We start from the raw sequence: 60,101 nt of genomic DNA, 5'->3' as shown, positions 1-60,101 counted from the left end.
TGATATACATCAACCTTGAGCCGGATGCTGGTCACCCACGTGATGCCGAGCCGGATGCTGGTCACCCACGTGATGCTGAGCCGGATGCTGGTCACCCACGTGATACTGAGGCGGATGCTGGTCACCCACGTGATGCTGAGCCGGATGCTGGTCACCCACGTGATGCTGAGCCGGATGCTGGTCACTCACGTGATACTGAGGCGGATGCTGGTCACCCACGTGATGCCGAGCCGGATGCTGGTCACCCACGTGATGCTGAGCCGGATGCTGGTCACCCACGTGATGCCGAGCCGGATGCTGGTCACCCACGTGATGCTGAGCCGGATGCTGGTCACCCACGTGATACTGAGGCGGATGCTGGTCACCCACGTGATGCTGAGCCGGATGCTGGTCACCCACGTGATGCTGAGCCGGATGCTGGTCACCCACGTGATGCTGAGCCGGATGCTGGTCACGCACGTGATGCTGAGCTGGATGCTGGTCACCCACGTGATGCTGAGCCGGATGCTGGTCACGCACGTGATGCTGAGCTGGATGCTGGTCACCCACGTGATGCTGAGCCGGATGCTGGTCACCCACGTGATGCTGAGCTGGATGCTGGTCACCCACGTGATGCTGAGCCGGATGCTGGTCACGCACGTGATGCTGAGCTGGATGCTGGTCACCCACGTGATGCTGAGCCGGATGCTGGTCACCCACGTGATGCTGAGCTGGATGCTGGTCACCCACGTGATGCTGAGCCGGATGCTGGTCACGCACGTGATGCTGAGCTGGATGCTGGTCACCCACGTGATGCTGAGCTGGATGCTGGTCACCCACGTGATGCTGAGCCGGATGCTGGTCACCCACGTGATGCTGAGCCGGATGCTGGTCACCCACGTGATGCTGAGCTGGATGCTGGTCACCCACGTGATGCTGAGCCGGATGCTGGTCACGCACGTGATGCTGAGCTGGATGCTGGTCACCCACGTGATGCTGAGCCGGATGCTGGTCACCCACGTGATGCTGAGCTGGATGCTGGTCACCCACGTGATGCTGAGCTGGATGCTGGTCACGCACGTGATGCTGAGCTGGATGCTGGTCACCCACGTGATGCTGAGCCGGATGCTGGTCACCCACGTGATGCTGTTGCCATCTCACCAGAACCACAGTGTCGACACACAGATTCTTTCCCCCGAGAAAAATGTCCGGCGAGTATTTTAAAATTAATTGATAACACTGACTGTTAGAACCTGCGTCCTGCAAGTATTCTTAAGAATATAACTTTGACCACTGAGGAGGTACAGTCTCGCCTCACAGTCTTGATGACTCTCACTTACGATTGTTAACTTTGCCATTAAAAATATGAAGAATGTTTAATATTAGGCTTTACAGTAATTGACTTATTATGTTTGTTAGTTTATGTAATTAATGTTTTATCCAGATAATTACTCCTGTTGTGACATTTGCATATTTGTTAATATCGTAGGACTAACAACAGTAATAAAGAGAAACTTCACAGCCTTGTTTATTGTAATTAATGTAAAATGGTTATAACTATGGCCATGATTTTTAGAAGGGGTAGAGTGGTAAGCCAGTGGAAGGCCTCGGACAGATGACCAAAAGTTCCAGCGGCGAGTCATCATCTGACTAATACCCGCGTTAGGAAACACCTGTCATATAAATTTGCACCAACGAGTCGTCGGAAAATTTAGAGCCGTGTCAGGGCTCTGTCCTGGCGAGTTTTACAAAAACAAGCGGGATGTGATGTTGAAAAGGTTAAGAAGAACACATTCAGAGGCTACTATTTATAGTTATGTTCACTTGCAGGTTGATAAGCCCGATTCTGATGTCAAGATCAAGGAAACACGAGAGAGTTCTCAAGAAAGATAAGCATTCTGTTGTTTGTAATCTAGACTAGTCATGCCGTGAGTATATCAAGGAACGCTGGCAAGGTTCAACACTCTCACCATCAAGCTGCCGTGCTTATATCAAGGAACGCTGGCAAGGTTCAACACTGTCACCATCAAGCTGCCGTGAGTATATCAAGGAACACTGGCAAGGTTCAACACTCTCACCATCAAGCTGCCGTGATTATATCAAGGAACACTGACAAGGTTCAACACTGTCACCATCAAGCTGCCGTGAGTATATCAAGGAACGCTGGCAAGGTTCAACACTCTCACCATCAAGCTGCCGTGCTTATATCAAGGAACGCTGGCAAGGTTCAACACTGTCACCATCAAGCTGCCGTGAGTATATCAAGGAACGCTGGCAAGGTTCAACACTCTCACCATCAAGCTGCCGTGCTTATATCAAGGAACGCTGGCAAGGTTCAACACTGTCACCATCAAGCTGCCGTGAGTATATCAAGGAACACTGGCAAGGTTCAACACTCTCACCATCAAGCTGCCGTGATTATATCAAGGAACACTGACAAGGTTCAACACTGTCACCATCAAGCTGCCGTGAGTATATCAAGGAACACTGGCAAGGTTCAACACTCTCACCATCAAGCTGCCGTGAGTATATCAAGGAACACTGGCAAGGTTCAACACTCTCACCATCAAGCTGCCGTGCTTATATCAAGGAACACTTGCAAGGTTCAACACTCTCACCATCAAGCTGCCGTGCTTATATCAAGGAACACTTGCAAGGTTCAACACTCTCACCATCAAGCTGCCGTGCTTATATCAAGGAACACTTGCAAGGTTCAACACTCTCACCATCAAGCTGCCGTGAGTATATCAAGGAACACTGGCAAGGTTCAACACTCTCACCATCAAGCTGCCGTGCTTATATCAAGGAACACTGGCAAGGTTCAACACTCTCACCATCAAGCTGCCGTGCTTATATCAAGGAACAATGGCAAGGTTCAACCCTCTCACCATCAAGCTGCCGTGATTATATCAAGGAACACTGGCAAGGTTCAACACTCTCACCATCAAGCTGCCGTGCTTATATCAAGGAACACTGGCAAGGTTCAACACTCTCACCATTAAGCTGCCGTGCTTATATCAAGGAACACTGGCAAGGTTCAACACTCTCACCATCAAGTAAATCACTCACTATTGTAACTTGATGAACGAGGCTGCTCCAGATGATATTATTCAGCTAAGATGAACTTCCAGATCCCCGAGGCTTTTAAAGTAACAGAACATGATTAAATTATCATACTGAAGTAGGCCTACTGTATACGTTAGCAAGTTTTTGTTAGCCTACTGTGTTTGCTGAATATTTTAGATTATGTGGTCTCTTATAGACGTGAAGGACTGATGTTTCTACAGATAATGATGCTGCTTCATGTCATCACCAGTCATCAAGACTGAATGTTCCCTCTTCTGAAATTTATAAGTTGGTTTTCTTAAATACCATTTATGTTGTCTTATAATCTACTATGATCTTTACATTAAGTTTCACTGAAAGTCAAGACAAAACTAATAATATATTTTTTTTTGATTTCAGGGAATTAGTTACTTTTTAAGAAATTTTGAAAAAAGAATTTGTATTCCAGCCTCGATATATATATATTTTTTTTTTCAACAAGTCGGTCGTCTCCCACCGAGGCAGGGTGACCCCAAAAAAAAAAGAAAGAAAATTCCCAAAAAGAAAATACTTTCATCATCATTCAACACTTTCACCACACTCACACATTATCACTGCTTTTGCAGAGGTGCTCAGAATATAACAGTTTAGAAGTATATACGTATAGAGATACACAACATATCCCTCCAAACTGCCAATATCCCAAACCCCTCCTTTAAAGTGCAGGCATTGTACTTCCCATTTCCAGGACTCAAGTCCGACTATATGAAAATAACCGGTTTCCCTGAATCCCTTCACTAAATATTACCCTGCTCACACTCCAACAGATCGTCAGGTCCCAAGTATCATTCGTCTCCATTCACTCCTATCTAACACGCTCATGCACGCTTGCTGGAAGTCCAAGCCCCTCACCCACAAAACCTGCTTTACCCCCTCTTTCCAACCCTTTCGAGGACGACCCCTACCCCTCTTTCCTTCCCCTATAGATTTATATGCTTTCCATGTCATTCTACTTTGATCCATTCTCTCTAAATGACCAAACCACCTCAACAACCCCTCTTCTGCCCTCTGACTAATGCTCTTATTAACTCCACATCTTCTCCTAATTTCCACACTCCGAATTTTCTGCATAATATTTACACCACACATTGCCCTTAGACAGGACATCTCCACTGCCTCCAACCGTCTCCTCGCTGCTGCATTTACCACCCAAGCTTCACATCCATATAAGAGTGTTGGTACTACTATACTTTCATACATTCCCTTCTTTGCCTCCATAGATAACGTTTTTTGACTCCACATATACCTCAACGCACCACTCACCTTTTTTCCCTCATCAATTCTATGATTAACCTCATCCTTCATAAATCCATCCGCCGACACTTCGATATATATATATATATATATATATATATATATATATATATATATATATATATATATATATATATATATATATATATATATATAATAATATTATGAGGTTAGAGAAACAGTGCAAAAGTGCATTTGAAATATCAAACGTTTACAGTTTTTTCATTCTTAAGATCCAGTGTAGTAGACTCGACTGGTGGAATCTAAAACAAATACATGTTTTCAGTAATGACGTATACCTAGTTTACCTAGTTTACCAAGTTTACCTAGTTTATCTAGTTTAGAGCTGAGTGCTTCGTTGATTTTCCTTAGTTGAGTTTATGCATGACTAGTACAAAAAATAATGTTCTGCCAAATCTGCAAAGAGCAACTGATAGCCAGAAACAGATAAAGATGATATAGTTGTAGTGACTGCGTTCCGTAGCGAAAATGTTATCTCCCAGGACTGTTTATCTCATATGGATGCTGGACCAGCAGCAGACGACCTGCAGCAGACGATCTGCAGCAGACGACCTGGAGCAGACGACCAGCAGCAAGCACACGACTGAGAACAATATACCTGGGGAGTCGCTGCTTACAACAACACAAACACGAGACACGTCTCGTCAAGGTAATGCAAACCCTCATTTATATCCTTCCCAAAACTTAGCAATACGAGGAAACCAAGACGAATCTGGCAACTTAAATAAACTGATGGAACTTGGAGCTTTAGATATGTCAGAACTGAAAAGCAAAGGATTTGTTACCGAAAGTATTTGTCTTCAGTAATTCTAAACGAAATGATTCGACAAACTGGAGCTACAGTTTTGTGTAGTCTCCTGAAGCTTGTACGTTCCTCACGTCTTTTTCACACTCCTGGGTAATGAAAGAAGAACAGTGCCAGGTGAGGTACACCTCAACCTCACCATACTTCGGCCACATGATGCCTTGGATATTCATGAGGATCATGCTGAGTTTATCCATGTCATTGATACTTCCAATGCAAATCCCACAAATATTATTTTAAAGGATCTTATTCAACTAATTCTTCCTCTTTCAAACTACCGCGGAGATGCCTGTGTTGCAGTTGCAAACATCTACGAAGATCTACATAAATGTCCAGCCGTTCTGCACGTACATTGTTTTGCATACACTGCCTTTATCTTGCACTGCAAGACGCTTCTCCTGGGTGTAAGTTAATGCGAGAGACTCTTGACTTGTAAGAGGAACTAACATATTTTGTGCAAATTTCTGAAGACATCTGATAGGCTGTCATCAGTTATCAGTGATGTCAGTCATAAGGATACTTCACTTAGGACACACTTCATATCCCACTCGCTGGACATGCCGAGCAAATTTCAATAAAAGTGTTTGCTCTCTGTCATGACCAGACTAGAAGACGACATTACCTGTGGCTCAGGAGAACACGGTAGGAGAGTCAGTGGTATTCTTGTTCTGATGGGAAAATTCTCTACCATATTTTAGTCTCCACTTAGCATTAAAGGTGCTTAGTGTGGGCGAGGAACTCTCCAGAGCTTAGCAGGAAAAGGATGCAACTGTGTACGAAACAGTTTCTTTGTCCAGGAGACGAGAACCCCACATCAAAGAATGCGGAAAGATGAGCTTTACCCGAAGTTTTTCCAAATTAAAAAAAAAAAAGAAATGTCAAATTTAGACTCGGAAGGTGGCATTATTGACTTTAAGCTTCCAGGTCAGAAGAAAGTTCCTACACGTTTCTCAGGACCAGCAGACCACCAAGACAATGATGTCATGTCATACCTGCGAAGTGAGTACTCTGAAGTGTTAGACAATGTTGACACGCATTTAACTGGGTAGAACTGGGACAGGTGAGTCAGTAAGATTATCTAGCAGAGAAAACACTGCTGTAGGAAGGCAGTTTGATGTTCCTGATGGAATAAGAAGCTGTATTGTAATCATCTGAACCTGATCGGTTTGGTTACACAGCTTGATAATCAGGCAAACATCTGTTGTAAAAAAGTCAGTTGTTCAGAGTTCTGTGTTATGCACACACTGTGTCTATATTTGTTCGAGAAACAATAAAATCTGGAGGAGAAGCAAAGAGTCGAATGAGTGAAGTAATTCCGCTTCACAGAATTTATTTAACCTTACCAGTAACAACTCCAACGTTATAGATGAGTTTCTCTGTACCCAAACACACAAAGACGTACCTCCGGTCAATACTGACTCAGCCTAGACTAAAGGCATGCATGCTGTGCACCGTGTACAGGCATGCATGCTGTGCACCGTGTACAGGCATGCATGCTGTGCACCGTGTACAGGCATGCATGCTGTGCACCATGTACAGGCATGCATGCTGTGCACCGTGTACAGGCATGCATGCTGTGCACCGTGTACAGGCATGCATGCTGTGCACCGTGTACAGGCATGCATGCTGTGCACCGTGTACAGGCATGCATGCTGTGCACCGTGTACAGGCATGCATGCTGTGCACCGTGTACAGGAATGCATGCTGTGCACCGTGTACAGGCATGCATGCTGTGCACCGTGTACAGGCATGCATGCTGTGCACCGTGTACAGGCATGCATGCTTGTGCACCGTGTACAGGCATGCATGCTGTGCACCGTGTACAGGCATGCATGCTGTGCACCGTGTACAGGCATGCATGCTGTGCACCGTGTACAGGCATGCATGCTGTGCACCGTGTACAGGTATGCATGCTGTGTACCGTGTACAGGCATGCATGCTGTGCACCGTGTACAGGCATGCATGCTGTGCACCGTGTACAGGCATGCATGCTGTGCACCGTGTACAGGCATGCATGCTGTGCACCGTGTACAGGCATGCATGCTGTGCACCGTGTACAGGTATGCATGCTGTGCACCGTGTACAGGCATGCATGCTGTGCACCGTGTACAGGTATGCATGCTGTGCACCGTGTACACCATGCTGTGCACCGTGTACAGGCATGCATGCTGTGCACCGTGTACAGGCATGCATGCTGTGCACCGTGTACAGGCATGCATACTGTGTACCGTGTACAGGCATGCACCGTGTACAGGCATGCATGCTGTGCACCGTGTACAGGCATGCATGCTGTGCACCGTGTACAGGCATGCATGCTGTGCACCGTGTACAGGCATGCATGCTGTGCACCGTGTACAGGCATGCATGCTGTGCACCGTGTACAGGCATGCATGCTGTGCACCGTGTACAGGCATGCATGCTGTGCACCGTGTACAGGCATGCATGCTGTGCACCGTGTACAGGCATGCATGCTGTGCACCGTGTACAGGCATGCATGCTGTGCACCATGTACAGGCATGCATGCTGTGCACCGTGTACAGCCATGCATGCTGTGCACCGTGTACAGGCATGCATGCTGTGCACCATGTACAGGCATGCATGCTGTGCACCGTGTACAGCCATGCATGCTGTGCACCGTGTACAGGCATGCATGCTGTGCACCATGTACAGGCATGCATGCTGTGCACCGTGTACAGCCATGCATGCTGTGCACCGTGTACAGGCATGCATGCTGTGCACCGTGTACAGGCATGCATGTTGTGCACCGTGTACAAAGACTGTCTGGATGAGTTGAATATCCCTTCATTGGTCACAGAATTTGCCTCTGTTAATAACCAGCAAAAATCTTTGAGTTCGTAACCATGACTAAGCTCATCGTTTCCTTATCAACTCAAGGGTTGAGTCTTAGACGAGGTCAGTTCCTCCCCAGGCGAGGTCAATTCCTCCCCAGACGAGGTCAGTTCCTCCCCAGACGAGGTCAATTCCTCCCCAGACGAGGTCAATTCCTCCCCAGACGAGGTCAATTCCTCCCCAGACGAGGTCAATTCCTCCCCAGACAAGGTCAATTCCTCCCCAGACGAGGTCAATTCCTCCCCAGACGAGGTCAATTCCTCCCCAGGCGAGGTCAGTTCCTCCCCAGACGAGGTCAGTTCCTCCCCAGACGAGGTCAATTCCTCCCCAGACGAGGTCAGTTCCTCCCCAGACGAGGTCAGTTCCTCCCCAGACGAGGTCAGTTCCTCCCCAGACGAGGTCAGTTCCTCCCCAGACGAGGTCAGTTCCTCCCCAGACGAGGTCAATTCCTCCCCAGACGAGGTCAATTCCTCCCCAGACGAGGTCAATTCCTCCCCAGACGAGGTCAATTCCTCCCCAGACGAGGTCAATTCCTCCCCAGACGAGGTCAATTCCTCCCCAGACGAGGTCAATTCCTCCCCAGACGAGGTCAGTTCCTCCCCAGACGAGGTCAATTCCTCCCCAGACGAGGTCAATTCCTCCCCAGACGAGGTCAGTTCCTCCCCAGACGAGGTCAGTTCCTCCCCAGACGAGGTCAATTCCTCCCCAGACGAGGTCAATTCCTCCCCAGACGAGGTCAATTCCTCCCCAGGCGAGGTCAATTCCTCCCCAGACGAGGTCAATTCCTCCCCAGACGAGGTCAATTCCTCCCCAGACGAGGTCAATTCCTCCCCAGACGAGGTCAATTCCTCCCCAGGCGAGGTCAATTCCTCCCCAGGCGCGGTCAATTCCTCCCCAGGCGAGGTCAATTCCTCCCCAGGCGAGGTCAATTCCTCCCCAGACGAGGTCAATTCCTCCCCAGGCGAGGTCAATTCCTCCCCAGACGAGGTCAGTTCCTCCCCAGACGAGGTCAATTCCTCCCCAGACGAGGTCAATTCCTCCCCAGACGAGGTCAATTCCTCCCGAGGCGAGGTCAATTCCTCCCCAGACGAGGTCAATTCCTCCCCAGACGAGGTCAATTCCTCCCGAGGCGAGGTCAATTCATCCCCAGACGAGGTCAGTTCCTCCCCAGACGAGGTCAATTCCTGTACAATCAATGGCATCATCCCAAAGTAACTAATCTAGCCACACCTAGCCAAACCTCACCTTATTTAACATATTCCGCCTAACCTTAAACCTATCCATATACTGTCCTAACCAACTATTCTCGCTTATTGTTAGGTAAGACACATATGCAACAGTTAGGTATCTATTCTCACTTAACTTAATCCCACCTATTACCACATAAACCAGCTTAATCTCACCAAACCTGAACTAAACCAGAGACTGAATTAACCGAACATCAGATTCAACAATTATATTTCACGTTCGAAACTGTCTCAAAGTGATGGAAATGTAAGAGTTACTTGGATCCTGTTATATATTTCAATTATATTCTTATTTTCCCATAATAAGTGTCACGAGTGTGTTAGAGAGCCTCCCTGTGTGTCCTCTCACCTGTCACGAGTGTGTTACAGAGCCTCCCTGTGTGTCCTCTCACTTGTCACGAGTGTGTTAGAGAGCCTCCCTGTGTGTCCTCTCACTTGTCACGAGTGTGTTAGAGAGCCTCCCTGTGTGTCCTCTCACTTGTCACGAGTGTGTTAGAGAGCCTCCCTGTGTGTCCTCTCACTTGTCACGAGTGTGTTAGAGAGCCTCCCTGTGTGTCCTCTCACTTGTCACGAGTGTGTTAGAGAGCCTCCCTGTGTGTCCTCTCACTTGTCACGAGTGTGTTAGAGAGCCTCCCTGTGTGTCCTCTCACCTGTCACGAGTGTGTTACAGAGCCTCCCTGTGTGTCCTCTCACTTGTCACGAGTGTGTTACAGAGCCTCCCTGTGTGTCCTCTCACTTGTCACGAGTGTGTTAGAGAGCCTCCCTGTGTGTCCTCTCACTTGTCACGAGTGTGTTAGAGAGCCTCCCTGTGTGTCCTCTCACTTGTCACGAGTGTGTTAGAGAGCCTCCCTGTGTGTCCTCTCACTTGTCACGAGTGTGTTAGAGAGCCTCCCTGTGTGTCCTCTCACTTGTCACGAGTGTGTTAGAGAGCCTCCCTGTGTGTCCTCTCACTTGTCACGAGTGTGTTAGAGAGCCTCCCTGTGTGTCCTCTCACTTGTCACGAGTGTGTTAGAGAGCCTCCCTGTGTGTCCTCTCACTTGTCACGAGTGTGTTAGAGAGCCTCCCTGTGTGTCCTCTCACTTGTCACGAGTGTGTTAGAGAGCCTCCCTGTGTGTCCTCTCACTTGTCACGAGTGTTACAGAGCCTCCCTGTGTGTCCTCTCACTTGTCACGAGTGTGTTAGAGAGCCTCCCTGTGTGTCCTCTCACTTGTCACGAGTGTGTTAGAGAGCCTCTCTGTGTGTCCTCTCACTTGTCACGAGTGTTACAGAGCCTCCCTGTGTGTCCTCTCACTTGTCACGAGTGTGTTACAGAGCCTCCCTGTGTGTCCTCTCACTTGTCACGAGTGTGTTACAGAGCCTCCCTGTGTGTCCTCTCACTTGTCACGAGTGTGTTACAGAGCCTCCCTGTGTGTCCTCTCACTTGTCACGAATGTGTTAGAGAGCCTCCCTGTGTGTCCTCTCACTTGTCACGAGTGTGTTAGAGAGCCTCCCTGTGTGTCCTCTCACTTGTCACGAGTGTGTTAGAGAGCCTCCCTGTGTGTCCTCTCACTTGTCACGAGTGTGTTAGAGAGCCTCCCTGTGTGTCCTCTCACTTGTCACGAGTGTGTTACAGAGCCTCCCTGTGTGTCCTCTCACTTGTCACGAGTGTGTTACAGAGCCTCCCTGTGTGTCCTCTCGCATGTCACGAGTGTGTTACAGAGCCTCCCTGTGTGTCCTCTCACTTGTCACGAGTGTGTTACAGAGCCTCCCTGTGTGTCCTCTCACTTGTCACGAGTGTGTTACAGAGCCTCCCTGTGTGTCCTCTCACTTGTCACGAGTGTGTTACAGAGCCTCCCTGTGTGTCCTCTCACTTGTCACGAGTGTGTTACAGAGCCTCCCTGTGTGTCCTCTCACTTGTCACGAGTGTGTTACAGAGCCTCCCTGTGTGTCCTCTCACTTGTCACGAGTGTGTTACAGAGCCTCCCTGTGTGTCCTCTCACTTGTCACGAGTGTGTTACAGAGCCTCCCTGTGTGTCCTCTCACTTGTCACGAGTGTGTTACAGAGCCTCCCTGTGTGTCCTCTCACTTGTCACGAGTGTGTTAGAGAGCCTCCCTGTGTGTCCTCTCACTTGTCACGAGTGTGTTACAGAGCCTCCCTGTGTGTCCTCTCACTTGTCACGAGTGTGTTAGAGAGCCTCCCTGTGTGTCCTCTCACTTATCACGAGTGTGTTAGAGAGCCTCCCTGTGTGTCCTCTCACTTGTCACGAGTGTGTTAGAGAGCCTCCCTGTGTGTCCTCTCACTTGTCACGAGTGTGTTAGAGAGCCTCCCTGTGTGTCCTCTCACTTGTCACGAGTGTGTTACAGAGCCTCCCTGTGTGTCCTCTCACTTGTCACGAGTGTGTTACAGAGCCTCCCTGTGTGTCCTCTCACTTGTCACGAGTGTGTTACAGAGCCTCCCTGTGTGTCCTCTCACTTGTCACGAGTGTGTTAGAGAACCTCCCTGTGTGTCCTCTCACTTGTCACGAGTGTGTTACAGAGCCTCCCTGTGTGTCCTCTCACTTGTCACGAGTGTGTTAGAGAGCCTCCCTGTGTGTCCTCTCACTTGTCACGAGTGTGTTAGAGAGCCTCCCTGTGTGTCCTCTCACTTGTCACGAGTGTGTTTGAGAGCCTCCCTGTGTGTCCTCTCACTTGTCACGAGTGTGTTAGAGAGCCTCCCTGTGTGTCCTCTCACTTGTCACGAGTGTGTTAGAGAGCCTCCCTGTGTGTCCTCTCACTTGTCACGAGTGTGTTAGAGAGCCTCCCTGTGTGTCCTCTCACTTGTCACGAGTGTGTTAGAGAGCCTCCCTGTGTGTCCTCTCACTTGTCACGAGTGTGTTGCAGAGCCTCCCTGTGTGTCCTCTCACTTGTCACGAGTGTGTTAGAGAGCCTCCCTGTGTGTCCTCTCACTTGTCACGAGTGTGTTACAGAGCCTCCCTGTGTCCTCTCACTTGTCACGAGTGTGTTAGAGAGCCTCCCTGTGTGTCCTCTCACTTGTCACGAGTGTGTTACAGAGCCTCCCTGTGTCCTCTCACTTGTCACGAGTGTGTTAGAGAGCCTCCCGTTGTGTCCTCTCACTTGTCACGAGTGTGTTACGGAGCCTCCCTGTGTGTCCTCTCACTTCCCTACACCTCACATTTGTAGTTATATGATAAAAATAAAACCAATATATCCCATGCAAGAACACTTGCATTTCACTGTAAACAATCTTCTATAAACTGAATAAATAATACTCAAAATTAATTCATTATACAAGTTCTTAGATATAAAATAGATATTTAAGCAAAAATAAAGACACAGATTCTGAAGACACAGGAAAGTAAGATCACACAAATATTAAGTTTAACATGTATCTCTCTCCTTGACCTCTGACACATTCTACCAGCTTAATTATTATCCTAAAAGGTCAATGGATTCCCTGGCTGTTTTACTCTCACAGTGGAGAGGAACTGCAACTCAGGGAAGCACTGCTGACTGCCTGTGATAACACACAACTTGTAATGAAAGCAAGACAAATCAATACTGCTTAATTAAGAGCTCTTACAATTTTGTATATAAAGTTCATACAGTTTACAGCACTTGGAGCTATATTTCTCGTCTGGCGCAGGAGTTGGCAAGTGAGTACGACTGTTAGCAACTTCACGTACACTGGTGTCTAGGGTGTGTGTCACACCACAGATTATGTTCCTGACCCTGGTGTGTCACACCACTGATTATGTTCTTGACACTGGTATGTGTCACACCACAGACTATGTTCCTGACACTGGTGTGTCACACCACAGATTATGTTCCTAACACTGGTATGTGTCACACCACAGACTATGTTCCTGACACTGGTGTGTCACACCACAATGTTCCTGACACTGGTGTGTCACACCACAGACTATGTTCCTGACACTGGTGTGTCACACCACAGACTATGTTCCTGATACTGGTGTGTGTCACACCACAGACTATGTTCCTGACACTGGTGTGTCACACCAAAATGTTCCTGACACTGGTGTGTGTCACACCATAGACTATGTTCCTGACACTGGTGTGTGTCACAGAAGAGACAATATATTCCTGAAACTCGTGTCTGTCACAACACAGACTATGTTCCTGACACCGGTGTGTGTCACACTATGCACTCTACGTCTAACATTAAATTTTCCTGCTCACACACTATCAAGAACTTCAGGGGTCGTGCATACAAAATCTTCACTTAACTGAAACCGGAGAATAACACAGACAGTAGACTCGACCTTCTTACAGGTCACACTGCAGGAACCAGAAAACAATACAGAAAACAGACTCGACCTTCTTACAGGCCACACTGCAGGATATATTACACACAGCCTCGTCAAGAGCAACACAGGTGTTGCCACTAATACATCCAGCACCATTAACGACTTAACTAGACAGAACGACCATCACTAGCAGAACAGTGATCAAGGCGTTTACATCACTCTAAGCGACGGTAGTGACCAGACATACCTGGGAGGAACCTCTGGTAACATACAAACTAAGTAGCAAGAACTCCGTCTGGCTCTGAAGGCTATGTAGCACTGTTTGAGAAGCCAACAAATCAATATACAAAAAAAATTAACATACAGAAATAACACGACATTCTTAGCATCAGAAACAGATTCATCAAAAGCAATATTTTCACAAGCATTGTTATGCTCTGAGAAGCCTTAACTTGTATAAAACACACTAAACGTTCCTCAGAGCAGGTATGCCCTTCTTCGAATAGGTCACAAATAACTATTACTGACCTACAAGTGACTGATATACGCTTTCTTTTCCACGTAAGTCAACACTGATACTTCCCTGCACCTTTATTAATTATCTCTCTCTCTCCAGATCACTGTCTGCCACTTTTCCACAATGAACTTCCCACAATCCATGCTTCGTCTTAAAGAAAAATGAGAGGCTTTTAGTTATATAATAACTTGAGCCACTGAGTATTCTTTCTTTAGTCACAAATCCATCCATCATCCATCTAGCCACCGGTGAGGTGGCTGGCACCGTATTAGTGCAGCACTGATTATTCCCACCTATTAATACGTGTCCATAAATGGGCCTCCGACTTTCAAATGTATCATTCGCTATCTCCTTGCTCTAAAATGTGTCTACTTGTCTCATCTTGACACTTTAATTGTAAGCGATTCTCTCTCATTCATAAATACTGTGATCACAGTGAGCCACGAGTGTGACGTGTATGTCAGAAGCAACGAGCTTATATGGGGAAATAATGAACAGAGTCACATAGAGATATCAGGAAGGGAGCTGTCACAAAGGGGACAGTCAGGAAGGTAGCTGTCAAGGAGGGAGCTGTCTACTAGTAGTCTGCGGATAATAATATGGAAAACCTACATCGAAATTTCATAGACACGAGACAGTAAGAATGCGCCTATCATTATTGTATCATGCAGGAGCTACATGCTGAGGTGCAGACAACACCAGCAGACTCCTGGATGTCACTGCTGCCTGACATCAGCTACGCTAAGCACTCCTTTGCCATCATGGTGCTGAGCTTACATATGTCTTCACTGAATTAGTGGTGTATGGTTCAGGTCGTACTTGCTGGTGTGAGCGAAGTGTTTACGTGGACACGACTCTCGTATATATGGTCGTTATACCATTTATATATTCAGTGATTTGAGCAAATTAGTATAATATAAATTAAGACTATTTTTCCGTATTCCTGCATCATTTTGAACTACTATTATTACTACTACTATTGGATAGTTAAGAGTTAGTTTTACTGGCTTAAATGCGTGGTTGTTGGTGATGGGGGTGACAATGTGAAAATCCACCTCCCCAGTGAGTGGATGAAAGGTACGACCCAGTGGGTGGATGAAAGGTACGACCCAGTGGGTGGATGAAAGGTACGACCCAGTGGGTGGATGAAAGGTACGACCCAGTGGGTGGATGAAAGGTACGACCCAGTGGGTGGATGAAAGGTACGACCCAGTGGGTGGATGAAAGGTACGACCCAGTGGGTGGATGAAAGGTACGACCCAGTGGGTGGATGAAAGGTACGACCCAGTGAGTGGATGAAAGGTACGACCCAGTGGGTGGATGAAAGGTACGACCCAGTGGGTGGATGAAAGGTACGACCCAGTGGGTGGATGAAAGGTACGACCCAGTGGGTGGATGAAAGGTACGACCCAGTGGGTGGATGAAAGGTACGACCCAGTGGGTGGATGAAAGGTACGACCCAGTGAGTGGATGAAAGGTACGACCCAGTGGGTGGATGAAAGGTACGACCCAGTGGGTGGATGAAAGGTACGACCCAGTGGGTGGATGAAAGGTACGACCCAGTGGGTGGATGAAAGGTACGACCCAGTGGGTGGATGAAAGGTACGACCCAGTGGGTGGATGAAAGGTACGACCCAGTGGGTGGATGAAAGGTACGACCCAGTGGGTGGATGAAAGGTACGACCCAGTGGGTGGATGAAAGGTACGACCCAGTGAGTGGATGAAAGGTACGACCCAGTGGGTGGATGAAAGGTACGACCCAGTGGGTGGATGAAAGGTACGACCCAGTGGGTGGATGAAAGGTACGACCCAGTGAGTGGATGAAAGGTACGACCCAGTGGGTGGATGAAAGGTACGACCCAGTGGGTGGATGAAAGGTACGACCCAGTGGGTGGATGAAAGGTACGACCCAGTGGGTGGATGAAAGGTACGACCCAGTGGGTGGATGAAAGGTACGACCCAGTGGGTGGATGAAAGGTACGACCCAGTATGATAGGTACGACCCAGTGGGTGGATGAAAGGTACCCCAGTGGGTGGATGAAAGGTACGACCCAGTGGGTGGATGAAAGGTACGACCCAGTGGGTGGATGAAAGGTACGACCCAGTGGGTGGATGAAAGGTACGACCCAGTGGGTGGATGAAAGGTACGACCCAGTGGGTGGATGAAAGGTACGACCCAGTGGGTGGATGAAAGGTACGACCCAGTGAGTGGATGAAAGGTACGACCCAGTGGGTGGATGAAAGGTACGACCCAGTGGGTGGATGAAAGGTACGACCCAGTGGGTGGATGAAAGGTACGACCCAGTGAGTGGATGAAAGGTACGACCCAGTGGGTGGATGAAAGGTACGACCCAGTGGGTGGATGAAAGGTACGACCCAGTGGGTGGATGAAAGGTACGACCCAGTGGGTGGATGAAAGGTACGACCCAGTGGGTGGATGAAAGGTACGACCCAGTGGGTGGATGAAAGGTACGACCCAGTGGGTGGATGAAAGGTACGACCCAGTGAGTGGATGAAAGGTACGACCCAGTGGGTGGATGAAAGGTACGACCCAGTGGGTGGATGAAAGGTACGACCCAGTGAGTGGATGAAAGGTACGACCCAGTGAGTGGATGAAAGGTACGACCCAGTGGGTGGATGAAAGGTACGACCCAGTGGGTGGATGAAAGGTACGACCCAGTGAGTGGATGAAAGGTACGACCCAGTGGGTGGATGAAAGGTACGACCCAGTGAGTGGATGAAAGGTACGACCCAGTGGGTGGATGAAAGGTACGACCCAGTGGGTGGATGAGAAATTCCTTCCAATCATTCTCACCATCCCATATCTAAGTTCCATCTTTCTCACAATCTTATATTTCACTCATCATTTATACAACGTTCGTTTATATACGTTTTACACTGCGTCTATTTAGCTTCAAAATTCTATATCATTCTAGGTCAGGTTGTTAGGTTAGGATAGGACAAGTTAGGATACATTAGCTAAGTAACGTAGATTAGCCTAAGTTACGATAGGAAAAGTTAGGACAGTTTAGGATAGAAAAGTTATACTAAGTTAGGTTAGGTTAGGTTAGGTTAGGTTAGGTTAGCTTAAGTTAGGTTAGGTTAGGTTAGGATAGGTTAGGCTAGGTTAGGTTAGGTTAGGTTAGGTTAGGTTAGGTTAGGTTAGGCTAGATTAGGTTAGGTTAGGTTAGGCTTGGTTAGGTTAGGTTAGGTTAGGTTAGGTTAGGCTAGGTTACGTTAGGCTAGGTTAGGTTAGGCTAGGTTAGGTTAGGTTAGGTTACGCTAGGCTAGATTAGGTTAGGTTAGTTTAGGCTAGGTTAGGTTAGGTTAGGTTAGGTTAGGTTAGGTTAGGTTAGGTTAGGCTAGGTTAGGTTAGCTTAGGATAGGTTAGGTAAGGTTAGGCTAGGTTAGCTTAGGCTAGGTTAGGTTAGGTTAGGTTAGGTTAGGTTAGGTTAGGTTAGGTTAGGTTAGGATAGGTTAGGTTAGGTTAGGTTAGGTTAGGCTAGGTTAGGTTAGGTTACATTAGGTTACGTTAGGTTACGTTAGGTTAGATTACGTTAGGTTACGTTAGGTTACGTTAGGCTAGGTTAGGTTAGGTTAGGTTAGGTTAGGTTAGGTTAGGTTAGGTTAGGTTAGGTTAGGTTAGGTTAGGCTAGGTTAGGTTAGGTTAGGCTAGGTTAGGTTAGTTTAGGTTAGGCTAGGTTAGGCTAGGTTAGGTTAGGTTACATTAGGCTAGGTTAGGTTAGGTTAGGTTAGGTTAGGTTAGGTTAGGTTAGGTTAGGTTAGGTTAGGTTACGTTAGGTTACGTTAGGTTAGGTTAGGCTAGGTTAACTTCACCTAGTTTTACCTACATTTCCTAACTTATCGAACAGTGAGCACATTACATTAACATAGAAGCAACTGTGGCAACGCAGGCTGCATCAGCGTTACTTAGAGCGTTAGAAACCACACGCTCGAGTTACCATTGATCTATTTATAAGCAAATGCAGAATATGTAGGAGTCCTGCGATGCTTGGAGAATGAGAGACAATCAGGTTTGATCCGAGGAATGGAAAATTATACTCAATTACCTGGATGAAGATCCCTTCACCAGGATCCAGGATGTTTGAGTTAGGCTCAGGATGTTCAGGTAATCCTTGGGTTACGCTAATCTAAATATTAGTTATAGATTTTTATGGTAATTACCAAACGAATTCTACGGTCATCACTCTCCAGGTTTCACTACCATTTACATGAGATTAGTACATATTGTAAATGGTGGATAGTGATGTCCCAAAGTATTGGTATAGGCGGGTATCGGCTGTTTTTACGGTATCGGTGGAAAAATGGCCGATACCAGCCGATACTTTAAAAACATTAATAAATATAGAGATAAACACTTTATCTCATAACTGTGAGGGCTCCTCACACACACACTCACACATACATAGGTGCGTAAACACACACACACACACAAACATATATATATTATTATAAATGGATCTAATTTATATAAACCAAAGGAAATATTCATATTATTTTCAAAACTTCTTTTTATGAAACAAGATTCAATTATATTCCTGTCGACCATGGACTTGCTTGATACAAGTTGTATCAAGCATATATAATATATATTCGCTCTAACCTTCGTAAGGAATACTGTGTAGTGAATACCTTTGTAAGACAGCAGTAATTGAGGTGAAGAATACACAGGTGTTAGTGATGCGTTTATTGAGCTGCTCTATACAAGATGTGTGAAAAATATAGTATTACACTTGGAGATATTAACCTCAGAGTTTGTGTCTGTAGCCTCTGACCCGCAGACTAACCCATCTCTTGTTAGCGTCTAGTAGATGGCCACATACTAGGGTCGTCATGTCTAAGTTTACTGAATCACATTACAGTTTGCCTGTGTAATGCAAAATCATTGGCAGATTCTTTGAAATGTGTACCTGTTGCACACTTGTTACTACACTGCGGTACACTGCGGTCGAGGCCACACTCTGTTACCCTTGTACACTACACTGGAGGTCACAATGTACACTTTAAATGTACATAGAACATCACAGTGGCTGGAGAGCTACAACCAACTATTACTCAAAATATTTCTCAAGACACCGAAGGAATATCGGGTTCTAAGGCTCAAATAATACCATATACATGTATGCTATTTAATATATAGAAGCATCAAAGTGTACGTAACACGTCAACAAACGGTAAATCCCGTGTGTACACAGCAACAGTCTTGCTGTGTACAAGACGTTCAGTGATCCTTATATTTCTAGCTATGATACAGTCGGCACTTAAAAAAATACGTAAGGAATATCTTTTTATATAAAGTTTCACAGCAACGATTATCTTTTTGGCTACTGAAGGTTCTAGTGTTTGTTTACAAGATGGGAGAACTGCAGTATTCAGGGAGGATAATCTACACAAGAACCTGCTCGTATTTCGAACACGGAACACCTTAGTCTCTTCACAAAACAATACCAAAAACTATTGTCTACCGTACATAGGAGCATATATATATATATATATATATATATATATATATATATATATATATATATATATATATATATATATATATATATATATATATATATATATATATATATATATATATATATATATATATATATATATATATATATATATATATATATATATATATATATATATATATATATATATATATATATATATATATATATATATATATATATATATATATATATATATACCACATGAATCTATAACACAAGGGTAATGTCCTGGGTTAACATTTCCAAGTATAGTGTGCATTTACATATATAAACAACAAGACCTTGAGAGGAGAAAGTTTACATATTAAGTTGTATAAATGAGAAATGAAGGTAACCCTATATAAATCTGCCCAAGAATTCTGGTCTTTACGGAGCTAACATATATGGGGTGGTAGGGGAAGTGGAATATTCAAACGGCTTCAGGAAGAAATCCAAATATTCTTCCTTGAAGTCTTTTTATGCACTTCTCCGAGGCAATGGGTCCCACAATTTACACCAGAGGTGGACCCCATCCTATATACATATATATGTATATATATATATATATATATATATATATATATATATATATATATATATATATATATATACATATATATGTATATATATATATATATATATATATATATATATATATATATATACATATATATATATATATATATATATATATATATATATTTATATATAAGGCTTCCTTCTTGGAGATATACCTTAAAGAAGAAGGGCTCACATCTTACCTGCCTCAGAATATGTGCTCATGGTACCTATACCATGAAGATGATGTTCCCACGCTACCATTGATATTCCCAAGCTACAATTGATATTCCCACGCTACCATTGATATTCCCACGCTACAATTGATATTCTCACGCTACCATTGATACTCCCACGCTACCATTGATATTCCCACGCTACCATTGATATTCCCACGCTACAATTGACATTCTCACGCTGCCATTGATATTCCCACTCTGCCATTGATATTCCCACGCTGCCATTGATATTCCCACGCTGCCATTGATATTCCCACGCTGCCATTGATATTCCCACGCTGCCATTGATATTCTCACGCTACCATTGATATTCCCACGCTGCCATTGATATTCTCACGCTACCATTGATATTCTCACGCTACCATTGATATTCCCACGCTGCCATTGATATTCCCACGCTATCATTGATATTCTCACGCTATCATTGATATTCTCACGCTACCATTGATATTCTCACGCTACCATTGATATTCTCACGCTACCATTGATATTCTCACGCTACCATTGATATTCTCACGCTACCATTGATATTCTCACGCTACCATTGATATTCCCACGCTACCATTGATATTCTCACGCTATCATTGATATTCTCACGCTACCATTGATATTCCCACGCTATCATTGATATTCTCACGCTATCATTGATATTCCCACGCTATCATTGATATTCTCACGCTACCATTGATATTCCCACGCTACCATTGATATTCTCACGCTACCATTGATATTCCCACGCTGCCATTGATATTCCCACGCTACCATTGATATTCTCACGCTATCATTGATATTCCCACGCTATCATTGATATTCTCACGCTACCATTGATATTCCCACGCTATCATTGATATTCTCACGCTACCATTGATATTCCAATGCTACCATTGATATTCTCACGCTATCATTAATATTCCCACGCTACCATTCATATTCTCACTCTACCATTGATATTCTCACGCTACCATTGATATTCCCACACTGCCATTGATATTCCCACGCTGCCATTGATATTCCCACGCTACCATTGATATTCTCACGCTACCATTGATATTCTCACGCTATCATTGATATTCTCACGCTACCACGCTCATACATTGATATTCTCACGCTACCACTGATATTCCCACGCTGCCATTGATATTCCCACGCTACCATTGATATTCTCACGCTACCATTGATATTCTCACGCTACCATTGATATTCTCACGCTACCATTGATATTCTCACGCTACCATTGATATTCTCACGCTACCATTGATATTCTCACGCTACCATTGATATTCTCACGCTACCATTGATATTCTCACGCTCCATTGATATTCTCACGCTACCATTGATATTCTCACGCTACCATTGATATTCTCACGCTACCATTAATATTCTCACGCTACCATTGATATTCTCACGCTACCATTGATATTCTCACGCTACCATTGATATTCTCACGCTACCATTGATATTCTCACGCTACCATTGATATTCTCACGCTACCATTGATATTCTCACGCTACCATTGATATTCTCACGCTAACATTGATATTCTCACGCTACCATTGATATTCTCACGCTACCATTGATATTCTCACGCTACCATTGATATTCTCACGCTACCATTGATATTCTCACGCTACCATTGATATTCTCACGCTACCATTGATATTCTCACGCTACCATTGATATTCTCACGCTACCATTGATATTCCCACGCTAACATTGATATTCTCACGCTACCATTGATATTCTCACGCTACCATTGATATTCTCACGCTACCATTGATATTCCCACGCTACCATTGATATTCTCACGCTCCATTGATATTCTCACGCTCCATTGATATTCTCACGCTCCATTGATATTCTCACGCTACCATTGATATTCTCACACTACCACTGAAATTCCCACACTACCATATATATATATATATATATATATATATATATATATATATATATATATATATATATATATATATATATATATATATATATATATATATATATATATATATATATATATATATATATATGTATATATATATACATACATTTATATAGTTGTAATGTCTTTTAAGAAAATAATACAGTTGCTGGAGCCAGGTTATTATGAGGTTGTTTACGTTATCAATCTCATTAACATAACTACCCTGGGAGAAGTATGTTCTCCGTAGAACAGAAGAGTTTGGATCGTTGGAAATCCAGTCGACAGTGAACCAGATCTTGAGACAGAGATCGTAAAGTAGATCTTAAAGTACTTACTGGATTAGATATCTAAATAATTTTGGGGCGTGTCGATGGCCCGGTTGCCAGGTAGTACTGGGTGTGCTGGCACACGGAGGGTATACTGGGTGTGCTGGTACACGGAGGGTATACTGGGCATCATCCAAGTATTTTGAAGGAAGACCTGAGAGCGTGTGGATTTATTAATGGAGTGGTGGAATGTTGACGTACCTTCCGTCCTGCAGTCAGTGTGGAGGCAGGAGGGAACCACTGCTGCACTTTGTTGTCCAGACTTTGTGATGATGCATCATTTTTCCCGGTAACTGCGTCCTTCTTAGCATGCAAAATCGGCTTTAATGCGTGGAAAGTAACCGATTACTTTAGGATACTGACTTGTGACGAGTTTGATAAAGTGATCTCCTGGCAGATATAGAGCTAAGAAGTCTAAGCTCACGAGGTAGAGCTCACGAGACAAAGCCCCCGAGGTAGAACTCACGAGGTAGAGCTCACGAGGTAGAGCTCACGATACAAGGCTCAAGAGGCAGAAGCGAGACAGTAGGACTCTTGCAGCAGTTGAACAGATATACTGCTGCTCCTTCAGCAGTTATCCTGATCTGCTACAAGAGGCAGAGAGGCCTCTTCCTGCCTCTTTGTTCCACTCATCTGTTGTGAGTCAAAGTCATCTCTGACATACACACTTCCAAACCAAATGTTTGTACGCTTATGTATACATTGCCTTATGTATATACACTGCCTTATGTGTATATGCTACCTTGTGTATATACGCTGCCATATGTATATACACTGCATTATGTATATAAACACTTCCTTATGTATATACATTGCCTTATATATATAAACTGCCTTATGTAGGTACACTGCCTTATGTATATATGCTGCCTTGTGTATATACGCTGCCATATGAATATACACTGCTTTATGTATATAAACACTGCCTTATGTAAATACGCTGCTATATGTATATATGCTGCCTTATGTATATACACTGCCTTATGTATATACACTGCCTTATGTAGGTACACTGCCTTATGTATGTATATATGCTGCCTTGTGAATATACACTGCCATATGCATATACACTGCTTTATGTATATAAACGCAGCCTTATGTATATACACTTCCTTATGTATATATGCTCCCTTATGTATATAGACTCCCTTATGTATATAAACACTGCCTTATGTATATACACTGCTTTATATATATATATATATATATATATATATATATATATATATATATATATATATATATATATATATATATATATATATATGTATATATAACGCTGCTTTACGAATATACACTGCCTTATGTATATAGACACTGCTTTACGTATATACACTGTCTTATGTATATACCCTGCCATATATATATATATATATATATATATATATATATATATATATATATGCCTTATATATATATATATATATATATATATATATATATATATATATATATATATATATGTATATATATATATATATATATATATATATATATATATATATATATATATATATATATATATATATATATATATATATATATATATATATATATATATATAATGTCTTATGTATATACACTTACTTTTTCCACTTTCCCACCAAGCTGAATTAGAAAGTTTTTCTTGGAGTGTTGAGGGGTCAACTCCCCCGCCGCTGCCCTGTCCCAGACCAGGTCTCTTGACAGATGACCTAATTCACCAGACTGCTGGTGCCAGCCTCACTAAGTACTACGTATGCACTAGGGCTGATCAGGAATAAATAGAGAAACTTGTCAAGTTCTCTACTGAAGAAATCTAAGGGGCGTGTTAGCATCCTTCTTATATATAATGGTAGGGTGTTGAGAAGTCTTGGTCCTTGCAGGCTTAATGAGTTTTTCCTTGGTGTACTTATTACTCCCCTGCTTTTAATTGGTAGTATTTGCATGGTATGCCAAGCATTTATTTTATGTGAGATGATTGATGTGTGCAGATTTGGGGCCAGTCCTTCCAGAATTTCCCATGTCGAGATTACAATGTACCTTTTTCTCCAGTGTTCCAGGAAGTACAGATCGAGGGATTTCAAACGTTCGCAGTAATGTAGGTGTTTGACTGAGTGTATACTAGCAGTGAAGGTTCTGTGTGCTGTACATTCATTCTTCGGGTCTCTGGTTTCCTTTGACTTGAACGGAGATGTTAGATTATTATTATTATAATTAAAGAAGGCGCTAAACCGAGAAGTGTCATACAGCGCTGCTGGAGCTGTTAGAGTACAGCAATACTCCAGGATAGAGACAATAAGAGACTGGAATAGTATCTCTTAATTGGTATCTCTTGTTTTAAAGGTTCAAGTTATCCAGCCTATCATTTTTCCTTGCTGTCGTGATAGTGACACTGTTGTGATGCTTGAAGGCGAGATTCTCTGACATAATCACTTCCAGGTCTCTCACAATAGCCTTGCACTCTGTCTAGTAATCTGAGTTATCTTTATTCTTCTTTCCAGTCTTAATTCCTCAATCTTTACATAATAACGAAGTAACTGCAACTTGTCCTCATTAAACATAATATTGTTGTCAGTGGTCCACTGCAAGACTTTGTTTACATGAGCTTGGAGGTGTGCTGTGTCCTCAATAGATGTCGCTCTCATTCACATTCTATAAGCAGTGGATTACACGGTTCTATGTTTTATGTGTCTAAGTAGAATGTCAGAATGAGAGAGAGAACAAGGGAAAGTATTGAGCTTTGGGAAACAATTCTTTTCACTCTGGCAGCCTCTGACTTCACATTGTTTATTATTACCATTTGGGCTCAGTTCATTAGAATATTAAATATCCATCCATATACTTTTTCAGTTATTTGTTTTGCACGCATTTTGTGAGCTGTCGTAAAGTGTTACAGCAGTCTGAGAGTTAATCTTTCATTCACTTAATTCTTACTCTCCTCCTGCTATTTTCCTTAAATTTTCTTCTTTTACACACCTAATCTCCCTCATCAACAAAGAGCAACTATGTCACATCTCTCACCTCACATCACATTATCTTCTGATCCTCACATCATTCACATCTTTTACAACTTCATCACTTAAAATGTCGAGCGACCAGTGACATTACACGTCCTAGAACGAGGCTCGCTTTTTACCGAAGCTTCTTTCCCTTTTTTTGTAAATGGCTGACCAAGAGGGACATTCTCTTCGTAAAATCTTTCAACAACTTACCCTCACTTCATACATTTGCAACGCCTGCAACACTAACTACCCTAGACTCACTAACTACCCTAGACTCACTAACTACCCTAGGGTATCCCTTTCCTAAATTCATGGCTGTAACAAGCACAAAGTACGTGTTTTAATGTAAACACTTGATCTACATATCCTCGTTCTTCTCTAAATCCTCCTCGTTCATCTTCATTTCTACTTTTCGTCTTGTTGATCTAAATAATCTCATGTTCTCCTTTCTCTTACACGTGCAAGCAACATGGTAATCAATGGGCAAGATCTATCCATTCTGTATCCTCACCTGTAAGATCTTACCACCCAGAATCCTCACCTGTAAGATCTTACCACCCAGTATCCTCACCTGTAAGATCTTACCACCCAGTATTCTCACCTGTAAGATCTTACCACCCAGTATCCTCACTTGTAAGATCTTACCACCCAGAATCCTCACCTGTAAGATCTTACCACCCAGTATCCTCACCTGTAAGATCTTACCACCCAGTATCCTCACCTGTAAGATCTTACCACCCAGTATCCTCACCTGTAAGATCTTACCACCCAGTATCCTCACCTGTAAGATCTTACCACCCAGTATCCTCACCTGTAAGATCTTACCACCCAGTATCCTCACCTGTAAGATCTTACCACCCAGTATCCTCACCTGTAAGATCTTACCACCCAGTATCCTCACCTGTAAGATCTTACCACCCAGTATCCTCACCTGTAAGATCTTACCACCCAGTATCCTCACCTGTAAGATCTTACTACCCAGTATCCTCACCTGTAAGATCTTACCACCCAGTATCCTCACCTGTAAGATCTTACCACCCAGTATCCTCACCTGTAAGATCTTACCACCCAGTATCCTCACCTGTAAGATCTTACCACCCAGTATCCTCACCTGTAAGATCTTACCACCCAGTATCCTCACCTGTAAGATCTTACCACCCAGTATCCTCACCTGTAAGATCTTACCACCCAGTATCCTCACCTGTAAGATCTTACCACCCAGTATCCTCACCTGTAAGATCTTACCACCCAGTATCCTCACCTGTAAGATCTTACCACCCAGTATCCTCACCTGTAAGATCTTACCACCCAGTATCCTCACCTGTAAGATCTTACCACCCAGTATCCTCACCTGTAAGATCTTACCATACTGCATCTTCCACCCGCCATTACTCTCTCAGCCCAAAGCCCATCTGTCTTACCTGCATTACCCCCTTTCATCGTCCTTGCTGCCTCACACACTGCCTCACACACTACCTCACACACTGCCTCACACACACTGCCTCACACACACTGTCTCACACACTGTCTCACACACTGCCTCTGCTCTCACTTCTGATGCTATTTACTGCCTCGCACACTGCCTCTACTCTCATTTCTAGTGCTGTTTACTGCCTCACACACTGCCTCTACTCTCACTTCTGGTGCTATTTACTGTCTCATACACTGCCTCCCCACTTATTTCTGGTGCTGTTTACTGCCTTACACACTGCCTCTACACCCACTTCTGGTGCTGTTTACTGCCTCACACATTGCATCTACTCTCACTTCTGGTACCGTTTACTGCCTCACACACTGCCTCTACTCTCACTTCTGATGCTATTTACTGCCTCACACACTGCCGCCTCCACACTCACTTCTGATGCTATTTACTGTCTCATACACTGCCTCCCCACTTATTTCTGGTGCTGTTTACTGCCTTACACACTGCCTCTATACCCACTTCTGGTGCTGTTTACTGTCTCACACAGTGCATCTACTCTCACTTCTGGTGCTGTTTACTGCCTCACACACTGCCTCTACTCTCACTTCTGGTGCTGTTTACTACCTCATACACTGCCTCCCCACTCATTTCTAGTGCTGTTTAGTGCCTCACACACTTCCTCTACTCTCATTTCTGGTGTTATTTACTGCCTCACACACTGCCTCACACATTGCCTCTACTCTCACTTCTGGTACTGTTTACTGCCTCGCACACATTGCCTCACACACTACCTCACACACACTGCCTCACACACACTGCCTCACACACTGCCTCCACACTCAACTCATCATTCCACCAATCATTCCTCTTGCCACCTGAACCCACCCTGCTGTATACACTACCCTCTACTGCACACTCCAGCAGCACTACACCCACACCACACCTCACACTAACCCACCTTTCTTCCAACATATTCTTTCATTATCCACTAACCATCACCTCTGATTCACTCACGTTCACTTCTCTATTACACTGACTCTGTTCTCCTCACATACCCCATTTATCTTACTGTTTCTGTCGTTTAATAAGCCTCAAACATTCCAGTGTGTGATTAATCACCAAATTTATTTCTCCTGTAACTTACAGTTCACAAAAGGAAGAGTTAGACGATGTTTCGGTCCGTAAGAGGTAGATAGAAGTCAGCAGGTGAGGTGACAGGACAGGTGAAGAGGTGAGGATCAGACAGAGACATGAAGGACGAGGTGACAGTGAGGTTCGGGTCACTGCTGTAGTCTTAGCCACTTCAGTACACAGGTAAAACTGGTCACTTTTTTCAGATCATCTTAAGGAACACAGTAGTAGTAGAGTTCATCTTTCTGACCATCATGTGGACCAAAGTATTCAGACAAAAAGTTCTCTCCTAAAACTATCCCAAATATAGCTATCAATTCCTTTCTTAGTCTTCACAGACCCATCCACACAGTCTGTTCTTTCTTAGCCACTGCAGAGACAAAGGTACCAATGAAGGTGCTAAAGCTGGGTCACGTGACCTGACCTTTCTTCCGACCTCTTGAGTTGACCAGTCTCTTGATTGTCTCTTCGTTTCTCTCACTCGCACCCTGACGATGGTCCACAAGCACCCGAAACATCGTTCCTCTTTGAACTCTCAGCTGGGAATTGTTCCAGCCACGATACTGTGATTTTCCTGTTTTTTAAATTTTCTCTTTTATGCATAGGTATATATATATATATATATATATATATATATATATATATATATATATATATATATATATATATATATATATATATATATATATATATATATATATATATATATATCTGTATTTCTTGTTGCAAAAATACTCAATCCTTCACCTAACAAGTGTCAATATCTCTAACTGTACTCTCATCTAACCTCGAGATACGTAAATATTTTACACAACCCACTTCTCTCATCCCACTCTTATTCTATCCTAAACAATTCTTGACTTCATGTGTTAATATTCCCTCTCCTATTTCTCTGAATATTGGTACATCCAGCAGGCTTTCATTCTAATATTAATAAATCAACATTCGCGCTACATTCGTGTTCACGAATGTAGCAGAAATGTTCGTATGTTCATACAAACATCCGTGCTGCATCCGTGTACGTTATCTATTGTTCCATTCATTGTAGTCACCTTATACGACAGCATAACTTGTTCCAGGCAGTGTCACCTACGACATTCAAAACTGCAGGCTTGTACCCTGTATTGTCAGGTGAATTAGAGAGGACACACTAGAGAACACCTGAAGAACCTTGATCCTGTCCCAGACCAGGTCTTCTGGTCGATCTGGGCCTGATCAACTAAGCTGTTACTGCTGGCTGCGTACAGTCCAACGTATGAACCAGAGCCCGGCTAGTCAGGAACTGATTTGAAGAACCTATCCAATCCCCTTTGAAGACACCTAGAAGTTTGTTTGTAATTCCCAACAGGCATGAAGGGAGGCCGTTGGAGAGTCGAGGACCTCTAACACTCATCGTCATTTATAGTACACTCGTCGCTTCTCTGCTTTTTAGTGAAGGCATTTTTGCACTGTCTACCAAGTCTCTTCTTGTCATACAGAATGATTTCGCTGTTCAGGTTGTGGAACAGTTCCTCCAGGCTCTTGTAGTTGTAAATTATTATGTACTTTTCTCGTCAACGAATGGAATATAGTTGAAGGGACTTCAAGAGTTTCCATTAGTTCAGATGACTGAGTGTATACGAGCAGTGAAAGTTATCAGTATGTGTCCCAGCTCAGCAATCTCGTCTGTGTTGAAGGCGGCCGTCAGTATGCAGCAGTATTCCAGCCTGGAGAAAACCAGTGACCTAAAGTATGTTATCACTGACTTGTCTTGAAAGCTGCAGTTATCCAGCCTAATATTCTCCTTGTGGCAGCAATAACATCATAGTTGTTATCCTTGAATGTGAGATCTTCTAACATCATTACTCCTATGTCTCGCACATGATTTGAGCTTGTCCAGTACTTTATTTCCTCCAGTCTTCCATAGCGGAGCAACTGAAACTTGTCCTCGATAAACATCACACTTGAGTCTGAGATCCAGTGGAAGATTCTCTTTCACTTCGACAGATGTCACTCTCGGAGAGATTCTGGCTAGAGTCAACAGCAAAGGATATTAAGGTGCTATGAGTTCGTCAGTGTTGGATATCAGAACGAGAAACAGAAGTGGGATGAGTACTGTGCCCTGTGGAACAGAGATTTTTACCAGTATACTGAATGTACGTATGTGTACATGGGTGTACATGGGTGTAACTAGATATACTGAATGCACGTAAATGTCTGGGATTTTTGCCTGCCACTTAACTTATCTGTAAATCATCTATCAATATTATCTATTACCAATTAATATGATGATAGGTAAAACACATGTGCAACAGTTAGGGACTGACCACCTCAAAACTACGTCTTGAAGGATGATGGACTGATTACATCGTCTTCACATCTCTACTGCTTCTGCTGCCTCCTCTGTACTCGACTGAAGAAGCCTGCTGTGTAGGCGAAACGTTTCGGAATAAAGATGCCTAACTGTTGCACATGTGTCTTAATTATCAACTAGTCGGTATTGTACACCGTTATTATATTCACACAAACTCATATACAAGAACATTGTATACAATGAGTATGTGGGTGTATATCATGTATGTTTTTATACATAAGGTATACGACCTTCTACAGGTATAATATAATGACTAACTGAAGCGGTTTGTATGTACCTGATTTGTTAGTATTGTGTGTGTGCGCGCACTCGCGCTTGCGTACGTGGGTGTACAAATCCTCTCTTTACTGCCTCGTAACATTCTTTTAATGCTGACAAACAACACATCATGGCTGACCATTTTCTGAGATCTCGCTAAACGTTTTTTTCATTTCTAGCAACCCTCTACAGTAACAGATTCAATAACCCACTTGAGGAGACAAATCAGTGGCTTACTCTGCTCACTTTTGGATTTGCAGGAACGCTGGCTTGGTCCTCAGTCTTCCATGTATACATAAGTGTGATTCCCACTTATCAAAGAGCTTAAATTCTCCTCACCTGGGTTTGACTCGACTGTTCTGGGTGGCATCCTGGGGTGTCCTTATGGTCAAATTTCCTAACACCTGTTGCCCATATTCACCTGGTAATAAATAGGTACCTGGGTGTCAGTAGACTCTTATGGGCGTCATGTAAGGTGCGTAAAAGTGTGTATCTTAAAGAGAACTGAGCCGAGGCAAAAGGTTTTAACCTTTAAATCCAGTAAAAAAAAAGGTCAAGTTCATATGATTCGAAGATAAAAGATGCACCTTCACCAAAATGGATCCAGATATAGAGCATTTTTTGAGTATCAAGTTCCGTAAGTCAGGAACTTTATCCCGTAAGTCCATCGCTGTAAATACAAAATAAAAACATGTATATCATCCAAGCAGAATCTTACCAGAGGCTACCACGAAGGACTGCCAAATCAGTGTCCTGTTTCCTGAAAGACAGACCACTAACATTCAGTACAAACAACGGTACTCCCGTTCTCTGTACAGAGTCGTAGCTAATGTACAGCGTTAATAGCACACACATTGATCTCAGCACCTTTGTCAGTTGTGCAACATGCGTGTTATGTAGGTTAGAAGACAGCAGTGGTAGAAATGTTGGGCAGCAGATGGGTAGTGAGTTAGCTTGGAATAGCTCTGCTGAGCCCAGTCGTCGAAGTGTTAGCTTTGAGCTCACAACGCTGTTATTGGGAGGTCCTTATCTGAGATAGAGGACAGGCCGCCTGGGCTACTTTCTTGGGGATGGGGAAGACGACTGGGCGAGAGAGTTAGCCAATGGGAGGGCAGGCTGGGCGACGACTGGGCTAGTCAGTTAGCCAATGAGAGGCGGGCGCCAACCTGGGCCAAACTGGGAGTCGTAGGAGCAGTTCCACACCCGGTCGTTCTCACTGAAGTTCATTAGCTTAGCCATCTGGATGCTTCCCTGTAACACAGCAACATAAACATACTCAGTGGTGGCACTCAACATAGCAACATAAACATACTCAGTGGTGGCACTCAACATAGCAACATAAACATACTCAGTGGTGGCACTCAACATAGCAACATGAACGTTGGTGATATTCAACATAGCTAAATACTTAGTGGGAGTATTCAACATACTCAATGGTGGAATAAAGCACAGCAACATACTCAGTTGTGGTATTCAACATGGCAACATATTCACTTGTGCCCAACATGGCACCATCCACACTCAGTGGTGGCACAGCACGAGAGAGAGAGAGAGAGAGAGAGAGAGAGAGAGAGAGAGAGAGAGAGAGAGAGAGAGAGAGAGAGAGAGAGAGAGAGAGAGAGAGAGAGAGAGAGAGAGATTGACTTTAGACCAATAAACATTCAAAGTTACAATCACTATGGAACAACAATCATTCACAGTTGTGATTGTTACTCACACCAAAGGTCACACTCTGCTACTCACACCAAATGTCACACAGTGTTATACCAAAGATCATCCAGTGTTACACCAAAGGTCCCTCATTGACAGTTACTCACACCAAAGGTCCCTCATTGTCAGTTACTCACACCAGAGGTCCCTCATTGTCAGTTAATCACACCAGAGGTCCCTCATTGTCAGTTACTCACACCAAAGGTCCCTCATTGTCAGTTACTCACACCAGAGGTCCCTCATTGTCAGTTACTCACACCAGAGGTCCCTCATTGTCAGTTACTCACACCAGAGGTCCCTCATTGTCAGTTACTCACACCAAAGGTCCCTCATTGTCAGTTACTCACACCAAAGGTCAGCCAGTAACAAGTACTCACAATCAGCTTGTTTTTGAGTCCGGGTTCCTGACGGAAGTACAATAAGCCTCCCTCAGGTATCTGCAGATCAATGTGTCCCGCCAGGCGCTGCTTGTCGTAGTCTGCGCAGTTGATCCACACACGCACGTCCGTCTGGTTGATGCTGATCAACAACCTCGTCCACGTCCATCCAACCTGTGTCAGGGAAACACTGCGTGAGGATACACGGATACAAGGCGTGCTGCCTACTTAACAATACGTGGGGCTCCGCCCACCTGTGATTTCGTCTCCTACTGCTGCATCACTCAGCTCAGAATTTTGAGTTTACGGTGAATTGCTTCAACCATGACTTTATAACTTTTATTCGTTTATTTCTTCCTGCTCTAAAGGTAAATAAAATTTTAAGAGAGCTCTAAAAGTAGAACTTTAAAAGTGGAACTTTAAGAGAAGAACTTTGAGCAGAACTCAAAGGTATGAAAGGTTATTGGTCATGTTGTAGGGAAGTATAGAGGAAGTCAAGGTATTTCGGCACCTCAGAGTACATGTGTCAGTGTCACATACCTCAGGTGACAAGCCTTAATATGTCCATTACTACACAATACCAAAAAGTTAATATAAAGACACAAGTGTAACACTTGTGGAGACAAATGGGTTTTTAATATTTGACGTGCTGTTGGAGTGCAAGCAAGGTAACATTTATGAAGGGATTCAGGGAAATCGGCAGGTCGGACTTGAGTCCTGGAAATGGGAAGTACAGTGTCTGCACTCTGAAGGAGGGGTGTTAATGTTGCAGTTTTATAACTGTAGTGTAAGTGCGTCTCTGGCAGGACAGTGATGGAGTGAATAATGGTGAAAGTTTTTCTTTTTCGGGCCACCGTACCTTGGTGGGAAACGGCCGATGTGTTAATAAAAAAAAATGCAACACCTAGGTATCCTTATTGATGAAAAGTTTCGCCTGCAGGGCAACCTTCTTCAGACGAAAACTAAGATGAAGGAATATGCACGGCATCTTCGTCTCACCCAGAGAAGATACCGCAGAGAGGAGATACATAGTCCGCCACACCAACTCCGTTGCCAAACACGTATCCGACATCTTTCCCAATACAAAGACGTCACCAGAAAGAGACACCACAGGGTTTAATCCCCTGCAGGGGTATACGTAATCCCCCGCAACGACTGTAACTAATTATACGTGGGCGAGACATCCACAAACCTCCAAACACGTATTTCAGAACACCAATACGCAGCTGAATGGACAACTTGAAGAACGACTGTGTTCTACACCGTAACTTCCACAACCATTTAATCAACTACAGAGACATAAGACTCATCTCCAGGGAAGAAGACATTAAGAGACTCAGAATCTTGCAATCAACACTCATCTGTATATCCAACTGTTGCAACCAGAACGACGACTTTTACAACATAGGTAAACTCCTTGCCAGGAAACTTTATCATCCTTATCCTACATAGTAACAAAGATAATGACCCATACCAGACAGTCCTTCTCAAATCCAACCTTCTCAGCATTCCTCACCTGACCCTTCATACCACTCTGGTCACTATATACACTCATGTACTCTCTGCTCTGGTAGATCTATTTGTAACTGGATAAAATCCACTGTCTGGGCGAAACGTTCCCAATAAAGGATCACATTATACTGCATTTGTGTATACTTTTCCATGTGTGTATGATAGAAGGAAGGTTGATGTGTTCCATCAGTGTGTATGATAGAAGGAAGGTTGATGTGTTCCATCAGTGTGTATGATAGAAGGAAGGTTGATGTGATCCATCAGTGTGTATGATAGAAGGAAGGTTGATGTGTTCCATCAGTGTGTATGATAGAAGGAAGGTTGATGTGTTCCATCAGTGTGTATGATAGAAGGGAGGTTGATGTGATCCATCAGTGTGTATGATAGAAGGAAGGTTGATGTGTTCCATCAGTGTGTATGATAGAAGGAAGGTTGATGTGTTCCATCAGTGTGTATGATAGAAGGAAGGTTGATGTGATCCATCAGTGTGTATGATAGAAGGGAGGTTGATGTGTTCCATCAGTGTGTATGATAGAAGGAAGGTTGATGTGTTCCATCAGTGTGTATGATAGAAGGAAGGTTGATGTGATCCATCAGTGTGTATGATAGAAGGAAGGTTGATGTGTTCCATCAGTGTGTATGATAGAAGGGAGGTTGATGTGTTCCATCAGTGTGTATGATAGAAGGGAGGTTTATGTGCTCCATGAGTATGTGTGTATAATAGGAGCGTTGGTATACCATCAGTAAGTGTATATAAGAAAGAAAGTCAAGGCTTGACTGAGAGAAGGTATAATTTCTTAAATCAAAGAAACCAGACTTAATCTCTTATAATTAGGATAATAAGTGTGTGGGACACAGCAGGTAGAGTGCACGGCAGAACTGCGACTAAAACAGATGAACAAGACAGAAACCCTCCTTGAAGAACAACACAGTAGATTTAGAACAGAATTTCCTGCGGAAATCAAATGTTTACATTGAAGCATAGATAATCAACACTATGATGAAAAACATGAGTTGTCTGTTGCATTTAGAAACTTGGAAAAGGCATAAGAGAAGTGAGTAGAGAATTGATGCAGTTACTGATGCAACTGAATAGAATATATGATAAGTCGTTGAAAGTTGTAAGTTGTTTTTATAAAACTGAAGCTCAGTTTAGGATGTTGGAAAGAGGGACAGATCCTGTGGAAAATTACATTTACCTGGATGAATCTCATTAGATACATACATGTAAATGGTAACAAAGATAATTATTATTTATCAAAGTTACAGAGACAAGTAGGAATTTTAGGACACCTAGGTCGCCAAAAATGTTCCCCTTCGATACCTACCATAATCTATCTCTCCACAAATTGTTCTAGACCTATATTATTTGCAAATGAAATATACATCACCAGAAATTCTGGTAAAATTTAAAATAAATTTGTGGACTGTATATTAATATTAATAAATACACATTTATATAACAGAAGGAGAATTTATAATTATAACACTCACCAATTAGTCTGGAGATTACTGTGTGTCATGTACAGAACCCCCCTCTCTACCCAAATTTATGATGATAATACTGACCAGAATTACAAACATAATTTAGATAGCTTATCTGAGGTTCCTGAAGCTGTCTTGTACATCTGCTTAATGCTCAAGTTATGCAGGACTGCACATCCAACAATTTCGGCTCCTATTTGAGAGGTTTTAAGCCCAATATAACCCCTAGAGCGACGAAAATTATACACCTTACATTAACGTGTTTGTATCACATTCAAAAAAACAATGGCGACTCTTCCCCCTCTCCCCGTCAGCGCAGGCGCAGAGCTTCCCTGTCGATTCTCTTATTTAAAATGCACTCAACAGAACAATAGTAACGTATTAATCAGGTTTATTTACACAGCATAATTTTTTGGGGAAATTATTTTCCACAGATCCCATCAAAATGAGGGTTTTGATAAGGAGGTGTATTCTGACCATGGTTGTTAGAATATTATGAAGTGGGTGTCAAATTAGAGTATTGATGTGGGGAGGAAAAGTGTGATCTCAAAGAATGATAAATGTGGAATGAGTTACAGTTATTATTAACTGATGACACAGTGCTGCTGGGAGATTCAGTGGAGAAAATGATGAAGTTGGTGCAGGAATCTGAAAGACTGTAAAACAAGAAAGGTAGAGCAAATGTAGAAAATATCAAGTATTGAATAAGAACAGAGACAAATTTCAACAAAGGATTTCGGGAAGTGGTGGGCGTTCTTAGATACGTGGAAGTGGATGTATCAGCAGATTAGTTTATGGTGACGGCGGAGAATCACAGAACGAGCGAAGGAAAAGAAAGACATTTATGAGAGTATACTAGTATTGTTTCATTTGTACGAGTGAGAGAGAGCAGAAGGGACTGTAGAGACATTTTAGCCAAATCAAGAGGTTGACCGAGAAACAGGTGGTGAAGGCAAACACTGTATACAGCATCAAGAGTGTATACGACCTGGCCCTTTAACCCAGCAATCGGTAAAAGCCCATCAATAAAGCTTACAAGAGCTGGCACACCTAGGTGGCAGAGTGTAGGACTCACGGGAAGGTATAAGCGAGCAACACTCTTAAATCCAGCCACGCTCTTCCATCAACTATATAAATTGTAGCAACGTTCCTAGAGCGTCGCTCACCCAGGAACTCCCGCTTGCTGGGGAGAGGGTAGTCACTCACCCTTGTGAGTAAACAAAGTCTCAGCTAAATAATTAAAAGCTCCACTGAGTGGATCATCACATGGCCAAGACTCGTATCAGGAATGATTTTCCTATTTCTTTTGGCCAGAAAAGTACTCTGCCATCACCTTGGTGAATCGCCCTGATATATCCAGTCAAGCTGGCCAACCAGACTGATATATCCAGTCAAGCTGGTCAACCAGACTGATATATCCAGTCAAGCTGGTCAACCAGCCTGATATATCCAGTCAAGCTGGTCAGCCAGACTGATATATCCAGTCAAGCTGGTCAACCAGCCTGATATATCCAGTCAAGCTGGCCAACCAGTCTGATATATCCAGTCAAGCTGGCCAACCGGACTGATATATCCAGTCAAGCTGGTCAACCAGCCCGATATATCAACTGTGCAATGTTATCATCTGGTCCTTAGACACTCATTCTTATTGTTTTGTGTCTATTTCTTGCATGACTGTTTCCAGGGTTTAAGATGTGGCCAGGATGACAAAACACTGAGACGGGAGACTTGTCTGTTACCTTCACGTAATGGCTACACTGAGACTGGGTCTAAGACGCTAACTTTATTAATTGCTTCAGTCAGGACATTTTATTGTTTGGAAAGACCGTTAAGAAAACACTAGGACACATATATTAGAAAACGTTCCGCTCCTGGGACCTTGATCACTTTAACCTACGTGTGTTAAATGTTATCAAGGTCCCAGGAGCGTGTTAAATGTTATCAAGGTCCCAGGAGCGTGTTAAATGTTATCAAGGTCCCAGGAGCGTGTTAAATGTTTTCAAGGTCCCAGGAGCGTGTTAAATGTTATCAAGGTCCCAGGAGTGTGTTAAATGTTATCAAGGTCCCAGGAGCGTGTTAAATGTTATCAAGGTCCCAGGAGCGTGTTAAATGTTATCAAGGTCCCAGGAGCGTGTTAAATGTTATCAAGGTCCCAGGAGCGAAACGTTGTCTGGTAACTATGTTCTAGTGTTCGGTTACTTCTCATTCTAAATCAGTTTGTTGGTATCTATTACCAAGGTTTTTACCGTTATGTTGTTGATGTTACTGCGGCCTTGATGGTAGTGTGACACACACACACACACACACACACACACACACACACAAACACACACACACACACACACACACACACACACACACACACACACACACACACACACACACACACACAAACACACACATGGAGAAGATTATCAGGAGAAGAGTGGTGGAACACCTAGAAAGGAATGATCTCATCAACAGCAGCCAACATGGTTTCAGGGACGGGAAATCCTGTGTCACAAACCTACTGGAGTTCTATGACATGGTGACAGCAGTAAGACAAGAGAGAGAGGGGTGGGTGGATTGCATTTTCTTGGACTGCAAGAAGGCGTTTGACACAGTTCCACACAAGAGATTGGTGCAAAAACTGGAGGACCAAGCAGGGATAACAGGGAAGGCACTACAATGGATCAGGGAATACTTGTCAGGAAGACAGCAGCGAGTCATGGTACGTGGCGAGGTGTCAGAGTGGGCACCTGTGACCAGCGGGGTCCCGCAGGGGTCAGTCCTAGGACCAGTGCTGTTTCTGGTATTTGTGAACGACATGACGGAAGGAATAGACTCTGAGGTGTCCCTGTTTGCAGATGACGTGAAGTTGATGAGAAGAATACACTCGATCGAAGACCAGGCACAAGTTCAAGGTAACGACAGCAACAAAATATTTAAATTAGGAAAGGTTGGATATGAGATTAAAGGAATGGAGTACAGACGGGGAAAGTGAGTTTAGATATCTGAGAGTGAACTTGCTGACAGATGGATTTGTGAAAAATGGAAAGAAACAAGTTTATCTATGGAAGGGAAAGGAGAATGTACAAGAGTATAGTGGTACCACCTCTGATATATGGATGCGAGGCATGGGTTTTCAACGTTATAGCGAGGAGGAGGTTGCAGGCACTGAAGATTTGACGTATTACAGCAATAATTGGTGAAAATATTTTGACAGGTTAGAGCAGAACAGGATAAGCAGGAGAGTTTATAAATATACTGTGGAAGGAAAGAGCGGAAGTCGCCTCAGGAAGGGTTGGAGGGAGGGGGTGAAAGAGGTTTTGAGTGCTAAGGGCTTGAACATGAGCAGTAGTGCGTAAGCGCATCAGATCAGAGTGATTTGAAGTGTCTTAATTTTTCTGAAGAGATTCAGGGAAAACCTGTTAATTGAAGATTAATCCTAGAGGTAGAAAGTATATATATATATATATATATATATATATATATATATATATATATATATATATATATATATATATATATATATATATATATATATATATATATATGCAATAAGATCACAGTAAACAGGTGATTTTAAAATATGCAAAACAACCACTGTGAAAGAGTACTGAAAATCCAAGCGCTATCGTGATTACTCACATTGTCAATGTGAGTAGTCACGAAAGCGCTTGGATTTTCGCTACTCTTTCACAGTGGTTGTTTTGCATATATATATATATATATATATATATATATATATATATATATATATATATATATATATATATATATATATATATATATATATATATATATATATATATATATATATATATATATATATATATATATATATATATATATATATATATATATATATATATATATATATATATATATATATATATATATATATATATATATATATATATATATATATCATTTTCAGAAGTGTCAGTCTGAGCTGGGAGACTTCAGTATCCTCAGCCTAAGCTGAGAGACTTCAGTAGTGTCAGTCTGAGCTGGGAGACTTCAGTAGTGTCAGTCTGAGCTGGGAGACTTCAGTAGTGTCAGTTTGAGCTAGGAGACTTCAGTAGTGCCAGTCTGAGCTGGGAGACTTCAGTAGTGTCAGTTTGAACTGGGAGACGTCAGTAGTATCAGTCTGAGCTGGCAGACTTCAGTAGTGTCAGGCTGAGCTGGCAGACTTCAGTAGTGTCAGGCTGAGCTGGCAGACCTCAGTAGTGTCAGTCGGAGCTGGCAGACTTCAGTAGTGTCAGTCGGAGCTGGCAGACTTCAGTAGTGTCAGTCGGAGCTGGCAGACTTCAGTAGTGTCAGTCTGAACTGGCAGACTTCAGTAGGACAATGAGGACATGGCTGAATATTCCAGTAAAGGTTCATCGGCTAGGACTGCAACAAAAGTCACCTTCCAGCACAGCTGGACTTACTGTCACCTGGAAACTATCATCTCTCACCAGACACTCTGACATACACAGCAGACACAGAAATTTGCATAAAGATATCTCCGTCATCTGAGAGACAGGGAGAGAGAAATTATATACAGGAGACAGTGGAATAAACAAAAAAATAGAGGAATATCGATGTCATAGTATACACAAGTATGTATATACACAGGAATATTGTTTATGAGGGAGTATTACTGACCTTGTCTGGCAGCTTGAAGGAGGCTTGGTGAGTCTTGGTATCTTCTTTGATGTGGTACACCAAGTTCAGGTGTTGAGACTTCAGATTGGAGATCACCTGTAAGAGATAGTACTGTTAGTGTGAGTGTGTGTGTGTGTGTGTGTGTGTGGGTGTGTGTGGGTGTGGATGTGTGTGTGTGTGTGTGTGTGTGTGTGTGTGTGTGTGTGTGTGTGTGTGTGTGTGTGTGTGTGTGTGTGTGTGTGTGTGTGTGTGTGTGTGTGTGTGTGTGTGTGTGTGTGTGTGTGTGTGTGTGTGTGTGTGTGTGTGTGTGTGTGTGTGTGTGTGTGTGTGTGTGTGAGTGTGTGTGTGTGTGTGTGTGTGTGTGTGTGTGTGTGTGAGTGTGTGTGTGTGTGTGTGTGAGTGTGTGATGACAATTATTTTAGTATTTATCTAGCAAGATCAGTTAGTAAGCAACTGCACTTATGTGTCACAACTGTGACACACCTGAAGCCCTGTGTCACACCTGTACTACACATCTAGAGGCCTGTGCCACACCGTCACACCTGAAATACACACCTGGAAGCCTGTGTCACACCTGTTCTACACAACACCTGGAGGCCACTGTCACACCTGTGCTACACACCTGGAGACCACTGTCACACCTGTGCTACACACCTGGAGGCCACTGTCACACCTGTGCTACACACATGGAGGCCAGTGTCACACCTGTGCTACACACCTGGAGGCCACTGTCACACCTGTGCTACACACCTGGAGACCACTGTCACACCTGTGCTACACATCTGGAGGCCACTGTCACACCTGTGCTACACACCTGGAGGCCACTGTCACACCTGTGCTACACACCTGGAGGCCAGTGTCACACCTGTGCTACACACCAGGAGGCCACTGTCACACCTGTGCTACACACCTGGAGACCACTGTCACACCTGTGCTACACATCTGGAGGCCACTGTCACACCTGTGCTACACACCTGGAGGCCACTGTCACACCTGTGCTACACACCTGGAGGCCACTGTCACACCTGTGCTACACACCTGGAGGCCACTGTCACACCTGTGCTACACACCTGGAGGCCAGTGTCACACCTGTGCTACACACCTGGAGGAAAGGCTTGATCTTGCCAGGTAGGTTAATAGAGATCAGTGACCCGAGAGTTTTCTTGTGTTGCTTGTAGACGAAGTACAGACTTAGCTGGTCGTGAAGTGTTGAGGCGATCTGTGGGAGAGTAGTGGGTTAGAACTGTGGGAGAGTGGTGGGTTAGTACTGTGGGAGAGTGGTGGGTTAGTACTGTGGGAGAGTAGTGGGTTAGTACTGTGGGAGAGTGGTGGGTTAGTACTGTGGGAGAGTGGTGGGTTAGTACTGTGGGAGAGTGGTGGGTTAGTACTGTGGGAGAGTAGTGGGTTAGTACTGTGGGAGAGTGGTGGGTTAGTACTGTGGGAGAGTGGTGGGTTAGTACTGTGGGAGAGTGGTGGGTTAGTACTGTGGGAGAGTGGTGGGTTAGTACTGTGGGAGAGTAGTGGGTTAGTACTGTGGGAGAGTGGTGGGTTAGTACTGTGGGAGAGTGGTGGGTTAGTACTGTGGGAGAGTGGTGGGTTAGTACTGTGGGAGAGTAGTGGGTTAGTACTGTGGGAGAGTGGTGGGTTAGTACTGTGGGAGAGTGGTGGGTTACTACTGTGGGAGAGTGGTGGGTTAGTACTGTGGGAGAGTGGTGGGTTAGTGCTGTGGGAGAGTGGTGGGTTAGTACTGTGAGAGAGTGGTGGGTTAGTACTGTGGGAGAGTGGTGGGTTAGTACTGTGGGAGAGTGGTGGGTTAGTACTGTGGGAGAGTGGTGGGTTAGTACTGTGAGAGAGTGGTGGGTTAGTACTGTGGGAGAGTGGTGGGTTAGTACTGTGGGAGAGTAGTAGGTTAGAACTGTAGGAGGGTGATGGGTTAGTACTGTGGGAGAGTAGTGGGTTAGTACTGTGAGAGAGTAGTGGGTTAGTAGTGTGGGAGAGTGGTGATTTAGTAATGTGGGAGAGTGGTGGGTTAGTACTGTCGGAGAGTAGTGGGTTAGTACTGTGCGAGAGTAGTGGGTTAGTACTGTGGGAGAGTAGTGGGTTAGTACTGTGGGAGAGTGGTGGGTTAGTACTGTGCGAGAGTGGTGGGTTAGTACTGTGGGAGAGTGGTGGCTTAGTATTGTGCGAGAGTAGTGGGTTAGTACTGTGGGAGAGTAGTGGGTTAGTACTGTGGGAGAGTGGTGGGTTAGTACTGTGCGAGAGTGGTGGGCTAGTACTGTGGGAGAGAGGTGGGTTAGTACTGTGCGAGAGTGGTGGGTTAGTACTGTGCGAGAGTAATGGGTTAGTACTGTGGGAGAGTAGTGGGTTAGTGCTGTGCGAGAGTGGTGGGTTAGTACTGTGGGAGAGTAGTGGGTTAGTACTGTGGGAGAGTAGTGGGTTAGTACTGTGGGAGAGTAGTGGGTTAGTACTGTGGGAGAGTGGTGGGTTAGTACTGTGGGAGAGTAGTGGGTTAGTACTGTGGGAGAGTAGTGGGTTAGTACTGTGGGAGAGTAGTGGGTTAGTACTGTGGGAGAGTAGTGGGTTAGTACTGTGGGAGAGTGGTGGGTTAGTACTGTGGGAGAGTGGTGGGTTAGTACTGTGGGAGAGTAGTGGGTTAGTACTGTGGGAGAGTAGTGGGTTAGTACTGTGGGAGAGTAGTGGGTTAGTACTGTGGGAGAGTAGTGGGTTAGTACTGTGGGAGAGTAGTGGGTTAGTACTGTGGGAGAGTAGTGGGTTAGTACTGTGGGAGAGTAGTGGGTTAGTACTGTGGGAGAGTAGTGGGTTAGTACTGTGGGAGAGTGGTGGGTTAGTACTGTGGGAGAGTGGTGGGTTAGTACTGTGGGAGAGTGGTGGGTTAGTACTGTGGGAGAGTGTTGGGTTAGTACTGTGGGAAAGAAGTGGGTTAGTACTCTGGGAGAGTAGTGGGTTAGTACTGTGGGAGAGTAGTGGGTTAGTACTGTGGGAGAGTAGTGGGTTAGTTCTGTGGGAGTGGTGGATTAATACTGTGGGAGAGAAGTGGGTTAGTACTGTGGGAGAGTGGTGGGTTAGTACTGTGGGAGAGTGGTGGGTTAGTACTGTGAGAGAGTGGTGGGTTAGTACTGTGGGAGAGTAGTGGGTTAGTACTGTGGGAGAGTAGTGGGTTAGTACTGTGGGAGAGTGGTGGGTTAGTACTGTGGGAGAGTGGTGGGTTAGTACTGTGGGAAAATAGTGGGTTAGTATTGTGGGAGAGTAGTGGGTTAGCACTGTGGGAGAGTAGTGGGTTAGTACTGTGGGAGAGTGGTGGGTTAGTACTGTGGGAGTGGTGGGTTAGTACTGTGTGAGAGAAGTGGGTTAGTACTGTGGGAGAGTAGTGGGTTAGTACTGTGGGAGAGTAGTGGGTTAGTACTGTGGGAGAGTAGTGGGTTAGTACTGTGGGAGAGTGGTGGGTTAGTACTGTGAAAGAGTAGTGGGTTAGAACTGCGGTAGAGTAGTGTGTTAGTACTGTGGGAGAGTAGAGGGTTAGTACTGTGGGAGACTTGTGGGTTAGTACTGTGGGAGAGTAGTGGGTTAGTACTGTGGGAGAGTAGTGGGTTAGTACTGTGGGAGAGTGGTGGGTTAGTACTGTGGGAGAGTGGTGGGTTAGTACTGTGGGAGAGTGGTGGGCTAGTACTGTGGGAGAGTGTTTGGTTAGAACTGTGGAGAGTAGTGGGTTAGTACTGTGGGAGAGTGGTGGGTTAGTACTGTGGGAGAGTTGTGGGTTAGTACTGTGGGAGAGTAGTGGGTTAGTACTGTGGGAGAGTAGTGGGATGGTACTGTGGGAGGGTGGTGGGTTAGTGCTGTGGGAGAGTAGTGGGTTAGTACTGTGGGAGAGTACTGGGTTAGTACTGTGGGAGAGTAGTGGGTTAGTACTGTGGGAGAGTGGTGGGTTAGTACTGTGGGAGAGTAGTGGGTTAGTATTGTGGGTGAGTGGTGGGTTAGTACTGTGGGAGAGTAGTGAGTTAGTACAGTGAGAGAGTAGTGGGTTAGTACTGTGGGAGAGTGGTGGGTTAGTACTGTGGGAGAATAGTGGGTTAGTACTGTGGGAGAGAAGTGGGTTAGTACTGTGGGAGAATAGTGGGTTAGTACTGTAGGAGAGTGGAGGGTTAGTACTGTGGGAGAGTAGTGGGTTAGTACTGTGGGAGAGTAGTGGGTTAGTACTGTGGGAGGGTGGTGGGATAGTACTGTGGGAGGGTGGTGGGTTAGTACTGTGGGAGAGTGGTGGGTTAGTACTGTGGGAGAGTTGTGGGTTAGTACTGTGGGAGAGTAGTGGGTTAGTAGTTTGGGAGAGTGGTGGTTTAGTACTGTGGGAGAGTGGTGGGTTAGTACTGTGGGAGGGTGGTGGGTTAGTACTGTGGGAGGGTGGTGGGTTAGTACTGTGGGAGAGTGGTGGGTTAGTACTGTCGGAGAGTAGTGGGTTAGTACTGTGGGAGAGTAGTGGGTTGGTACTGTGAAAGAGTGGTGGGTTAGTGCTGTGGGAGAGTAGTCGGTTAGTTCTGTGGGAGAGTAGTGGGTTAGTACTGTGGGAGAGTAGTGGGTTAGTTCTGTGGGAGAGTGGTGGGTTAGTACTGCGGGAGAGTGGTGGGTTTGTACTGTGGGAGAGTAGTGGGTTAGTACTGTGGGAGAGTAGTGGGTTAGTACTCTGGGAAAGTAGTTGGTTAGTTCTGTGGGAGAGTAGTGGGTTAGTACTGTGGGAGAGTAGTGGGTTAGTACTATGGGAGAGTAGTGGGTTAGTTCTGTGGGAGAGTAGAGGGTTAGTACTGTGGGAGAGTAGTGGGTTAGTTCTGTGGGAGAGTGGTGGGTTAGTACTGTGGGAGGGTGGTGGGTTAGTACTGTGGGAGAGTAGTAGGTTAGTAATGTGAGAGGGTGGTGTGTTAGTACTGTAAGAGAGTAGTGGGTTAGTACTGTGTAAGAGTATAGGGTTAGTAGTGTGGGAGAGTGGTGGTTTAGTACTGTGGGAGAGTGGTGGGTTAGTACTGTGGGAGAGTAGTGGGTTGGTACTGTGGGAGAGTAGTGGTCAGTACTGTGGGAGGGTGGAGGGTTAGTGCTGTGGGAGAGTAGTGGGTTAGTTCTGTGGGAGAGTGGTGGGTTAGTACTGTGGGAGAGTGGTGGGTTAGTACTGTGGGAGAGTAGTGGGTTAGTACTGTGGGAGAGTAGTGGGTTAGTACTGTGGGAGAGTAGTTGGTTAGTTCTGTGGGAGAGTAGTTGGTTAGTACTGTGGGAGAGTAGTGGGTTAGTACTGTGGGAGAGTAGTGGGTTAGTTCTGTGGGAGAGTGGTGGGTTAGTACTGTGGGAGAGCGGTGGGTTAGTACTGTGGGAGAGTAGTGGGTTAGTTCTGTGGGAGAGTGGTGGGTTAGTACTGTGGGAGAGTGGTGGGTTAGTACTGTGGGAGAGTAGTGGGTTAGTTCTGTGGGAGAGTGGTGGGTTAGTTCTGTGGGAGAGTAGTGGGTTAGTACTGTGGGAGAGTAGTGGGTTAGTATTGTGGGAGAGTGGTGAGTTAGTACTGTGGGAGAGTGGTGGGTTAGTACTGTGGGAGAGTAGTGGGTTAGTACTGTGGGAGAGTGGTGGGTTAGTACTGTGGGAGAGTGGTGGGTTAGTACTGTTGGAGAGTGGTGGGTTAGTACTGTGGGAGTACTGTGGGAGTGGGTTAGTATTGTGGGAGAGTGGTGAGTTAGTACTGTGGGAGAGTGGTGGGTTAGTACTGTGGGAGAGTTGTGGGTTAGTACTGTGGGAGAGTGGTGGGTTAGTACTGTTGGAGAGTGGTGGGTTAGTACTGTGGGAGAGTGGTGGGTTAGTACTGTGGGAGAGCAGTGGGTTAGTACTGTGGGAGAGTTTTTTGATTAGTACTGTGGGAGGGTGGTGGGTTAGTTCTGTGGGAGGGTTTTGGGTTAGTACTGTGGGAGAGTAGTGGGTTAGTACTGTGGGAGAGTGGTGAGTTAGTACTGTGGGAGAGTTGTGGGTTAGTACTGTGGTAGAGTAGTGGGTTAGTACTTTAGGAGAGTGGTGGGTTAGTACTCTGGGAGGGTGGTGGGCTAGTACTGTCAGAGAGTCATGGGTTAGTACTGTGAGAGAGTCGTTGGTTACTTCTGTGAGAGAGTCATGGGTTAGTACTGTGGGAGAGTCGTGGGTTAGTACTGTGGTAGTCATGGGTTAGTACTGTGGGAGAGTCATGGGTTAGTACTGTGGGAGAGTAGTGGGTTAGTACTGTGGGAGAGTGGTGATTTAGTACTGTGGGAGAGTGGTGGGTTAGTGCTGTGGGAGAGTAGAGGGTTAGTACTGTGGGAGAGTGGTGGGTTAGTACTGTGAGAGGGTGGAGGCTTAGTACTGTGGAATAGAAGTGGGTTAGTACTGTGGGAGAGTGGTGAGTTAGTGCTGTGGGAGAATGGTGGGTTAGTACTGTGGGAGAGTAGTGGGTTAGTACTGTGGGAGAGTGGTGGGTTAGTACTGTTGGAGAGTGGTGGGTTAGTACTGTGAGAGAGTCATGGGTTAGTACTGTGGGAGAGTGGTGGTTTAGTACTGTGGGAGGGTGGTGGGTAAATGCTGTGGGAGAGTAGAGGGTTAGTACTGTGGGAGAGTGGTGGGTTAGTACTGTGGGAGAATCGTGGGTTACTACTGTGGGAGAATCGTGGGATAGTACTGTGGGAAAGTCGTGGGTTAGTACTGTGAGAGAGTCATGGGTTAGTACTGTGGTAGTCATGGGTTAGTACTGCGGGAGAGTCACGGGTTAGTACTGTGGGAAAGTCGTGGGTTAGTACTGTGGGAGAGTCATGGGTTAGCACTTTGAGAGAGTCATGGGTTAGTACTGTGAGAGAGTCATGGGTTAGTACTGTGAGAGAGCCATGGGTTAGTACTGTGAGAGGATCATGGGTTAATACTGTGAGAGAGTCTTGGGTTAGTAATGTGGGAAAGTCGTGGGTTATTACTGTGAGAGAGTCATGGGTTAGTACTGTGGGAAAGTCGTGGTTAGTATTGTTGGAGGGTCATGGGTTAGTACTGTGAGAGTGTCGTGGGTTAGTATTGTGAGAGAGTCATGGGTTGTACTGTCAGAGAGTCATAGGCTAGTACTGTGAGAGAGTCATGGGTTAGTACTGTGAGAGTCATTGGTTAATACTGTGAGAGAGTCATGGGTAAGTACTGTGAGAGAGTCATGGGTTAGTACTGTGGGAGAGTCGTGGGTTTGTACTGTGAGTCATGCGTTAGTACTGTGAGAGAGTCTTGGGTTAGTACTGTGGGAGAATCGTGGGTTAGTACTGTGGGAGAGTGGTGGGTTAGTACTGTGAGATAGTCATGGGTTAGCACTGTGGGAGAGTCATGGGTTAATGCTGTGAGAGAGTCATGGGTTAGTAATGTGGGAAAGTCTTGGGTTACTACTGTGAGAGAGTCATGGGTTAGTACTGTGGGAGAATCGTGGGTTACTACTGTGGGAGAATCGTGGGATAGTACTGAGTCATGCGTTAGTACTGTGAGAGAGTCTTGGGTTAGCACTGTGGGAGAATCGTGGGTTAGTACTGTGGGAAAGTCATGGGTTAGTACTGTGAGAGTCATGGGTTAGTACTGTGAGAGAGTCATTTGTTAGTACTGTGGGAGAATCGTGAGTTAGTACTGTGGTAAAGTAGTGGGTTAGTACTTTGGGAGAGTGGTGGGTTAGTACTCTGGGAGGGTGGTGGGCTAGTACTGTCAGAGAGTCATGGGTTAGTACTGTGAGAGAGTCGTTGGTTACTTCTGTGAGAGAGTCATGGGTTAGTACTGTGAGAGAGTCGTTGGTTACTTCTGTGAGAGAGTCATGGGTTAGTACTGTGGGAGAGTCGTGGGTTAGTACTGTGAGAGGGTCATGGGTTAGTAATGTGGGAGAATCGTGTTTTAGTACTGTCCGAAAATCGTGGGTTAGTACTGTGAGCCATGCGTTAGTACTGTGAGAGAGTCTTGGGTTAGTACTGTGGGAGAATTGTGGGTTAGTACTGTGGGAGAATTGTGGGTTAGTACTGTGGGAATGTCATGGGTTAGTACTGTGAGAGTCATGGGTTAGTACTGTGAGAGAGTCATGGGTTAGTACTGTGGGAGAGTCATGGGTTAGTACTGTGGGAGAATCGTGGGTTAGTACTGTGGGAGAGTCGTGGGTTAGTACTGTGAGAGAGTCATGGGTTAGTACTGTGGGAGAGTGGTGGGTTAGTACTGTGGTTGTCATGGGTTAGTACTGTGGGAGAGTCATGGGTTAGTACTGTGGGAAAGTCGTTGGTTAGTACTGTGGGAGAGTCATGGGTTAGTACTGTGAGAGAGTCATGGGTTAGTAATGTGAGACAGTCATGGGTTAGTACTGTGGGAGAATCGTTGGTTAGTACTGTCGGAGAATCGTGGGTTAGTACTGTGGGAGAGTCATGGGTTAGTACTGTGGGAGAGTCCTGGGTTAGTACTGTGAGAGAGTCGTGGGTTAGTATTGCGGGAAAGTCCTTGGTTAGCACTGTGGGATAGTCATGGGTTAGAACTGTGAGAGAGTCATGGGTTAGTACTGAGAGATAGTCGTGGGTTTGTACTGTGAGTCATGCGTTAGTACTGTGAGTCTTGGGTTAGTACTGTGGGAGAATCGTGGGTTAGTGCTGTGGGAAAGTCGTGGGTTAGTACTGTGGGAGAGTCATGGGTTAGTACTGTGAGAGAGTCATGGGTTAATACTGTGAGAGAGTCATGGGTTAGTACTGTGAGAGAGTCATGGGTTAGTACTGTGGGAGAGTCGTGGGTTAGTACTGTAAGAGAGTCATGGGTTAGTACTGTGGGAGAGTGGTGGGTTAGTACTGTGGGAGAGTCATGGGTTAGTACTGTGGGAAAGTCGTTGCTTAGTACTGTGGGAGAGTCATGGGTTAGTACTATGAGAGAGTCATGAGTTAGTAATGTGAGACAGTCATGGGTTAGTACTGTGGGAGAATCGTTGGTTAGTACTGTCGGAGAATCGTGGGTTAGTACTGTGGGAGAGTCATGGGTTAGTACTGTGGGAGAGTCCTGGGTTAGTACTGTGAGAGAATCGTGGGTTAGTATTGCGGGAAAGTCCTGGGTTAGCACTGTTGTATAGTCATGGGTTAGAACTGTGAGAGAGTCATGGGTTAGTACTGAGAGTTAGTCGTGGGTTTGTACTGTGAGAGAGTCATGGTTTAATACTGTGAGAGAGTCATTTGTTAGCACTGTGGGAGAGTCATGGGTTAGTACTGTGGGAGAGTCATGGGTTAATACTGTGAGAAAGTCATGGGTTAGTACTGTGGGAGAGTCATGGGTTAGTACTGAGGGAGGATCGTGGGTTTGTACTGTGGTAGTCATGGGTTAGTACTGTGTGAGAGTCATGGGTTAGTACTGTGGGAGAGTCGTGGGTTAATACTATGGGAGAGTCGTGGGTTAGTACTGTGGGAGAGCCATGGGTTAGTACTGTCGGAGAGTCGTGGGTTAGTACTGTGAGAGAGTCGTGGGTTAGTCCTGTAGGAGAGTCATGGTTTAGTACTGTGGAAGAGTCGTGGGTTAGTACTGTGGGAGACTCATGGTTTAATACTGTGAGAGAGTCGTGGGTTAGTACTGTGGGAGAGCCATGGTTTAGTACTGTGAGAGAGTCATGGGTTAGTACTGTGGGAGAGTCAAGGTTTAGTACTGTGAGAGAGTCGTGGGTTAGTACTGTGGGAGAGTCATGGTTTAACACTGTGAGAGAGTCGTGGGTTAGTACTGTGTGAGAGTCATGGGTTAGTACTGTGTGAGAGTCATGGTTTAGTACTGCGGGAGAGACATGATTTAATATTGTGGGAGAGTCGTGGGTTTGTACTGTGGGAGAGTCATGGTTTAGTACTGTGAGAGAGTCGTGGGTTAGTACTGTGGGAAAGTCGTTGGTTAGTACTGTGTTAGAGTCATGGTTTAGTACTGTGAGAGAGTCGTGGGTTAGTTCTCTGGAAGAGTCATGGGTTGGTACTATGAGAGAGTCGTGGGTTAGTACTTTGGGAGAGTTATGAGTTGGTACTGTGAGAGAGTCGTGGGTTAGTACTCATTGTGAGAGAGTCATGGGTTAGTACTCGCTGTGGGAGAGTCATGGGTTAGTACTGGCTGTGGGAGAGTCATGGGTTAGTACTCACTGTGGAAGAGTCATGGGTTAGTACTCACTGTGGAAGAGTCATGGGTTAGTACTTACTGTGGGAGAGTCATGGGTTAGTACTCACTGTGGGAGAGTCATGGCTTAGTACTCACTGTGGGAGAATAATGGGTTATTACTCACTGTGGGAGAGTCATGAGTTAGTACTCACTGTGGGAGAGTCATGGCTTAGTACTCACTGTGGGAGAGTAATGGGTTATTACTCACTGTGGGAGAGTCATGGGTTAGTACTCACTGTGGGAGAGTCATAGGTTAGTACTGTCAACCAGAGGTGGAGTTGAATGACATATCTAGGTATTACGTGTTGCATTCAGTACATCACTAGGAGCTTGTAATGTTCCAGAAATGAGTACAAACTTTCAGCATATTCGTTCGGTAGAACGTTCTTTCTATGACTGAGGTAGGGAAGCAGGAGACACTTAGTGCCCCAGGCACAACAGTGCCAAGTGCCAGAAAGTTTAAGTATCACTGGAATAGAAGATAATCCACAAGTACTGGTAATGGAGTGATTACCTAGCAAACTTAACATTAGTAACATGACAGGTATAGGAACATCCATCAGGCTTCAGGACGATATAAAAGACTTTACTCTGGGGATACAGATGTATCTAGCATTTGTCTTAGGAATTTTCCGTGAAATTAAGAAAATGGGTCTGCGGTAGATCCCCTTAAAACTAAAGGGAGACATCTATATTTTATCCAAGGACAGACAGCCATAGTTTATCTATCCTACCCGACTCTTTGAGCAGTCGCTGGTCTTACCCAAGGTGACAGAGAATCAAACCCTGATTCTTTGGAGTGAAACAATGACACTTAATAACCTAGAATAACTCCTCAGACCAAGAATGTGTTTGTCCTGCCATTCAATGAGAATTTATCACTCTTGTCAAATGACTTAGACAGATTCAATATACAAGTTATGTTTAAGAATTCACGGACAGTTAGGAATATGTTGATCCAGAATTCCCTTGACATTGTGTTGGTGGTGTGAACAGGATTGAGTGCCAAGGCTGCAACTTATCTTATATGAGACAAACTGGTAAACATCTAGATGCCAGAATAACACAATTTCAATATTTGATAAAAGCAGCTCAAGAATCAAGTGCGATATTCGATCACACACGAGTTTACAACAATCTTGTACTAATTGGTCAGGAGCCAAAGTCCTAGTTCCATGTACTTCATGGCTGGAAAGATATTTTAGAATCGGCAATTATAAAAGATGATCAACATTCTTTATATAATTGTAGTTGTGGATTGTTCAAGATCGATTCGTTTATAAATGAGGCTATTGTGCATAACCTAAAACCAGATTCATATATGAAAGCTCTGGATTGCCTTAAGTATCATGGTTCCACTCCAAGGAGTTAGGGTTTGATTCCCTGCCATCTTGGGTTAGACCAGCGTCTGCTCGAAGAGTCTGGTAGGACAGGTAAACTATGAATGTCTGCCCTTGGATAAACTATAGATGTCTCCTTTTGCTTCTAAAGGAGTCTGCTGTAGACCTGTTTTCTTAATTTTCAATGAAAATTCCTAAGAAATATGCCAGATACATCTATATTCCCAATGTAAAGTCTTCTATATCGTCCCGACGTTTGACAGAATGTTAAGTTTGCTAGGTAATCACTCCATTACCACTGCTTGTGGGCTGATTGTCTTCTATTCCTATAATACTTAATCTTGCTGGCACCTGGCAGTGTTATGCCTGGGGCACTAAGTGTCTCCTGCCTCCCAAGCTCAGTCTTAACAAGAACGTTCCACCAAACGAATCTGCTGGGACCTCCTACGCATTTCTGCAACATTGTAAGCTCCTGATTGATGTGCTGATTGCAACACAAAACGCCTAGAGTTATCAATCAACTACCCCACACACATATACACAAACACAAACACACACACACACACACACACACACACACACACACACACACACACACACACACACACACACACACACACACACACACACACACAATTAATAAGCCCAGGATCAAGGGGGAACACAGATGAACATAAAGATATAAGAATTTTTTTTTAGTCTCAGAGTAGTTGAAAAGTGGAATGACTTGGATGAGGCCGTGGCGGAGGTAAACTCGATACACAGCTTCAAGAGTAGACATGATAGGGCCCATGAGGTTATTTGTCAGTGATGCAGATCAAAGTCGAGGCCAGGAGCTGAGTCTCGATCCTACAAAACTACAAATACTGCAACATCATGGAATCTTGGTTCAGAGGACATCTGTACAAATCGGTGACAACAAATAGTGAACTTTCAAGCTCTTTCGTGATTTCTCACATTATTAACAGCAGGAGACTTGTAAGGGCGAGATTACGCCTTACGACCGTGAGATGTAATCTGTAACCTTCTACTGTTATTTCATTTTTACAGGTCCTTGATCATGTGAGAAATCACGAGAGCGCTTAAGTTCACTATTTTTTCCACAGTGGTTATTTTGCATACTGATTACATACAGAAAACAAAATTTGACAGCTTGCTAGATACACCTGCAATGTCGCTTAGTTATCTTAACTGACAAAAAAATTCTATCAGAAAAAGATATCTAAATGTTGCAAAGGTGAATTACATCTGATATCTGGAAGTGTGGAGGAGCGAAGCAGGTGTAAACATACCTTGGGAACGATGCTGGAATCCAGCTGAATGTTGTCGTAGAGAGCCCTTAGCCTCCAGGCTGGAGTGTCAGGGATGGGGCCCCTGGCTGCTGACACTCCCGTCTGTGACCCGTTGATGCTCAGCAACTGCAAGATGTCCCACTCTGTAAGATAAACAACACACACTATAAACATGAAGTCGTGAGTGTGTGGGATATCAGTAATGATATGCTCGTGTCTATACGCGTATAGAGGGACTTTATCAAAGATTACCTGAGTGGGAATTAAAAGTGTGGGCGCTTAAACAGTCACGTGTGTGTGTGTGTGTGTACTCACATAGTTATGGTTGCAGGGGACGAGTCACAGCTCCTCTGTGTGTGTGTGTGTGTGTGTGTGTGTGTGTGTGTGTGTGTGTGTGTATGGGTGGGTGTGTGCGCGCGCACGCGCGTGGTTGTGGTAGTATTGGTGGTGGTACTATTGGTGGTGATGGTTGTGGTGTTGATGGTAGTAGGGGTGGTACCGGTAGTAGTGGTGGTGGAAGTTGTAGTAGTGGTGATGGTAGAGGTTGTGGCGGTGGTAGTAGTATTAGTAGTAGTAGTGGTAGTGGTGGTGGTGGTAGTTGTAGTAGTGGTGGTGGAAGTTGAAGCAGTGGTGATGGTAGAGGTTGTGGTGGTGGTAGTGGTTGTGATGGTGGTAGTAGTAGTAGTGGTGGTGGTAGCTGTAGCAGTGGTGGTGGCAGTTGTAGTAGTGGTGGTAGTGATGGTAATGGCAGTAGTAGTGGTTGTGGTGGTAGTGGTGGTGGTAGTTGTTGTGGCGATGGTGGTGGTAGTGGTTGTGGTGGTAGTAGTAGTGATGTGGTGGTAGTCGCGATGGTGGTGGTGGTAGTGGTGGTAGTCGTAGTAGTCGTGATGGTGGTGGTGCTAGTAGTGGTTGTAGGAATGGTGGTGGTGGTGGTGGTGGTGGTGGTGGTGGTGGTGGTGAAGGAAGGTGTGCTGATGTTAAAGGTGCAGGTTCTGGCCACCTCCATAGTGCTTTAACCATTGTTGACGGGCACCTCCCTCAGGACACACACACACACACACACACACACACACACACACACACACACACACACACACACACACACACACACACACACACACACAGAGTTGAAAACAAAGATGAGCCACAGGAATGTGTGGAGTGGAATCACCTAGACAGTGGAGTGGTGGAGGCAGGAGCCATACGTAGCTTTAAGAAGAGGTACGATAAGTCTCTCGAAACCAGGAAATTGCATGAACCCAATATCGTCCAACAAAAAAGGCCGAGTCACGAGCAGTGATTCGAACCGTATAACCACATGTAGGTGAGTGAACACACATAACAGCAGCAACATGAGAGAGATCGTGGACACAGTAACAGGGTCTGCCACATGAGTCCACGTGATCAATGCAGAGCTGTTGATCATGGGGGGACTTTAACAACAAGGAGATGATGGAGATGCTAATGGAAAAATCTTACATACCAATATATCACCCCATACCTCCTCCTAATCTCCAAACTATGGATTCTCTGCATTATATTCACACTACACATTGCCCTCAGACATGACATCTCCACTGCCTCCAACCTTCTCCTTGTTGCAACGTTCACAACCCATGCCTCACACCCGTACAAGAGCATTGGTGTAACTATACTCTGGCACATTCCCCTTTTTGCTTTCATGTGAACACAACGAGAGAAAGAGTACATAAAGAAGCAAGACTGGACCATGTACTCTCCCTAAGGGGCTTTAACAGAGGAATGTAAATACGAGATCCCCCCAGGTGCTAGCGATCATTCTGTGTTGAGGTTCACATACCTGGTATACTTGGAGAGATAAAATTACGGAGACAGAAAGGAGAAACTAGACTTCAAAGGAGACTACACAGTCATGAGGTAATTCTTGAATGAGGTGCATTAGGAAAGGGAACCAGAAGACGAAAGCAACGAACGAAATAATGGAGTATGTGGCAGGGAAATGCCAGGAGGAAGGGAAGAAAATCATTCCTAGGAAGAGTGAGACATGGTTCACCCAGAGACGCTGGGAGGCAAAACCTAAAAGTGAAGAGAATAAAAACTATATAGAAAACAAAGAATGCAGGAAAACAAAGAGGAGTACAGAAGAGCCAGAAACTAATACTTAGATGGAAGAAGAAAGGTTGATCTACAATTTCAGAATGACAGAGCATCAAAACCTCAATCTAATTCAAAGTTGAAATACAGACTTATCAGAAGGAAGACAACTGTGAGGGACCAGATGACAAGACTGAAGAAGGAAGGAAGGAAGGAAGCTCACTAAGAATGACTAAGATGTCTGTAAGGAGCTGAACGAAAGATTTAAGACGTTCTCGAAAGAAATACATACTTTACCAGTGAGTCAAAGAGGGAGAGTGCACCAAGGAGTACTGGACATAACACATACAAAGGGAAGAGAAGTGAAGAAACTACTATGCGACCTAGATACCTCTCAGGCAGTGGGACCAGACAATATCTCTCCGTGGGTTCTGAGGGAGGAAGAAGAAGCACTGTGTGAACCACTAGTCAAAAACTTTCAAGGACAACATGGTGTGGTCCCAGTTCTTAACTGTGAGCATTAAACTACAGATCAGTGTCGCTGATCTGCGTAGTATGTAAGGTTACGAAAAAGCAAATTAAAATATAATAATAATAATATCTTTATTTATTACAAGTACATGTACAAGGTATACAGACCATAGTTGACATCAATGACATACTGCTATATAGAAAGCCGCTTGTCATGCTGAGCATTTCCCGCAAATTAGGTCAGTTTTGTCCCAGGATGCGACCCACACCAGTCCACTAACACCCAGGTACCCATTTTACTGATGGGTGAACATAGACAACCGATGTAAAGAAAGACTCCCTGTGTTTCTACCCTCGATGGGAATCGAACCCAGACCCTCGCCGTGTGGAGCACCTGGGAAAAGCCCATAATCAAGACAACAGCAGTTAGGCAGGAGAGAGACGGATGGGTGGACCGCATATTTTCCGAACTGTAAAACAGAGATCGGTACAGTAGTAGAAAAGAGAATGAGACGAAAGTTAAGGAAAAGGCAGAAATAACAGATAAGGCACCACAGTGAAAGAAAGAATACTTTACGGAAGAAAATAGGGAATTCTTGTCCAGAGGAGTTCCACAAGGATGAGTGCTTGGACCCTCCCAGGTCCCCACTACCACCAACACCGGGCCACCCACACTACCACCCACGCCGGGCCACCCACTCTGCCACCCACACTGCCACAAACACTGCCATTCACGCTGCCACCCACACTGCCATCCAAACTGCCACTCACACTATCACCCAGGCTGCCACCCACACTACCACCCACATTGCCACCCACACTACCACCCACGTAGCCTTGTAGCTTGCAGTCTCCACCCGTCACTACTTACACACCACACACACACATACACACACACATACACACACACACACACACACACATACATACACACATGATGGAAGGAATAGACTCTGAAGTGTCCCTGTTCGCAGATGACGTGAAGTTGATGAGAAGAATTAAATCGGACGAGGATGAGGCAGGACTGCAAAGAGATCTGGAGAGGCTGGACATGTGGTCCAGTAACTGGCTTCTCGAATTCAATCCAGCCAAATGCAAAGTCATGAAGATTGGGGAGGGGCAAAGAAGACCGCAGACAGAGTATAGGCTAGGTGGACAAAGACTACAGACCTCACTCAGGGAGAAAGACCTTGGGGTGACCATAACACCGAGCACATCACCGGAGGCACACATCAACCAAATAACCGCTGCAGCATACGGGCGCCTGGCAAACCTGAGAATAGCGTTCCGATACCTTAATAAGGAATCGTTCAAGACACTGTACACTGTGTATGTTAAGCCCATACTGGAGTATGCAGCACCAGTCTGGAACCCACACCTGGTCAAGCACGTCAAGAAGTTAGAGTAAGTACAAAGGTTTGCAACAAGGCTAGTCCCAGAGCTCAAGGGAATGTCGTACGAGGAAAGGTTAAGGGAAATCGGACTGACGACACTGGAGGACAGAAGGGTCAGGGGAGACATGATAACGACATACAAGATACTGCGGGGAATAGACAAGGTGGACAGAGATAGGATGTTCCAGAGAGGGGACACAGGGACAAGGGGTCACAACTGGAAGCTGAAGACTCAGACGAGTCACAGGGACGTTAGGAAGTATTTCTTCAGTCATAGAGTTGTCAGCAAGTGGAATAGCCTAGCAAGTGAAATAGTGGAGGCAGGAACCATACATAGTTTTAAGAAGAGGTATGACAAAGCTCAGGAAGCAGAGAGAGAGAGGATCCAGTAGCGATCAGTGAAGAGGCGGGGCCAGGAGCTGAGTCTCGACCCCTGCAACCACAATTAGGTGAGTACAATTAGGTGAGTACACACATACACACACACACATACACACACACACACACATACACACACACACATACACACACACACACACACACACACATACACACACACACACATACACATACACACACACACACATACACACACACACATACACACACATACTCGAAGGGGTACTCGAAGGGGAGAAACCGACCAATCAAGCTGATTCTCAGGACGGAAACAGTGCGGAACAGGATCCTCCAAGAGAAACCACGATCGAAATACTCGGAAGAGTACAAGAGGGTGTTCCTAGACAGAGACAGAACAAAATCAGAACGACAGCAGCTGAGGGAGGGGACAAAAAAGCGAAAGGAGCTAGGAAAAGAGACAAGGATGGAACCAGCAGAGGTCAGTCAGAGCAGAACAGAACAGCAAGGGCAAGCACACACACAACTATTCTCAGAACCATACAACCTATCACACCATCCCAACACACACTACAATCCATACCCACAGCCTCCACCCAACACCGAGCTATAGAATCCCACAGTATGCCACCAGGTCTCCCACCCTCACAGGCCCCCCAAACCACAGTGTTGGAAAGGAAACTGAAGGTATGGTACACAAACGCTGATGGAATAACAAATAAGTGGGAGGAGTGGCATGACAGAGTCAAAGAAGCATCACCGGACATCATAGCTCTCACAGAAACCAAGCTTACAGGTATGATAACAGATGCCATCTTTCCAACGGGATACCAAATCCTGAGGAAAGACAGAGGGAACAGGGGGGGTGGAGGAGTGGCGTTGCTGATCAAAAATCGCTGGAATTTTGATGAGCTGGAGAGAGGACACAGCGGAGAAGAAAGTGATTACATAGCGGGAACACTTCACTCTGGAGGTCCCAAGGTGGTAATAGCAGTGATGTATAACCCACCACAGAACAGCAGGAGGCCAAGGCAAGAGTACGACGAGAGCAATAGAGCGATGGTTGACACACTGGCTAGAGTGGCCAGAAGAGCTCATGCATGCAGGGCAAAGCTCCTGATCATGGGTGACTTTAACCACAAGGAGATCGATTGGGAGAACTTGGACCCACATGGGGGCCAAGATACATGGAGGGCTAAGATGATGGAGGTGGTACTGGAAAACTTCATGTGCCAACACGTAAGGGACACTACAAGAGAGAGAGGAGAGGATGAACCAGCAAGGCTGGACTTAGTATTCACCTTGAGTAGTGCAGATATCAAGGACATCACATATGAAAGACCCCTTGGGGCCAGTGACCATGTGGTTTTAAGCTTCGAATACACAGTAGAGCTACAAGTGGAGGGAGAAGCAGGAAGGCCAGGACGAATGAAGCCAAACTACAAGAAAGGGGACTACACAGGAATGAGGAACTACCTGAACGGGGTTCAGTGGGACAGAGAACTGGCAGGGAAGCCAGTTAATGAGATGATGGAATATGTAGCAACAAAATGCAAGGAGGCTGAGGAGAGGTTTGTACCCAAGGGTAACAGGAATAATGAAAAAGCCAGGATGAGCCCATGGTTTACCCAAAGGTGCAGGGAGGCAAAAACCAAGTGTGCTAGGGAATGGAAGAAATATAGAAGGCAAAGGACCCAGGAGAATAAGGAGAACAGTCGTAGACCAGAAACGAATATGCACAGATAAGAAGGGAGGCCCAAAGACAATATGAAAATGACATAGCAGCGAAAGCCAAATCTGACCCGAAACTGTTGTACAGCCACATCAGGAGGAAAACAACAGTCAAGGACCAGGTAATCAGGCTAAGGAAGGAAGGAGGAGAGACAACAAGAAATGACCGTGAAGTATGTGAAGAACTCAACAAGAGATTCAAAGAAGTGTTCACAGAGGAAACAGAAGGGACTCCAGAAAGACGGAGAGGTGGGGCACACCACCAAGTGCTGGACACAGTGCACACAACCGAGGAAGAAGTGAAGAGGCTTCTGAGTGAGCTAGATACCTCAAAGGCAATGGGGCCAGATAACATCTCCCCATGGGTATTGAGAGAGGGAGCAGAGGCGCTATGTGTACCCCTAACAACGATATTCAATACATCTATCGAAACAGGGAGATTGCCTGAAGCATGGAAGACAGCAAATGTAGTCCCAATCTTTAAAAAAGGAGACAGACATGAAGCATTAAACTACAGACCAGTGTCACTGACACGTATAGTATGCAAAATCATGGAGAAGATTATCAGGAGAAGAGTGGTGGAACACGTAGAAAGGAACGATCTCATCAACAGCAGCCAACATGGTTTCAGGGACGGGAAATCCTGTGTCACAAACCTACTGGAGTTCTATGACATGGTGACAGCAGTAAGACAAGAGAGAGAGGGGTGGGTGGATTGCATTTTCTTGGACTGCAAGAAGGCGTTTGACACAGTTCCACACAAGAGATTGGTGCAAAAACTGGAGGACCAAGCAGGGATAACAGGGAAGGCACTACAATGGAACAGGGAATACTTGTCAGG

General features: G+C 44.8%; 1 protein-coding gene across 1 annotated transcript; it reads right to left on the bottom strand.

The window, feature by feature from the left end:
* Nucleotides 1-30,536: 30,536 nt before the first annotated feature.
* On the bottom strand, nt 30,537-53,377 carry LOC128698485 (kielin/chordin-like protein; the record flags this gene model as incomplete). The annotated part of the gene is given in 5 exon segments (XM_070084972.1): nt 30,537-31,970; nt 32,807-32,980; nt 40,436-40,531; nt 41,538-41,654; nt 53,235-53,377. Coding segments are annotated over 5 exon segments (641 nt in total), but the record flags the coding sequence as incomplete, so codon positions are not given.
* Nucleotides 53,378-60,101: the final 6,724 nt, after the last annotated feature.

The sequence above is a fragment of the Cherax quadricarinatus genome, chromosome 14 (genome assembly GCF_038502225.1).
Source record: "Cherax quadricarinatus isolate ZL_2023a chromosome 14, ASM3850222v1, whole genome shotgun sequence".
Lineage (NCBI taxonomy): Eukaryota > Metazoa > Arthropoda > Malacostraca > Decapoda > Parastacidae > Cherax > Cherax quadricarinatus.
Note: the sequence above shows the minus strand (reverse complement) of the source record. Positions and strands in the feature narration are given on the sequence as shown.